Source organism: Rhodamnia argentea, chromosome 3, assembly GCF_020921035.1.
Source record: "Rhodamnia argentea isolate NSW1041297 chromosome 3, ASM2092103v1, whole genome shotgun sequence".
Taxonomy (NCBI): Eukaryota; Viridiplantae; Streptophyta; class Magnoliopsida; order Myrtales; family Myrtaceae; genus Rhodamnia; species Rhodamnia argentea.
In genome coordinates, this window is record NC_063152.1 from 7761678 (window position 1) to 7825367 (window position 63690).

The following is a 63690-nucleotide window of genomic DNA, read 5'->3' on the forward strand; positions in this document are numbered from 1 at the left end:
AATCCGGTGGATCTAGTTCGTTGACGACTGCTGAAAACCGCTATGAGGTGTTCTTGAGCCTCAGAGGCCCAGATACTCGATGTAGCTTCTCGGATCACCTCTACCATGGGCTCCTTAGAGCTGGAATTGATACTTTCAGAGACGAAGAGGAGCTCCCCCAAGGTGAGGACATCGGACCAGAGATTTTAGCAGCCATCACGAAGAGTCAGATCCTGATCCCCATTTTGTCCGAGGGTTACGGTACAAGCAGCTGGTGCCTGAATGAACTGGCTCAAATAATGAAGTGCAAGAATGATAATGGGCAAATGGTGTTGCCTGTATTCTACAAAGTGAAACCAGCTGACGTGGGACATCAAATCGGGAATTTTGGAAAAGCATTTCATGAGCGTGGGAAGCGTTTGCTTGAGAGGCCTCCTTTCGACCCAACGATCTTGGAGAAATGGAAGAAAGCACTCGGTGAAGTCAGTACCTTGAAAGGATACGAAGCCGATGGGTAAAATTTTTCACCAAAGCATTCTCTACTTTCTTATAATATGTGTGAGTGTTTACTGGTTGTTCTCATTCTCACCTGCTTCATTTTCGTTTTTTTTTCTTTTGTATATAAAAGAACTGTAAGATCCTGCAATGCATGAGTTCTATAAGTTATTATTATTATTATTATTATTATTATTATTATTATTATTATTATTATTTGAGGTTTTTTGCTTTAAGGATGACCAACCTAATTATAGATTTTGTTGTTATAATCCCATTTGCTTGAACAATAAGATTTTCTGAATGAATTTTTACTCTTATATCCTAAGATTTTTCAACATTGCGCCATTTTCATATCATGTCTATAGCGTACGCTACATTAATCTTCATCTCAAACTTTTCTAATTACATATTTATTTGAGATTAATAATACAACTTATTGGTGTTTTTTCATTTAAAGCTCGCAACATCATATACCGTGCATGGTGATTGTCAAAGCTATATTTCTTTTCCGACCAAACCAAAAAAAGCTATATTTCTTTATCTTCCCAAGTTACATTCATTGAGTCATTATTATCGTTGATTAGTTGCTATTAAGATTATTTTTCACAAAAGAAATGTTTCGTTGGTTGCATATGATGATACAAAATATAAAGAAGGGAAAAAGGGATTATTTTTGTTATATGTTTGTTCAAATAATTTCCAATTCATTTCCTATCTTCAACAAGTAATTTTTATCTCATGCACCTGCATGTATTGAAGCAGTGTTCTTATTTTGGGTAAAAATTATTCTTCTACTTTCGTGTATAATCAATAATAGACCAGTTAAAGTCATAGAACATAGATACTCAAAAGGAATATAAAGTACAACCTGTTATCATCCTTGGAGGCAATGAAAAATGATAAGAACACAAATCTGGAATGATACTAAATTCATAGCACGAGTAGAAACTCGCAAGCGTGTGGAAGTGAGCAAACAAGGAGAAATCCTCTCAACCGCAATTCGGGTAGTTCACAATATCACACTTTGGGCAACTTTTCCGATTGGTATCGCAAAACCCGAAATCATCTTGTATCAAAAGTTATAACTTGTCTTTGCTTATTCAAATGCTCTACAAATTTTCAAAGTCACGTCCACGACATCCCTCATATCTTTAACAAACAACAGTTTAAAATTTGACTCCAATCCATAATAGATAAGAGTATTTAATATTCATAACTCATACCCTCAAGTTTTTTCCGGCTTAATAAATTATTTAGGAGTAACAGTGGAATTGGGCACGCCATGTGAAGCAACCACCTATATCTTGAGGTGTGACAAAAATGATTTTTAAAGTTTTTCAATCAATCCGCAGATTTATTTATTATTGTGTTCTCATTTGATAAACAACATAAAATTACTGTTGCCACATAACCGAACTATTCTCACATTTGACAGGTATGAAGCAGTCTTGGTGGAATCGATTGTCCAAAAAGTGTTGAGCGAACTGAAGAAAAAGTTTGAGTTGCATATTTCTGAGAATTTGGTCGGAATTGATCGTCATGTGGAGAGGGTCATGGAAGTTGTGGATACTAAAAAATCTCATGCCACCCTATTTCTTGGCATCCATGGAATGGGAGGCATTGGTAAGACTACTCTTGCTAAAGCCATCTACAACAAGATTTCCAATCAATTCAAGCACCGTAGCTACATTGAAAATATAAGGGAATCATGGAAGCATAATGGCGCACATTACTTACGGAATCGGTTAATCTATGATATATCGAAGCGCAAAAATGAAGTCTGTAATGAGGATGAAGGGGTTGAGTACATCTCCTCCAAGTTTAAAGGTAAAAAGGTCCTCCTTCTTCTTGACGACGTGGATGATGTCGTTCAATTTACGCATTTGGCCGGTGATCCTGTGGCCAGGAATCGTGATTGGTTTTCTTCGGGAAGTATGATCATTATTACCACCATAAACAAGCATATTCTTCAAAAGTTTTCTACAAAGGACCATACCTATGACCACAAGGAATTGGATTACGATCAATCTGTGATTTTGTTTTGTAAACATGCATTTAGAAAGGACTCTCCTCCAAGTGAATTTGAGGGCCTCACTCGTGAAGTAGTATCCACCACGAGAGGGCTTCCTTTGTCCCTTGAGGTTTTAGGTTCATTATTCTGCGGAAAAGAGCGAAGCAAATGGAGAGGTACGATAAAGAAGTTAGAAAAAGTGCCTCCTCGGAAAGTGCAAGAAAAGTTGCGGATAAGTTATGAAGTATTAGAAGATGGACAAAAGCAAATTTTCTTGGATATTGCTTGTTTTTTCGTTGGCACCGATAGAAGAACCGTATCCTACATGTGGGACGCCCGTGGCTTTTTCCCCGAGGATGGAATTGACGTATTGAGATTCATGTCATTGATAAAAATTGAAAATTATAATGAGCTCCGAATGCATGACCAACCGAGAGATCTCGGTAGGACAATAGTCCGCGAAGAAAACCAGCAGCAACCTTGGCACCGTAGCAGGTTATGGGACTTAGAGGATGTCAAGAAAGTGCTAACAAAGAATAAGGTAATCGTTTCGTTTCTTCTTCGTATGTAGTCCATGTTCCACTGCTAGAGTAATGTTGGTCCACCGCTTAGTGCTTGCTCTACTATTATTGCTACTTGAATGTTTCATTGACAAGATTAGAAAGTAGGGAGGTTGCTCTCTTTGAGTAAGTATTGCAGTGTTAAGATCATGAATTTCTACATTTGCTTCACTTACGTCTTTGACAAATGCAGTAAATAACTTGACTAACGATAAATCATAGAATCATAAACTCAAGCGGAAAAAAAAAAAAAAAAGTTTAGGTCCGAATTGGCACAATTGAAATAGATTTAAGATTGTTTTGGTAATTTTAGAATACTTTAATTGGATATAGTATTAATGGACATTGAATCTTTGCATATAGGGAACAGGAAAAATTGAGGCCATTGATCCGAGTAAAGGCGGGTCGGATGGCGACGTTTACAAAGATGAACAATTCAAGAAGTTAACAAGTCTAAGATTCCTTCACATGATGAAGGGGGCACAGCTCAAGGGTGATTTTAAGGACTCGGTTGATGAGTTAAAATGGCTTCGATGGGAAAACTGCCCCATGAATTTTGAAGTGAACAATTTTCGCGCAAATGAATTAGTTGTACTGGAATTGCCACATGGCAAGATAAATGAAGGATGGGAAGGATGGAGTTCTTTCAAGGTGAGAACGTGTCTCTTTTATTTTTTTATTTTTTTTTAATTTTGCTTTCTTGTGTATCATAATCACTCTAGACTAACCCCTTAAAAGCATAATATTATTTGTTTCACCGGATGGCAGAGAAGCTCAAATTTCTCGACCTGACACATTGTGAATACTTGGAAAATACGGACTTCCTCTCGCCTTTTAAGAATTTGGAGGTTTTGATCCTCAACGATTGTCGGAGACTGCAGCAAATCGACTCTTCAATTGGAGGCATGAAGGCCCTCCTTCGTTTGGAGTTGCGCCGCCGTGAGAGCCTCACGAAGCTTCCGGAAGAAATAGGTGAATTAAAGGCGCCGCAGCAACTCCTAGTAGATATTCCAAAACTTTCTGCACTACCGGATAGCATAGGATCTTTGGAGAATCTAGAAATTCTAATTATTGCTCGAAGTGGTATAGAAGAATTACCCGACAATATTGGGAGGCTGGGAAAGCTCCGAGTGTTAGGTGTTATTGGATGCAAAAAATTGGGAGGAAAACTACCGTAAAGCATAGGATCTTTGCAGAATCTAGAAGAGGTACTTTTTTTCATATAGTTACTTCAGTATTTTTGCATGAATCCATTTCACTCTTCATCCATAGTATCATAAAAAAAAGAAGCACAGCCTTTTGCATATGGGCCGAAAATAACATTACCTTTCAAACTCATGCTTTGGTTCATGGGATAAAAGTGACATCCGCCGTCAATTTTTCCTATTCTCGGTTTAAATTGCTTGGCATCATCCTTGCCATTGCTAGGGGAGCTTGGCCTTGCCGCCGACCCTCGCGTCTCATCGGTCGCCAATCCCGTGACCAGCAAGAGGAAGAAGAAGAAGGGAAAAAAAGAGAGAAAAAAGAAAAAAAGAAAAAGAAAAAGAAAATTGATATAATAGCTATTATTACTATAAATTGCCACATTAGAGCCAGCCGGTCAAAGTTGGCGAGATTGATTGAATTGGCATAAACGTAAAAGGTTTAGGACTCAACTAGCAAAGAAAAAAATTTAGATTTGAACTGGCACGATTACAATAGGGTCAAGACTTTTTTGGTAATTTTAGATTACTTTAGTTGGATATAATATTAATGGAAATTGAATCGTTGCATATATGGAACGGGGAAAGACCGAGGCCGTTGATCCGAGTGAAGGCCGCTCAGAAGGCTTTGGCAAAATAGCCGAGCCGGATGACAACTTCTACACGTAAAAAACAATTAAAAAATTGATGAGTCTAAAATTTCTTCAAATGGAGCGGGCACATCTCACCAGCGATTTTGTGGACTCAATGCGGGAGTTAAGACGGCTTCCACGGGAAGAATGTCCTGTGAGTTTTCACCCAACAAAATTAGTTAAACCGAATTTGTCGGGAAGCATGATAAATGAGAGATGGCAAGGGTGGAATTCTTTCGTGGTAAGAGCAAGTCTTTTTCTTCTTCTTCTTCTTTTCCCTTTTATGTTTTATTTTTTTTATTTTAATCATAATCACCCCTTGACAACCATTTCTTTTTACCGGATGGCAACGAAGCTCAAATTTCTCAACCTTACACGTTGTCAATACTTGGAAAATGCGGAATTCCTCTCGGCTTTTAAGAATTTGGAGGTTTTGATCCTCAATCGTTGTTCGGGGCTGCAGCAAATCGACTCTTCAATTGGAGGCATGAAGGACCTCGTTCGCTTGGAGTTGAGGGGCTGTCGGCGCCTCACGAAGCTTCCGGAAGAAATAGGTAAATTAAAAAAACCGGAGCAACTCCACCTAGAAGACACTCCAAAACTTTCTGCATTACCGTAAAGCATGGTATCTTTGCAGAATCTAGAAATTCTAAATATTGCGAAAAGTGGTATAGAAGAATTACCCGATGGTATTGGGAGGCTGAAAAAGCTCCGAGAATTATCTGCTCGTGAATGCAAAAATCTCAAAGGGGAAATGCCGGAAAGCATGGGGTCTTTGGAGAATCTAGAAATTCTAGATATTTCTGGAACCGGTATAGAAGAATTACCCTGAGGTATTGGGAGGCCGAGAAAGCTCCGAGAGTTGCGTGCTTCGGATTGCAAGAATCTGAAAGGGGAAAGGAGGGAAAGCTTGTGCAATCTTTCATCCCCGCAACACCTCAATTTTTCTTTTCGTAGAGAGCTCCAATCGCCGCCGGACCTTCCTTCCAGCTTAACATACTTGGGAGTCACCCGTCAAAGTCGCAAATTGCCTTCACTCTCCCACCTAACCCGTCTCGATGAGCTAGCGGTTAGTTGGTGTGAATTTCTCGAGTGCATCCAGGAGCTTCCATCAACACTACTAAAGAATTCGTAATGCTCCCAACCGACAGGTGTTGAAGAATCGGAATTACCACAATCCCTAAACACTCCCTTCCGGTTGGAATTCTTGGAAGTCATGGGATGTGAATCTATTAAAATACTGGACGTTTCACAGTTTATCCATCTAAACACATTATCCGTCGATCGTTGCAGGAATTTACTTGAAGTTCGAGGTCTTGATAAATTGAAATATTTGGAATTCTTGAATGTTGAATGCCGCAGGTCGGTTGAACGGTTGGAGCTTCCAAAGTCTGAGGGTCCGCACACGGTGAACGTTCACGATTGCAAAAAGCTCGTCGAAATTCAAGGCCTCGATAGGTTACTGTTCTTGGAAGAGTTGGATATCTCTTGTTGCCCTTCAATTGAAAGATTGAACCTTCCAAATTCCGATAGTCCGAGCAACTTAAAAGCTGATGGTTGCGAAAGCTTAGTCGAAATTCAAGGCCTCGATAGGTTACAGTTCTTGGAAGAGTTGGATATCTCTTCTTGCACTTCAATTGAAAGATTGAACCTTCCATATTTCAATAGTCTGAAGAACTTAGATGCTAGCTTTTGCGAAAGCTTAGTCGAAATTCAAGGCCTCGATGAGTTACAGTTCTTGGAAGAGTTGAATATCTCCTGGTGCACTTCAATTGAAAGATTGAACCTTCCAAAATCCAATAGTCTGAAGAACTTAAATGCTGAATATTGCAAAAGCTTAGTCGAAATTCAAGGCCTCGATGGGTTACAGTTCTTGGAAGAGTTGAATATCTCCTGATGCACTTCAATTGAAAGATTGAACCTTCCAAAATCTAATAGTCCGAAGAACTTAAATGCTGAATATTGCAAAAGCTTAGTCGAAATTCGAGGCCTTGGTTGTTTGGAGTTCTTGGAAGCGTTGAAACTCTCTTGTTGGACTTCGCTTGAAAGGCTACCAAACTTATGTTGCTTTGACTCCTTGAAAAGTTTGACTATCAACGGGTGTGACAAGCTTCAAGACATACAGAGCCTAGAGAGATTCTCATCCCGCAAAATTTTATGGATTGATGAATGCAAGTCCTTAGCAAAATTACCGAACTTGTCAAGTTTTCGTGATTTGCGAGAATTGTTCCTGTCAAACTGTCATGAACTTCGAGAGATCCCGGGGCTTGAGGAGTCAATATCTCTAGAACGTATTACTATCTCGGGATGTTCCTCGATTGAGATCCTACCGGATTTGTCATCATGTACCCGCTTGATGAGTCCGATTGTGCGAGATTGCGAGAAATTGATCGAGATTCGAGGGCTCGAGAAACCGGAGCGACTAGCGGAAATGGATATTTCTGGATGCAAGTCACTTAAAACAATTCCGTAATTGTCCGGAAGGCAGCTTTATCAAAATTACGAGAGAAAGCCATCTTTTTCTGTTAGGGCCCTTGGGGGGATAGAATTTGGATAGACTTTATTCGGACGAACTCGGATGAGCCAAGATAAGGGAGATGATCCACATTTTCTAACAAAGGTACATAAAACGGGTGAGTTACCCTTGCTCTTTTGAGATCTACCGCCCAATTGTCATTTGCAATTTCTTTCAAGATTTATCATCTTCTCATAATCATTTCCTGGTGGATAGTGTTATCATTATTTTTGTTACTTGAATTCAAAGAATCTGGGGGAGATGTTCATGGAAGTTAATGTGTGCTTTGGCAAAATGATTTTTCTTATCATGCCAAGAACGGAAATAGATGAAAAGGCTTTCTAAGCACATCATATGTCTTTAGACTTTGGGTAAGATCCTTCATCCTATGCAGAAAAATAACTATTCCTAGCGTTTGATTGTTTCTGGATTTCTGGAAAATCTTATTAAAACCGATGTATACAGGCATTTGATAGCATGCCAAAGGTCATTGTATAGGTTGAGAAATACTAAATGGAGGACCCTATATGGCGGTCCTTGTTTGAATCCATGTTCATTTGTTTTGGATCCGGGATATACCTAAAAGTCCAAGGCAAATAATAGATTACCAAAAGATCGCATCTTGATGTTTGTAGAGTTGGTATAGCCATCTGTGAGATGCCCGAACATTTGAGCCAAGCAAGACATTAACTAGAATGTGGTTTGACATGATTGATTGTACTTCCCTTATATCGTACATAAGCACTTGTTAGTTCATTTACTTGCTGAAAAGAAAAACACGAGAAGCATTTCCATAAGTTTCCCGAGGAAACTTTATCCTATATGCCGTTTGAAAACTGTCTTGCATTATTTCTAATACATGAATGGCAAATGATGACAAGGAAAGAATCAAACTATATCCCACAAGAGCAAGCAACTTGAGTTGAATTCACTATACTAACTTCCTCAAAGCTTCTGTGGTTGATGATGTTGGGTGTCCCATTAGTTGGACCCGTACGGTTCAAAAAGAATATCGAGTTTGACTGACGGGGATCCCTAAACTTCGGAGTGTTATTAGGAGTGCGTTGATGTTAGTTGCTGGATTGATTTCATCCGACTCACCGGCATGGTTGATGTTGATGCTGAAATATGCAAGAGAGCTTTCGCAAGGCTTTTCTAAAAGAAAAAAAAATCATCAAAGTATGAGGAGCTCGATGTTTCTTGAACTTCTCCAATGCCCGACAATGCATCCTTGGAATGGTAAAGGATATTTGCATGTTGTCATCTCACATTTGCCCTACTTATATTTAGCAGAAGCTTTGCAGAAGTGGAGATGTCCGCCTCCGCTCCCGTAATGAAGTCTCTATCTTCCTTATTATCTCTCCCACATGTTCCTCTTCCGTAGTTTTATTCATGCTACTCTCGGACTTGGGGGAAGTCTAGCCTTGAGCTTTCCTCCGGGTTTTCGAGTGCTGACGAAGGACCGTAGCGTGTGCTTCCGTTCCCGCTTGAGTTCAATAAACCGCCGGCTTCTCGGTGTTCGTCTCCTGTTCGGCATTCTTTTGCGACCTAATGGGCGATCGTCTCAATTGTTCGACTCGGTTTTGTGAAGTTTGCTTGATTTCTTGTTGGCAGGTGAAGATCGCGGGCTGGAATCTGGAGAAGGATTTGCTGGTGATGGTCAGAGAGGACCCGTACGTGTGCTTCATGACTTCAATTGGCGGAGGCTGTAGACAATCTCTCCCGGTAATTTCTTTGAAACGAGAAAGTCTCTCCCGGTACTTGCTTCGACTAGAGGAAGTTCTCTTTTTAATTCAGCGTGTTTGTTCCTTCAACAATGGCTTGGTGCACTCTTTGAGTCATTGGCCTTATCTCGTTTTACTTCTTTCACTCTTCCTAAATGTGCTACGCTTCCTTCTCCCAAGAGAAACCCTTGTAATTGCCAATCTAGATCGATTTGTGTTTGATGGATAATTGGACAAATATAAAGGTGAAGTGCTTGAAAGTCTAAATGAGAACAACTAAGGAGTTCCCTAACTTAATCGACAATCACCTAGACCAACCGGAAGTGTATCATGCTGCTGTATTGCCATCTTGTTTCCCTTCCGTGTACACCAGTTAAAATGCCCATGAAAATAAAGAACTTGAATTGGAGGGGATGTCATGTATTCTAGATAGACTAGCTATATCGGTTGCAGAAATGCTTGATGCCCACTTGGAGTTGGTGGGTTTAGACCCCTGAGAACAACATCTCGACACTGTCAGGCATCTATATAGTTTCCTTGGATTTCTACACAATGTAATTCTGCTTCTGGCTCCTCTTCTTCCTCTTTTTTACTGATTGAGAGTTCCCAACAATGAGATATTTAATGTACACTAGATTGCAGAGTATAGGCTGGAAAGTTTCTCGCATTTTGCACTACTTGAAGTTAATTTATCTTCTTCTGATTACAGAGGGCCATTGCATCGCATCATTTTGATTAATCAAGTTCACCGGTGGGAGTTTAACTTACTTGTTAATAGGATATCTCAAGCAATGCTGCATACTTGTATGATAATCCGGTCGAGAGGGATGGAGTCGGGGATTAGAGAAAGCACAGAAACTAGGAGTGTAGTGGGAGCTGCATCCAAGTATGTTAAGTTCTTATATGATTCTATCTCTTGGTAATTCAAATTCGTAAGGACTTTGGATTAGATGCGTAGCCATGGCAGTTCTTGATAGCTATTCTCGCTGGAAAAATTTAGAGACCAATTTAGAGAGCAAGCATCTTTTCTCCCGAAACATCCGAATGCTTCACGCATCATATGATCTTCTGGATTTGGAGAACATGTTGTTGAGTGCACTATAATTCTTGAGCCAACCTTTGAATGGTTTCTGTTGAGATCCTAAGTTGTAGATACTAGTACACTCATGATCCTTGCCCGAATCCACTCCACCTCGAGCTTCCAAAGCGGAACAACAAGATTCATTTTGGGATTGTGATGATGGATTGGAGGCTGCCATAAAGATGTAGATTCCTGTCACTTTACGTGACCTACTAGCCCAAATAAATCCCATATCAAGTGACCGATATCCCTCTCGGTTGTATTGTCTTGTTGTGACGCTTTGCCTCACTTAACAAATTTTTATTAACATTTTCTCAGTTTCGTGCGTTAGCTATCTTCCCTCTTATTAATTTTGTGGTGAAAAAATTATTCATTCTTTTTATCTCTCTGTTGTTTTCTTGGCACATTCATTGTGTCGTCAATACCGGTTTCTCATAATTATTCTAAACTACTCCGGGTAAGTGTACAACATCATTATGCTGGCTCGTCCCGGTGGCGAGATTGTTGTCCGGGGATTTGAACATGGTACGGTTTCACCGCATGATGTAGAAGTAAGTTTTCATGCTGTGGCAGCAATGTTACCCTGCGTTACTTCTCAACAAGAAATTCACCCGGCAAGAATCCTTTATCATCAGAATGTGTTCTTCTGCGATCTCTCTTGGGAAATATTCTGAATTGCTCAAAAGCTGCATGATGCAATGCAAACAGCAAGCTTGCTGAATGAACATTAAGTTAAGATGTTTCTGAAACACCGAAAGTCCAGCCAACTCGTTTGATATAATGGCCGACTAATCGGACGGTTGTATCTTAAGTCAGCATCGTAGTTGACACTTGTAGTGTGTATTGGAGTCTTTATTCAAAAAGAGTTGTTTGTGATTCGGGTTTGAATCTTCATGTTAAAGTGGAAGCTATTCGGTCCGAGGTTGAGATCCTATCGGTGTTGATTTTTGCTGTTAGAATGACGGAGGTTTGTGGGGTTCAGCTAACATAACATAAAAAGAAAACCAAAAAAGACGAAAAAGTCGAAAAAAGAAAAAGAAAGAGGGGCTGTTCGTGGAGTGAAGAGTACAGAGAAAGCGTTCCCTGAGAAGAACGCACAAGAAAAGGAAAAGGGGCAGCGGCTTTCCGGTCCAGATTCGAAGGCCCAACGTTGTTGTGACTCAAATTTCAGTGTATTGTTACCGAGTCTAAACTGTTCCTTGTTTTCTCCAATCAAAGGCCCAACAAGGTTGTTGTTGGAACCAAAATTGAAAATGTTTCTAGTGTCAAGAACGAGGTCGCTAGAGTCTAATTGATGTGCATTTGAGATTGTGCTTCTATAATTCTATTTGGGATATTGAAGCTCCGTTAGTGTTGCTTTAGGCTTTGTAACAAAGAATCAGCTGTCACAAAAAGAAAAATGATACAAATGAACTTTATCTCAATATATAATGTCATCCTTGGACTTTTTAATTGGTCAATATGATCCTTGACCTATTGATAGATGTTCAATCTAGAACCTAGGCTACATGAAAATGTTCAATATCACCATCTCGTTAATTCAAATTTAATGAAGTCTTCTCACGTGGCTTCTAATCCATTAAATTTGAACAATGGACAAAAAATAGATATAAGGTGGATTGTTCACATAAATTTTCATATTTGCATATGATAATCGAGTTCATAATATGATAATGTACATTATAAAACATGCATCATCAGATAGTGTTTCATTATTTTAAAAAGACTGTGGTCATTGATTTAAGTCAACCTAATTGTTTTCACACATCCGACTTGACATACAATAATCAATATCATTAAATGACGTTTGATCTATCGTTTAAGCAGATGGAAGAACTAAATTGGAAATTTAGCAATAGTTCATGGACTACACCGAACAAACTAAAAATTCAAAGACTATTTACATCATTTTTTTTTTCCTCATAAAAAATGCGATATTGAAATCCAACTACCAACTTGGTTTTTGAAAACAGATGCCCAATAGTTTGTCTCATTCCTTGTCATTAACTAGAGCATTCCTCGTGGAATCAATGGTCGCACTTGATAACCAATTGAATTAGTATTCATGATCAACACAAAAGGCAAGGTGGTGTGAACGACCAAATGAACTTAGAAGGGGCATCCAAGTATCCAAATTCACAGTAGAAAATGCAAAATCTGTTGAACTTACTCATCTCAATTGAAACTCTGGGGAGAGATTAATGAGAAAAATGAACTTAAAATGGGGTTAGACACGAATTGCTTCCTTATAATTGAACAAATTTGGTAATTTCTTAGATAAAATACTTAACCATCTGAATTTCTTTCTGCTTATCGTAGAATGCTTTATTCTCATTGCTGTAGTCAAAAATCACCGTGTAGCAACCCACAGATTGGGCATGATCGGTGAGAAAAAAAAGAACCTTCTTTCCTCATTGCATCCCCCTAGAATCACAATCAACGGCCGCGTCTTCAATATGGCCAGCCTTGCTGCAGTTCCTTATAAACTTCTTCTCAATGAACACACTTCCAGTAGCGACTATCTTTCCACGATTAGTATCCTCTATCACACAAATCACATGGTCATCGCCGAGAGAGCTGAGCTCTTGGAACCGCTTTTGGAAATCCTCATCGGAGATAGCATCGCAAACTGTCAGTTGCTGCAGTAGCTCTACAAACCGTTTGCTTTTGTCGGGGATCTCTAGTTTACGAACTTGAAGATCACGTGCTTCATTTAGTGGGACCCCAATCTGCATTTCCTGAGATGAGGCTTCTGTTTACACTAACTTCATTCACATTGACAAGGAGAGAAATTAGAGTTCATAGAGTCAGAGAAAAGAACATGGAACGCAATTAGAAGCTCCACCATGTTATTAACGGGAAATCACACATAAGACACATAGCATTTCTCTATCTAAGCAAGCCACCTTGCACAGGCTTGTAGTGGCCAAATCTGCTGAGCTCTAAATCATGAAGCAAAAGATAAATGCAATTCACTTTTCGGCCTTCTTCTATCAAGCTAATATTAATGCAAATCCGATATCAGTTACTTCCTAGTGAGTCTGTTCGTAAAAGATAAAAACAAGAGGAGGAGGAGGAGGAGAACTTGCTAATGAGGCTAAATGAGTATGTACGTACTCAATACAGAGAGGAAAAAGAAGCAGTTCTATAGAGTCCTTTGTTCACAGAGTGATATTCTCACTTTAAATTACAAACTTAGAAAGCAGAATCGAAGAACCTATCCACAACCTGGCAACAATTACCACTGAAAAACAGAGAACGATGAACAAGTTTCCTTGGCTTTGTCATTTTTCAAAACAGCTCATTAAAGCTTCAAATAAAATTCCAACTAAGAAAATGCCATTAATTGCATTCTTTGGTGCACAGTAGGTATCTGTAACAATGTTTGGTGTTAATACACGACACCATTCTCCATTGATACATTGGAGAACAACATCTGCGGTGCTTGTTAGTCAAAAACTCGCAAATGGAGTATCTCTTTCTCAAAGCATAAAATATCTCAAAAGATTTTTCTTACATGGACTTAGTTCATGTCTAGGATATGGCAGATAATCCATAGAATACTATCTTGACACGGCTGCATATTTTGGACACAATGCCCATGATGACCACACAACAACAGGAACAACTTTTGCCAACACTCATTAAGTGATTTGCCGGCATTCGTAAAAGCCAGTAGAATTCTTACATGCAAAAGGGAAAAAATGAAGTTCAAAGCGATGTTGAGAAAAGCTTTACTACTAATTGCCGCAAATTCCGCTAAAGACATCCAAAAATGCCTGCAAAAGCTCTATCTTTAGAGGCATTTGATAGTGGCATTTGCAAATGCCGCAATGTGTATTTCTTGTAGCAAAAATTGTAAGTGCCAGAAAAAAGTCATCGCAAATGGTCCCTGAAAACATTGCTTCACCGCGAATTAACTCCCGCTTAAAACTGTGAGGTTGAGACAGAGTACGAAGTTTGCAACTCCTAAACAGCCGTAACAGTATCGAACGATTCAACCCAAAAAGATATCGATGGATTACAAAAGCTTCATATCAACTCATGCATCAATGCCAGACACGATAGCAATCTTGGAGAGAGTACACGAGACTGTCCTGCGCTTTTCTAGGGTGTGATTGAGCCTAGCCATCGCCTACTTCTAATCACGCTAGCGAAGAAGTCCAGGGGCAAAAAGCTTATCAAAGTAAGTCGAAATTCCCAGAATCGCACGATGGCCAGCATCCACGCTCGACACCCAACACTGTCTTGCGCTTTCAATTCAGGAGGAGCAAAAAAAGATTACGCATTCCCAACGCTTGTTATAATCACAATCACAAACCAGAAGAACGAGAGAGTACCTTGGGCTCGATTTAATTGCCGTTCCCTGCTTTCCCGATTCGAAGTCGGCAAGTGATTGATGAAATGCGAGCGAGAGACAAAAGGAAGCAAAGAGTCTAAGATTTGATGTGCCTTTGGTAACCAATTTACCCCAAAGTAAACGAGAGGGGGGCAAAAAAGGCATTTCAGTTTGGGTCGCACTGGGCTAGATCCGCGAGGCGATGGTGGTGGAGAGGAGGGCGGTGAAGGCGGAAAGTTTCGCGAAGGTGAAGAGAAGATGGTCTGGTGTTCAGTGGTCTCTCTCCGATGAAAACAGAGAGCGTGGAAGGGAAGAGAAATAGAGAACAAAGCAGAAAAGGGAAGAGAGAAAAGTCAATGAGAGTGAGGCTGTCTGGGAACTTTTCTGTTCTCGGAGCAACTTTTGAAACGCGCTTGTTTATTATAAAAAAAATATTTTTATTTTTTTATTTAATTGAGAAGACTATATATATATATATATATATATATATATATATATATATATTAAAATTAATATTTATTTATCTTTTAATTTACTAAATCAAATTAAGCCCCATTTGTTCAATAACTAAATCAAATTAGATCAATATATATATGAGTAATTTATACATAATTTATCAAATTACAATATGGATGAAATCAACTATAAAAATATTCAAGATGTGTGTTTAAGAACAAAAGTGTTCCCAATTATTTCTAAAAATGTTTTAAATGTATTTTTAAAAAATGTTTCGAGAACAGAGAAATAAGTTTTTTTTTGTTTCTTGTTTTTGCTTCAATAGTAGTTCTATTTTTCAAAAGTGTTCCTGGGAACACTTTGAAAATACTTTGTTACCATACGTATTTCTGTACTCAAAGTGTTTCAAAAACACTTTGCAAACATTTTTTTACCATACGCGTGATTAGAAATACTTTTTGTAGAGCGTTACCATACGCAGATTAAAAATCCTAAATTTGTATTATTGTGACACATTTTCTCTTTCTATGATAGGGTTCCGTTAAAAATGGCCATTAAAAATCCGACGTGGCGCCACACTAGTGCCGCATCAACAAAAGATTAACAATTAAAAACTAAAATAGAAGAAAAAAATCTAAACATCTTCAACCTTGCGATCAGTTGACCAAAGCTTCTCCGGTGCTCGTTGTCGCTATTCACTGCCTAAACCTCCCAGCAGCGTTGGTCGACCCTTGCTTGACCTCCCACCAAATCTGTCCACGGCGGCCGCTAGCTTCGTGGTTGGATCTGGCTGCGAAGTTCACAGCCGCCATGGCCACTCGAGCTTGAAGCTGGCATAAGGGTTTGTGAATTTCATCTGCTTTGCGAGGGAATGAGCAAGCCCGACACTTCGGCTCGTGTTGGCCCCGAGTCGCTGAGCGCCGCAGCCCCGAAGCTTCTAGCGCTCCAAGTCCTTGTACTGCAGGTAAAGGCTGTCCTTTAGCGGAAGTCCCTCCAGGCTATGCTTCTTCTCTTCGACCTTTCCCTGACGATGCACCTCTTGCCTATCCATGGCTCATCTTTTCCCAATCAACAAAATGAACAATAACATCTGTTCTTTTTTTTTTCCCTGAATCAGACCTCAAAGCTTGCTGCCGCCATGACCAGATCTATTAGATGTGGTGAAGCAAGGGACGATGAGCGCCATAGTGACTTTTCCTTTTTCTTCTTTTTAATGTTTTTCTGATTTGCCACTTGCCTCGCGCCATATCAGTGCCATATTTGAGTCATGTTAGGTTTTTAACTGTCACTTTTAATAAAAGAGGGTAAATGTGTCACGAGATATAAATTTAGGATTTTTAGTGTCACAAAAAAAAGTAGGATAAATATGTTGTAGTAGGCATAGTTTGAGACTTTTAATGTCACAAAAAAAATTTAGGGTATATATATCATAATGAGCAAAGTTTAGGGTTTTTTGTGATACTTTCCCTTAAATTTATTAATTCCAAACAATGACTCGTATTAACAAACACTGAATTAATTTTTATAGTGTAAATCCATTTTTAGGCTCTCTTTTATTATTTATTTGTTTGTATATTTGAATTAGGTTAGTTTGATTGTAATAAGTATAGAAATTATAATTTATATAACATGTCCTAATATATCGAAATTCTCTATTTTTTTGAAAATGAAGTGTCGGTATGTCGTGCCGTGCCACGTGTCACATATTGATGTCGGTGCTACCTAGAAAAAATGTACAGCGTAAATACCAAATTAAAGCAATAATTTCAGAACTAAATAGCATGCATATGAAGAATTACAAGTACCATTAACTTTAAAACGTGAAGTCATGGCATTGCTTTCTGGTCATCAAACAATTTTGCGTCGAATCCAATAAGATGGTGATTTTTTTTAACGGATGTCAACTTTATTGCGTCAAGCTAATGATCGACAGTTGTGTATATATTGATAGGTTGAACATGTTAGTGTCACGACAGTTAACGCGGTAAATATGCCTAGTACACCTATTAGAGTGGTAAATAGCTATAGGTTGATATATTACATTCATGTCTGATTCCGTTTAGTTTAGATGCATTATAGGCAAAGTAGTCTAACGTCCGAGCTAGAGTTGATTAGCTTTAGAGAACGGTGCAGTGTGCATTGTTACAAGTGACTATCGGAATAACCTTCTTTATATTGTAAGATAAAGTAAGTAATGCATTTGATTTTTAACCTCTCACTCAATTCTTGATACAAATCTTTTAACTAGAGTTCACTCGACATGTTGGGACACGTTATATATTAAATATATAATTACTATTTCTATGATTTTTTACAAAAACGAAGAATAAATTTCCTGCATGAGGTACTCTTGTAATTTGAACTAGAGTCTAGCACTACAAAAAAACAAGGATTTAGCCACTTATTTTGCCACGAAAAATTGACCAAAATTCGTCGATAAACCGATTTGCGACGAAAATTAGCGACGAAAAAATATTCGTCGCCAATTTGGCGTCGCAAAATTTAGCAACGAAAAAATAAAGTTCGTCGCTAATTAGCGACGAATTTTGCGACTACTATTTATCCGTGGCTAATTAGCGACGAATAAGTTTCGTCACAAATTAGCCACGAATTTTGCGACTAATTACTCTCTGTGGCAAATTAGCGACGAAACTTATTCGTCGCTAATTAGCCACAAAAAAAAAGTCGTCACTAAATTTAGCGACGAATTTTCTGTTCGTTGCTAAATTTAGTGACGAAAAAATAATTTTTCGTCACTAAATTTTGCGACGCCAGATTAGCCACGAATTTTTTTTCGTGGCAAAATTCATCGTAAAACCCAATTAGCGACAAATTTTATCGAATTTTTCGTGGCAAAATTTGCTATGAATTTTTATTCGTCGCAAATGTTTGTTGCAAAAAGCGCGTTTTTTTTTAGTGTTCCTTTTTATTCAATGGCATAGGGGGTGAGGGAGTCTTGGGTGGGTCGAGGGAGTCCCCAGGCTGAGGTGGATGGCGATGGGGCTAGCGAGCTGGACGATGGCGGAGGGGATGGGTCTCAGCTGGAGTAAGGAGCGTCGCGGGCAGAGGAGGAGCAGAGTAGGAGGGTAGTCGGGGTGCCGGGACAAGGAGAGGGAGAGAGACCTAGAGATGGAGATGGAGGTCGAGGGCTTGGGCTCGGGCTCGGGCTCGGGCTCGGGGCGGACGGCTAGAGGGACGGCTGCAAGCTGTGGGCGTCGCGGCCTGAGTTGTGGGGAACGGAGAGGCGGTGGGGTGGAGGTCGACGACGGCTACGCAGGGCTGGCGGGCGAGTGGTGACGGCCGCAACGGCGAGGTGACGATGAAGGCGGGTGGTGGTCAGCTCGAGGCTAGCGTCGGCTGGGGGGGCTGCCGAATGAAGAAGAAGAAGAAGAAGACAAAGAAGAAGATGATGAACAGGGGGGAAAGGGGTCTGTTCGCACCAAGAGGAGGAAGAGAGAAGGTGAGTGGGGGGAAGAGAGAGAAGGACAAAGAGAGAGAAGGTGAGTGGGGTTAGGTGGGGGAAATTGAATGCTGTGGAGAGCGGAATGATAGAAAGGGGGCAGGAGAGTTTATATAATGAGGTTAGGCGGGAAGAGAGAGTGGGAATCGCAAAATTTCAAAATCTCCCTGAAAAATTTAGCGACGAAACACATAATTTTGTCGCTAATTTTAAAAAAAAATTGCGACGAAAGATGAAATTCGTCGCAAAATTTGCGACAAATTCTCATTTTGTCGCAAATTGCTGATATAAATTAAATAAAAAAGGAAAAAAAATAATTGGCGACGAAAAAATAATTTCTTCACTAATTTCCAGAATAAATTAAATAAATTTGCGACGAAATGTATTACTTCGTTGCAAATTTAGCGACGAACACGGTTTTTTCGTCTCAAATTAAATAAATTGAACATTTTCTTTTTTTTATTTCCTTCATATTAGCGACGAATAATGCATTTCTTCGCTAAATTAGTGACGAAAATAATGAATCGTCGCTAATTTTAATATTTTCTTTGTTATTTTTATTCATAGTGCTAATTTTGCGACGAAAACAAAAGTTCGTCGCTAATTAGCGATGAACGTTTATTTTCGTCGCTAATTAGCGACAAATGTCGATTTTCGTCGCTAACTTTTAATAAAAGAATTTGTGACGAAAAAAGACGTTCGTCGCTAATTGGCAACGAAGCCCATTTTCGTCGCAAAGGAGATAGCGATGAATAATTATTTCATGGCCATCGTCGCAAATTAGCGACGAATTATTTTTCATTGCTATAGTTGTCACTAATGGGCGACGAATGTTTTCGTCGCTTATTTCGTCGCAAATAGTAATGAATATTCATTTTGTCACTATTTTCATCGGAAATTAGCGACGAATTTTTTCCGTGGCAAATTTTTCGTGGCTAAATTCGTATTTTTTTGTAGTGTAGACATTTGACGGACTAGACAGAACACGTTCTCTCGCACGCTCGGCCAAGTGAGGTGAGCCCACCCCCCCGCACTAGCAATGTGCACTGCACGGTAACACTAGACAGAACACACACTCTTTCCTCTCTTCTCCCACCCTCCCCTTCATTTACTTTTTGTGAAAATCTCTGCCTCACCTCTATCTCCTTCCTATCTGTCTCGCGAAAGGGAACGACAACCACCATGATTTTGGCTGCATCATCTCTCTTCCGACGCTCTCTCGCTCCGTCCTCTGGCTCTCTGCTCCGGCACAACCGAAGCCTGTTCTCTACTCCAGTGCTCACCGCGCGTCGTCGGCTCTCTCCCTCATCTGTCTCATGGCCCAAGATGCAGACAACTCCTCCATCTATCCCCCGATCTCCGCCCTCCGGATCTGCGCCATCCTTGCCCTCCTTCCTCGCCAACTTGCGTGCCCCCGGCGTGTTGCTTGTGTTGATCGTGTGTCGGAGCATGCCGAATGCATGTCCGTGCCCAACACCAACACAGCACCTCCCTTGACCGATCGGTGCTTCATGGCGTGCACCAACCAAGTTGAATAACAATGTTAATATGCTTAGGTATAATTTGAGTTGGAAGCAAAACCACTCAAAGTTGGTTAACGTGGCATTTCTATGTCAATTGAAAATATACAAGAATCGGATGGTACGAAAAATTATCTTCAAAAGAAAATCTTTTTTTTAATCAGAAAATTAAAAAACTAGGGACGATTTACAATGATTTTTTTATGGAGGGCTAGCGAGGTAGATTTAGGGCAAGACCTACAATTGAGGTGTTTTTTTAAGATGCATCAGCGTGTTTCTTATCCGGGATGCATTGCAAGTCGTTGTCCATTTTTTATTATATATTTAGATATGCTAATTGTATTCATTTACGAGCAAAAAAAAGGCCAATGTATGTAAAAATTTACATATCATCAAAAGTTATTTTAGTATGTTATCCATTATAAAGTATACTAATTTAATAGAGAGAAAAGCACATCGAAAGTCTTAAAAGTACAATTTAGATTGTTGAAGTCGAGATATCAAAAGTTTTACTTTTTTTATTTTTTTTTAACATTGCTTCTGCATCGAAACTTGCTCACGTGTGCAGTGAAACTTCCACCAGGCAACGACTATAAACGCGTGGTTGACTTATGGGTACAAGATTCTCTTTGCCAACTGGTTCCCATTATACAAACCAACCCACAGGGAGAGAGAATTGGCAGCAACGAGGCATTCCCTGTTTTCTGAGAGAGGCATTCTGGGATTTTTCCTCCTTCAGATTTGAAAGCGAAAATCAAGGCCAGAGTCTGAGCAAAGCCGAAATGGTTCATCTCAGTTTTGGGCATTCTTTCGCCGAGCTCGTGGCACTGATCCTTCTCCCCGGGCTTGCTTTTTATCTTCTCAATAAGAAGAAAGCTAGTGCACGTAGAAATGAAGAAGATGCTGATACTGGCGCACCTGCTTCGATGACTACGCCGACAGAAGCTAATTCTGATGGATCTAGTTCGTTGCCGACAGAAACTAATGACGGTGCATCTACTTCGTCTCCGATGGAAACTAATAATGGTGGATCTAGTTCGCCTCCGACGGCAACTAATTCCGGTGGATTTAGTTCATCTCCGACAGAAGCTAAATCTGGTGGATCTAGTTCGTCTCCGACAGGAATTAGTAACGGCGCATCAAGTTCATCTCCGACAGAAACTAACAACAGTGCATCTAGTTCGTTGACCGCGGCTACTGGAAACCGCTATGAGGTGTTCTTGAGCTTCAGAGGCAGAGATACTCGATACGGCTTCACCGATCACCTCTACCACAGGCTCCTCGATGCCGGAATTGACACTTTCAGAGACGATGATGAGCTCTGTCAAGGCCAAGACATCAGACCAGTGCTTATGGAAGCCATCACGAACAGTAAAGTCCTGATCCCTATTTTCTCCGAGAGTTATGGTACAAGTGATTGGTGCCTGGATGAACTGGTTCAGATGATGGAGCGCAAGAATAATAACGGGCAGATTGTGTTGCCTGTATTTTACAAAGTAAAACCATCTGACGTGGGCCATCAAAACGGGAGGTTTGGAGACGCATTTATTGAGCGTGAGGGGCGTTTGCTTAAGAGGGGTTTCGACCCAACGATTTTGGAGAATCGGAAGAAAGCACTCCTTGAAGTCAGCGCCTTGAGTGGACACGAAGCTGATGGGTAAAATTTTCCATAAGTTATTCTCCTTTTTTCTTTGGAGAATCATAGATTTTGTTATCATGATCCCATTGGAAAAAAGATTTTTTGAATAAACTTTTACTTTTACATCTAAAGATTTTGTAACATTGTGCCAAATTTTTTTTTTTTGGCTTGTTTATCCTCATCACACACTTTTCTAATTACGCATTTATTCTAGATTAATAGTACAACTCATTGGTGATTTTTTTTATTTAAAGCTCATAACATCATATATCGTGCATGTTGATTGTCAAAGCGATAACTCTTTATCTTCCCAAGTTACATTCATTGAGTCACTAATATTGTCGATTGGTCGCTATTAAACTTATTTTTACGAAAGAAATGTTTCATTGGTGATATATGGTGATGGTTAATATATAAAAGGAGAAAACGGATTATTTTTTTTTATATGTTTGTTTAAATCATTTGCAATTCATTTTCCTATCTTCAACAAGTAATTTCTATCTCATGCACCTGCATTTATTGAAGCAATGTTCTTATTTTGGGTAAAAATTACTCTTTCTCCTTCCATATAAAACCGGTAATAGACACTTGCAATGAAAACTGATAAGAACAAAAATCTAGTACGATACTAAAATTCACAGCACGAGTAGAAACTTGCAAGCGTGTAGAAGTGAGCAAACAAGGATAAAGCCTCTCAACCGCAATTCGGGTAGTTCACAATATCGGACTACGAACAACTTTTCTAATTGGTATCGCAACACCCGAAATCATCTTGTATCAAAAGTTATAACTTGTTTTTGCTTATTCAAACGCTCTACAAATTTTCAAAGTCACGTCCACGTCATCCCTCTTATCTTTAAAAAACAAGAAGTTCAAAATTTGACTCAAATCCATAATAGATAGAGTATTTAATATTCATAACGCATACCCTCAAGTTTCTTCCGGCTTAATAAATTGTTTTGGAGTAACAATGGGATTGGGCGCCCCATGTGAAGCGACCACCAATATCCGGAGGTGTGACAAAAATGATTTTTAAAATTTTTGAATCAATCCGTAGATTTATTTATCATTGTGTTCTCATTTGATAAACAACATAAAATTATCGTTGCCACATAACCGAACTCTTATCACATTTGACATGTATGAAGCACGCTTGGTGGATTCGATTGTCCGAAAAGTGTTGTGCGAGCTGAAGAAAAATTTTGAGTTGGTTCTTTCTAAGAATTTGGTCGGAATTGATCGTCATGTGAAGGAGGTCATGGAAGTTGTGGATAGTAAAAAATCTCATGCCACCCTATTTCTTGGCATCCATGGAATGGGAGGCATTGGTAAGACTACTCTTGCTAAAGCCATCTACAACAAGCTTTCCAATCAATTCGAGCACCGTAGCTTCATTGCTGATATAAGGGAATCATGGAAGCGTAATGGCGGACATTACTTGCAGAATAAGTTAATCTATGATATATTGAAGCGCGAAAATGAAGTTCGTGATGAGAATGAAGGGACTAACTTTATTTCCTCCAAGTTTGAAGGTAAAAAGGTCCTCCTCCTTCTTGACGATGTGGATGATGTCGTTCAATTGAAGCATTTGGCTAGTGAGCGTGATTGGTTTTCTTCGGGAAGTATGATCATTATTACCACCAGAAACAAGAGGATTCTTCAAGAATTTGGGGTGGACTATGCCTATGACCATAAGGAAATGGATAAAGATCAATCTTTGATTCTATTTAGCAAACATGCATTCCGAAGGGACTCTCCTCCAAGGGAATTTGATTACCTCGCTCATGAAGTTGTATCCATCACCAAAGGGCTTCCCTTATCCCTTGAGGTTTTGGGCTCATTATTGTGCGGACAAAAGCTACCATTCTGGGGAGGTACAATAGACAAGTTAAAAAAAGTGCCTCATGAGGAAGTGCAAAAAAAGTTACGAATAAGTTATGAAGTATTAGAATATGAACAAAAGCAAATATTTTTGGATATTGCTTGTTTTTTCATTGGCACGACGGAAGAATCGCATCCTATATGTGGGATGCATGTTGCTTTTTCCCCGAGAAGGAAATTGAAGAATTGATATTCAAGTCATTGATAAAAATTGGGCATTATCATGAGTCGCAAATGCATGACCAACTCGAGAGATCTTGGTAGAGAAATAATTCGCGAAGAAAACCGATTGGAGCCTCGTAACCGTAGCAAGGTTATGGGACTCCGAGGAAGTCAAGAAAGTGCTAAAGAAAAATAAGGTAACTGTTTCGTTTATTCTTCGTACTTAGTCCATGTCCTACTGCTAGAGTAATGTTGGTCCACCGCTTAGTGCTTGCTCTACTATTATTGCAACTTGAATGTTTCATTGACGAGATTAGAAAGTAGGGAGGTTGCTCTCTCCGAGTAAGTATTGTAGTGTTGATATCATGAATTTCTACATTTGCTTCACTTACGTCTTTGACAAATGCAGTAAATAACTTGACTAATGATAAATCATAGAATCATAACTCAAGCGGAAAAAGAAAAAACAAGTTTAGGTCTTAATTAGCACAATTGAAATAGGTTTAAGACTTTTTTGGTAATTTTAGAATACTTTAATTGGATATAGTATTAATGGACATTGAATCGTTGCACATAGGGAACAGGGAAAGATTGAGGCCATTGATCTAAGTGAAGGTAGCTCAAAAGGCTTCGGTGAAATAGTTGAGCGAGATGACAACATTTACATAGGAGAACAATTCAAGACTTTGACAAGTCTAAGATTCCTTCACATGGAGAAAGGGGCACATCTCGGTGGAGATTTTAAGAACTCAATGGAGGAGTTAAAATGGCTTCGATGGCCAATATGGCCCATGAATTTTGCAATTGAAGAGGTACATTTTTCATGTAGTTACTTCAGTATTTTTGCACGAATCCATTTCACTCTTCATCCATAGTATCATAAAAAGAACACGACCTTTTGCATATGGGTCGAAAATAACAGTACCTTTCAAACTCATGTTTTCGTTCATGGGATAAAAGTGACCTCGGTTGTCAATTTAAAAATTGACGAGTCTAAGATTTCTTCGGATGGAGCGAGCACATCTCACCGGCGATTTTAAGGACTCTATGCAGGTGTTAAGACTTCCACGGGAAGAATGTCCCGTGAATTTTGAAGCAAAAAATTTTCACGCAAATGAATTAGTTGTCTTGGATTTGTCAAGAAGCAAGATAAATGAGAGATGGCAAGGGTGGAGTTCTTTCGTGGTAAGAGCAAGTCTTTTTCTTCTTCTTCTTTTCCCTTTTATGTTTTTTTTTTTAAATTTTAATCATAATCACCCTTGACAACCATTTCTTTTTACCGGATGGCAAAGAAGCTCAAATTTCTTGACCTTACAGATTGTCAATACTTGGAAAATACGGACTTCCTCTCGGCTTTTAAGAATTTAGAGGTTTTGATCCTCAATTCTTGTTCGAGACCGCAGCAGGTCGACTCTTCAATTGGAGGCATGAAGGCCCTCCTTCGCTTGGAGTTGCGCCTGCGTGACAGCCTCACGAAGCTTCCGGAAGAAATAGGTGAATTAAAGGCGCTGGAGCAACTCCTCCTAGAAAACACTCCAAAACTTTCTGCATTACCGGAAAGCATAGGGTCTTTGGAGAATCTAGAAATTCTAAATATTGCACGCAGTGGTATAGAAGAATTACCCGACAATATTGGAAGGTCGAGAAATCTCCGAGAATTACATGCTCGTAGATGCGAAAAATTGGGAGGAAAACTTCCAGAAAGCATAGGGTCTTTGCGGAATCTAGAAATTCTAGATATTTCTTTTAGTGGTATAGAAGAATTACCCGATGGTATTGGGAGGCTGAGAAATCTTCGAGAATTACGTGCTGGTGGATGCCAAAAATTGGGAGGAAAACTTTCGGAAAGCATAGGGTCTTTGCAGAATCTAGAAGAGGTACATTTTTTCATATAGTTACTTCAGTATTTTTGCATGAATCCATTTCACTCTTCATCTATAGTATCATAAAAAGAAGCACAGCCTTTTGCATATGGGCTGAAAATAACATTACCTTTCAAACTCATGTTTTCGTTCATGGGATAAAAGTGACATCCGCCGTCAATTTTTCCTATTCTCGCTTTAAATTGCTTGGCATCATCCTTGCCATTGCTAGGGGAGCTTGGCCTCGCCGCCGACCCTCGCGTCTCACTAGTCGCCAATCCCGTGACTAGCAAGAGGAAGAAGAAGAAGGGAAAAAGAGAGAGAAAAAAGAAAAATAATAATAAAAAAAAGAAAATTGATATAATAGCAATTATTACTATAAATTGCCACATTAGAGCCGGCCGGTCAAAGTTGACGACATTGACTGAATTGGCATAAACGTAAAAGGTTTAGGACTCGACTAGCAAAGAAAAAAATTTAGATTTGAACCGGCACGATTGCAGTAGGTTGAAGACTTTTTTGGTAATTTTAGATTACTTTAGTTGGATATAATATTAATGGAAATTGAATCGTTGCATATATGGAATGGGAAAGATTGATGCCGTTGATCCGAGTGAAGGCCACTCGGAAGGCTTTGGCAAAATAGCTGAGCCGGATGACAACTTCTACACGTAAAAACAATTAAAAAATTGACGAGTCTAAAATTTCTTCGGATGGAGCGGGCACATCTCACCGGCGATTTTGTGGACTCAATGCAGGAGTTAAGACGGCTTCCACGGGAAGAATGTCCCGTGAGTTTTCACCCAACAGAATTAGTTGTACTGGATTTGTCGGGAAGCATGATAAATGAGAGATGGCAAGGGTGGAGTTCTCCCGTGGTAAGAGCAAGTCTTTTTCTTCTTCTTCTTTTCCCTTTTTATGTTTTTTTATTTTTATTTTAACCATAATCACCCTTGACAACCATTTCTTTTTACCGGATGGCAAAGAAGCTCAAATTTCTCGACCTTGCGGATTGTCGATACGTGGAAAATACGGTCTTCCTCTCGCCTTTTAAGAATTTAGAGGTTTTGATCCTCACTGATTGTTCAAGCCTACAGCAAGTTGACTCTTCGATTGGAGACATGAAGGACCTCGTTCGCTTGGAGTTGAGGCGCTGTTGTAGCCTCACGAAGCTTCTAGAAGAAATAGGTAAATTAAAAAAACTGGAGCAACTCCTCCTAGAAAGCACTCCAAAACTTTCTGCATTACCGTAAAGCATAGGATCGTTGCAGAATCTAGAAATTCTAAATATTTCTTGGAGTGGTATAGAAGAATTACCCGATGGTATTGGGAGGCTGAAAAAGCTCCGAGAATTAGATGCTTTTGATTGCAAAAATCTCAAAGGGGAAATGCCGGAAAGCATGGGGTCTTTGGAGAATCTAGAAATTCTAAATATTTCTCGGAGTGGTATAAGAAAATTACCCAATGATATTGGGAGGCCGAGACGACTCCGACATTTAGATGCTTCATGGTGCCGTGAACTGGGAGGGGAATTGCCAGAAAGCATGGGGTCTTTGGAGAATCTAGAAATTCTAGATATTTCTGACGCTGGCATAAAAAAATTTCCCAATGATATTGGGAGGCTGAGACAGCTCCGAGAGTTACGTGCTTCACATTGCAAAAATCTCAAAGTGGAAATGCCGGAAAGCATAGGGTCTTTGGAGAATCTAGAAATTCTAGATATTTCTTCGAGTGGTATAAGAAAATTACCAAAAAGTATCGGGAGGCCGAGAAAGCTCCGAGTTTTAGATGCCGCAGTTGCGAAAACCCCGGAAGGGAAAATGCCGCCCAACGCATGGGGTCTTTGGAGAATCTAGAAATTCTAGATATTTCTGGAACCAATATAGAAGAATTGTCCAGAGGTATTGGGAGGCCGAGAAAGCTCCGAGAATTACATGCTGGTGGATGTGAAAAATTGGGAGGAAAACTTCCGTAAAGCATGGGGTCTTTGGAGAATCTAGAAATTCTAGATATTTCTAAAACCGGTATAGAAGAATTGCCCGGAGGTATTGGGAGGCCGAGAAAGCTTCGAGAGTTGCATGCTGAGAGTTGCAAGAATCTGAAAGGGGAATTGTCGGAAAGCATGTGCAATCTTTCATCCCCGCAACACCTCGATTTTTCTTTATGTAGAGAGCTCCAATCGCTGCCGGACCTTCCTTCCGACTTAACATATTTGCGCATCACCTGTCAAAGTCGCAAATTGCCTTCACTCTCCCACCTAACCCGTCTCAAGGAGCTAATAGTCATTGACCGTCAATTTATCGAGTGCATCCAGGAGCTTCCATCAACACTACTAAAGAATTCAGAATGCTCCCAACCAACGGGTGTCGAAGAATCGGAATTGCCACAATCCCTAAACACTACCTTCAAGTTGGAAAACTTGGAAGTCACTTTTTGTGAATCTATTGAAATACTAGACGTTTCACCGTTTATCCATCTAAGGACATTATCCGTCGATTTTTGCTGGAATTTACTTGAAGTTCGAGGTCTTGATAAATTGAAATATTTGGAATCCTTGATTGTTCGCTCCCCGCAATTCGGTTGAACGGTTGAAGCTTCCAAAGTCCGAGGGTCCGAAGGTAGTGAACGTTAAATGTTGTGAAAACCTCGTCGAAATTCAAGGTCTCGATTGCTTGGAAAAGCTGAGTATCTATCGGTGCGCTTCAATTGAAAGGCTAGACCTTTCAAAATCCAGGAGTATGAAAATATTAGACGCTATAGAATGCGCAAAATTAGCCGAAATTCAAGGCGTCGATAGGTTGGAGTCCTTGGAACGGTTGAGTATCTCCGGGTGCGCTTCAATTGAAAGGTTGAACCTTCCAAAATCTGATAGTCCGAGGATATTGGATGTTGCGGATTGCAAAAACTTGAGGATATTGGATGTTGCGGATTGCAAAAACTTAATCCAAATTCAAGGCCTTGATAGGTTGGAGTTCTTGGAAGAGTTGAATCTCTATGGGTGCACTTCGTTTGAAAGGCTACCCAACTTATGTTGTTTTGACTACTTGAAAAGTTTGAATATCAACGATCGTGACAAGCTTCAAGACATACAGAGCCTAGAGAGATTCCCATCCCGCAAAAGTTTATTTATTGAAGGTTGCAAGTCCTTAGCAAAATTACCAAACTTGTCAAGTTTTCATGGTTTACGAGAATTGTTCCTGTCAAACTGTCATGAACTTCGAGAGATCCCAGGGCTTGAGGAGTCAATATCTCTAGAACGTATTACTATCTCAGGATGTTCCTTGATTGAGATCTTACCGGATTTGTCATCAAGTACCCGCTTGATGAGCCTGATTGTGCAAAATTGCGAGAAATTGATTGAGCTTCGAGGGCTCGAGAAATTGGAGCAGCTAGTGGAATTGGACATTTCTGAATGCAAGTCTCTCAAAACAATTCCGGAATTGTCCGGAACACAGCTTTATCAAAATTACGAGAAAAAGCCATCTCCATTGATCAGACGCATAGAATTTGGATAGACTCTATTCGGACGAACTCGGATGAGTCAAGATAAGGGAGATGATCCACATTTTCTAACAAAGGTACATAAAGCGGGTGAGTTACCCTTGCTCTTTTGAGATCTACCGCCCAATTGTCATTTGCAATTTCTTTCAAGATTTATCATCTTCTCATAATCATTTCCCGGTCGATAGTGTCATTATTTTTGTTACATGAATACAAGGAATTTGGGGGAGATGTTCATGGAAGTTAATGAGTGCTTTGGCAAAATGATTCTTCTTATCATGCCGAGAACGGAAATAGATGAAAAGGCTTTCTAAGCACATCGTATGTCTTTAAACTTTGGGTAAGATCCTTCATCCTATGCAGAAAAATAACTATTCCTAGCGTTTGATTGTTTCCGGATTTCTGGAAAATCCGATAAAAACCGATGTATACGGGCATTTGATAGCATGCCAAAGGTCATTGTATAGGTTGAGAAATACTAAATGGAGGACACTATATAGCGGTCCTGGTTTGAATCCATGTTCATTTGTTTCGGATCCAGGATATACCTAAAAGTCCAATGCAAGCAATAGATTACCAAAAGAAAGTGTCTTGATGTTTGTAGAGTTGGTATAGCCATCTGTGAGATGCCCGAACATTTGAGCCAAGCAAGACATTAACTAGAATGTGGTTTGACATGATTGATTGTACTTCCCTTATATCGTGCATAAGCACTTGTTAGTTCATTTACCTGCTGAAAAGAAAAACACTAGAAGCATTTCCATAAGTTTCCTCGGGAGAATTTATCCTATATGCGGTTTGAAAACTGTCTTGCATTACTTCTAGTACATGAATGGCAAATATTGACAAGGAAAGAATCAAACTATATCCCACAAGAGCAAGCAACTTGAATTGAATTCACTATAATAACTTGCTCAAAGCTTCTGTGGTTGATGATGTTAGATGCCCCATTAGTTGGATCCGAAGAGTTCAAAAAGAATATCGAGCTTGACAAACGGGGATCCCTAAACTTCGGAGTGTTATTAGGAGTTCTTTGGTGTTAGTTGCTGGATTGATTTCATCTGACTCACTGGCGGGTTTCGGTTATCATTCCACTGGTTGATGTAGATGCTAAAATATGCAAGAGAGCTTTCGCAAGGCTTTTGTAAAAGGAAAAAAAATCATCAAAGGATGAGGAGCTCGATGGTTCTTGAACTTCTCCAAAGTCCGACAATGCATCCTTGGAATGGTAAAGGATGTTTGCATGCTGTGATCTCACATTGCCCCGCTTATATTTAGCAGAAGCTTTGCCGAGCTGGAGATGTCCGCCTCCGCTCGTGTAATCAAGTCTCTCTTATTTTCTCTCCCACCTATTCCTCTTCTGTAGTTTTATTAATGCTACTTTCGGACTCGAGGAAAGTCTAGCCTCGAGCTTTCCTCCGGGTTTTCGAGCACGGACGAAGGACCATAGCGCGTGCTTCCGTTCCGGCTTCAGTTCAATAAACCGCCGGCTTCTTAGGTTCGGCTCCCGTTCGGCGTTCTTTTGCGACCTAATGGGCGGTCATCTCAATTGTATCAACTCGGTTTTGTGAAATTTGCTTGATTTATGATTGGCAGGTGAAGATTTTAGGGTGGAATCTAGAGAAGGATTTGTCGGCAATGGTCAGAGAGGACCCGTAGGTGTGCTTCATGGCTTCAATCGCGCAGGCTGTAGACAATCTCTCCCGGTAATTTCTTGAAACGAGAAAGTCTCTCCCGGTACTTGCTTCGACTAGGGGAAGTTCTCTTTTAAGTCGGCGTGTTCGTTCCTTCAACAATGGCTTGGTGCGCCCTTTTAGTCATTGGCCTTATCTCGTTTTACTTCTTTCGCTCTTCCTAAATATGCTACACTTCCTTCTCCCGAGAGGAACCACTGTAATTGCCAATCTAGCTCGATTTGCATTTGATGGAGAATTTGACAAATATAAAAGTGAAGTGCTTGAAGTCCAAATGCGAACATGATGTCGAATTGAGGAGTTCCCTAACTTAATCACCAATCACCCGGACCAACCGGAAGTGTACCATGCTGCTGTATTGCCATCTTGTTTCCATTTCGTGTACACCAGTTGAAGTGTCCATAAAAATAAAGAACTTGAATTGGAGGGGATGTCATTTATTCTCGTCATTTATTCTAGATAGACTAGCTATGTCGATTGCGAAATGCTTGATGCCCACTTGGAGTTGGTAAGTTTAGCCCTCTGAGAATAACATTTGGATGTTGTCGGGCATCTATATAGTTTGCTTGGATTTTTAATGCTGACTCTCACAATGTAATGCTACTTCTGGCTCCTCTTCTTCCTCTTTTTCTTGATTGAGAGTTGCCAACAAGGAGATATTTACGGTATACTAGATTGCAGAGTATAAGCTGGAAAGTTTCTTTCATTTTGTACCACTTAAAGTTAATTTATCTTCTTCTGACTTCTGAGGGGCTTGCGTGGCATCGTTTTGATTAATCAAGCTTGCTGGTGAGAATCTAACTTACTTGTTAATAGGATATCTCAAGCCATGCTGCATACTTGTATGATAATCCGGTCAACGGGAATGGAGTCGGGGATTGGAGAAAGCGCAGAAACCGGGAGTGTAGAGGGAGTTGCATCCAAGTATGTTAAGTTCTTATATGACTATCTCTTGGTAATTCAAATTCGTGAGGACTTAGGAATAGATGGCTAGCCTTGGCAGTTCTTGACATCTATTCTCACTGGAAAAATTTAGAGAGGAGGCATCTTTTCTCCAGAAACATCCGAAAGCTTCACGCATCATTTGGTCTTCCGGATTTGGAGAACATGTTGTTGAGTGCACTATAATTCTTGAGCCAACCTTTGAATGGTTTCTGTTGAGATCCTAAGTTGTAGGTACTAGTACACTTGTGATCCTTGCCTGAATCCACTCCACCTCGAGGTTCCATAGCGGAACAACAAGACTCATTTTGGGATTGTGATAATGGATTGGGGGCTGCCATAAAGATATATATTCCGGTCACTTTACATGACCCGCTAGCCCAAATAAATCCCATATCAAGTGACTGATACCCCTCTCACTTGTCTTGTACTGTTACGATGCTTTACCTCACTTAACAAATTTTGATTTTCTCGTCACTATGCATTCTCTATCTTCCCTCTTTTAGTAATTTTGTTGTGAAGAAATTATTCATTATTTTTCTCTCTCTGTTGTTTTCTTTGCACATTCATTGTGTCGTCAATACTGGTTTCTCATAATTATTCTAATCTACTCCAGGTAAATGTACAACATCATTATGTTGGCTCGTCCCGGTGGCAAGACTGTTGTCTTGGGACTTGAAGATGGTACGGTTTCCCTGCATGATGTAGAAGTAAGTTTTCCATGCTATTGCCGCAATGTTACCCTCATTAATTCTCAACAAGAAATTCACCCCGCAAGATGTTTCTGAAATCCTTGAAATGTAGCCAACTCGTCCGATATAATGACCGGCTAATCGGACAGTTGTATCGAGGTTCCATTGGAGTCTTTTTTTTATTCAAAGAGAGTTGTTTGTGATTCGGGTTTGGATCTTCATGTTAAAGTGGAAGCAATTCGGTCCGAGGTTGAGATCCTATCGGTGTTGATTTTCTTTGTTAGAATGACAGAGGTTTGTTGGCCGGTTCCGCCTCTTTGTGGGGTTCAGCTAACATAACATAAAAAGAAAACCAAAAAAGGCGAAAAAGTCGAAAAAAGAAAAAGAAAGAGAGGGGCTGTTCGTGGAGTGAAGAGTAAAGAGAGAAAGCGTTCCCGAGAGAAGAACGCACAAGAAAAGGAAAAGGGGCAGTGGCTTTCCGGTCCAGTTCGAAGGCCCAACGTTGTTGGGACTCAAATTTCAGTGTATTGTTACCGAGTCTAAATTGTTCCCTGTTTTCTCCAATCGAAGGCCCAACAAGGTTGTTGTTGGAACCAAAGTTGAAAATGTTTCTAGTGTCAAGAACGAGGTCGCTAGAGTCTAATTGATGTGCATTTGAGATTGTGCTTCTATAATTCTATTTGGGATATTGAAGCTCCGTTAGTGTTGCTTTAGGCTTTGTAACAAAGAATCGGCTCTCACAAAAAGAAAAATGATGCAAATGAACTTTATCTCAATATACAATGTCATCCTTGGACTTTTTAATTGGTCAATATGATCCTTGACCTATTGATAGATGTTTAATCTAGACTCTAGGCTATATGAAAATGTTCAATACCGCCATTTCGTTAATTCAAATTTAATGAAGCCTTCTCACGTGGCTTCTAATCCGTTAAATTTGAACAATGGACAAAAAATAGATATCGTGTGGATTGTTCACATAAATTTTCATATCTACATATGATAATCGAGTTCATAATATGATAATGTACATTATAGAACATGCATCATCGGATAGTGTCTCATTATTTTCAAAAAACTGTGGTCATTGATTTAAGTCTGCCTAATTGTTTTCACACATCCGACTTGACATACAATAATCAATATCATTAAATGATGTTTGATTTGTCGTTTAAACAGATGGAAGAACTAAATTGGAAATTTAGCAATAGTTCATGGACTACACCGAACAAACTAAAAATTCAAAGACTATTTACATCATTTTTTTTCCTCATAAAAAATGCGATATTGGAATCCAACTACCAACTTGGTTTTTGAAACTAGAGCATTCCTTGTGGAATCAATGGTTGCACTCGATAACCAATTGAATTAATATTCATGATCAACACAAAAGGCAAGGTGGTGTGAACGACCAAATGAACTTAGAAGGGGCATCCAACTATCCAAATTCACGGTAGAAAATGCAAAATCTGTTGAACTTACTCATCTCAATTGAAACTCTGGGGAGAGATTAATGAGAAAAATGAACTTAAAATGGTGTTAGACACGAATTGCTTCCTTATAATTGAACAAATTTGGTAATTTCTTAGATAAAATACTTAACCATCTGAATTTCTTTTCGCTTATCATAGAATGCTTTATTCTCATTGCTGTAGTCAAAAATCACCGTGTAGCAACCCATAGATTGGGCACGATCGATGAGAAAAGAAAGAACCTTCTTTCCTAACTGCATCCCCCTAGAATCACAATCAACGGCCACGTCTTCAATATGGCCAACCTTGCTGCAGTTCCTTATAAACTTCTTCTCAATGAACACACTTCCAGTAGCGACTATCTTTCTACGATTAGTATCCTCTATGGTCATCGCCGAGAGAGCTGAGCTCTTGGAACCGCTTTTGGAAATCCTCATTGGAGATAGCATCGCAAACTATCAGTTGGTGCAGTAGCTCTACAAACCCTTTGCTTTTGTGGGGGATCTCTAGTTTACGAACTTGAAGATTACGTGCTTCATTTAGTGGGACCCCAATCTGCATTTCCTGAGATGAGGCTTCTGTTTACACCAACTTCATTCACATCAACAAGGAGAGAATTAGAGTCCATAGAGTCAGAGAAAAGAACATGGAACGCATTTAGAAGCTCCACCATGTTATTAACGGGAAATCACACATAAGACACATAGCATTTCTTTCTCTATCTAACCAAGCCACCTAGCACAGGCTTGTAGTGGCCAAATCTGCTGAGCTCTAAATCATAAAGCAAAAGATAAATGCAATTCACTTTTCTGCCTTCTTCTATGAAGGTAATATTAATGCAAATGCGATATCAGTTACTTCCTAGTGAGTCTGTTCGCAAAAGATAAAAACAAGAGGGGAGGAGGAGGAGAACTTGCTAATGAGGCTAAATGAGTATGTACGTACTCAATACAGAGAGGAAAAAGAAGCAGTTCTATAGACTCCTTTGTTCACAGAGTGATATTCTCACTTTAAATTACAAACTTAGAAAGCAGAATCGAAGAACCTATCCACAACCTGGCAACAATTACCGTTGAAAAACAGAGAACGATGAACAAGTTTTCTTGGCTTTGTCATTTTTCAAAACAGCTCATTAAAGCTTCAAATAAAATTCCAACTAAGAAAATGCCATTAATTGCATTCTTTGGTGCACAGTAGGTGTCTGTAACAATGTTTGGTGTTAATACACGACACCATTCTCCATTGATACATCGGAGAACAACATCTGCGGTGCTTATTAGTCAAAAACTCGCAAATGGAGTATCTCTTTCTCAAAGCATAAAATATCTCAAAAGATTTTTCTTACATGGACTAAGTTCATGTCTAGGATATGGCAGATAATCCATAGAATACTATCTTGACATGGCTGCATATTTTGGACACAATGCCCATGATGACCACACAACAACAGGAAAAACTTTTGCCAACACTCATTAAGTGATTTGCCGGCATTCGTAAAAGCCAGTAGAATTCTTACAGGCAAAAGGGAAAAAATGAAGTTCAAAGCGATGTTGAGAAAAGCTTTACTACTAATTGCCACAAATTCTGCTAAAGACATCCAAAAATGCCTGCAAAAGCTCTATCTTTAGAGGCATTTGATAGTGGCATTTGCAAATGCCGCAATGTGTATTTCTTGTAGCAAAAATTGTAAGTGCTAGAAAAAAGTCATCGCAAATGGTCCCTGAAAACATTGCTTCACCGCAAATTAACTCCCGCTTAAAACTGTGAGGTTGAGACAGAGAGCCAGATTACGAAGTTTGCAGCTCCTAAACAGCCGTAACAGTATCGAAAGATTCAACCCAAAAAGCAAAAGAAATCGATGGATTACAAAAGCTTCATATCAACTCATGCATCAATGCCAGACACGATAGCAATCTCTCCTGCGCTTTTCTAGGGTGTGATTGGGCCTAGCCATCGCCTACTTCTAATCACGCTAGCGAAGAAGTCCAGGGGCATAAAGCTTATCAAATTAAGTTGAAATTCCCAGAATCGTACGATGGCCAGCATCCACGCTCGACACCCAACACTGTCTTGCGCTTTCAATTCGGGAGGAGCAAAAAAAGATTACGCATTCCCAACGCTGGTGATAATCACAATCACAAACCAGAAGAACGAGAGAGTACCTTGGGCTCGATTTAATTGCCGTTCCCTGCTCTCCCGATTCGAAGTCGGCAAGTGATTGATGAAATGCGAGCGAGAGACAAAAGGAAGCAAAAGAGTCTGAGATTTGCTATGCCTTTGGTAACCTATTTACCCCCAAAGTAAACGAGAGGGGGGCAAAAAAGGAATTTCAGTTTGGGTCGCACTGGGCCAGATCCGCGAGGCGATGGTGGTGGAGAGGAGGGCGGTGAAGGCGGAAAGCTCCCGCGAAGGTGGAGAGAAGATGGTCTGGTGTTCAGTGGTCTCTCTCCGAAGAAAACAGAGAGCGTGGAAGGGAAGAGAAAGAGAGAACAAAGCAGAAAAGGTCAGAGAGAAAGTCAATGAGAGTGAGGCTGTCTGGGGCTAACTTTTCTGCTCTCGGAACAATTTTTGAAACGGAATATATGGTTTTTATTCTCAATAATAATTAATAAAAATAAAAACGCGTTTGATAATTATAAAAAAAAATATTTTTATTTTTTTATTTAATTGAGGAGACTATATATATTAAAATTAAGATTTATTTATCTTTTTAATTTACTAAATCAAATTAAGTCTCATTTGTTCAATAATTAAATCAAATCAGATCACTATATATATATAAGTAATTTATACATGATTTATCAAATTATAATATGGATGAGATCAACTATAAAAATATTCAAGATGTGTGTTCAAGAACAAAAGTGTTCCGAATTATTTCTGAAAATGTTTCAAATGCTAGCGCCACGTCAACAAAAGATTAACAATTAAAAACTAAAATAGAAGAAAAAAATCTAATTCACTGTTCATCATCTTCAACCTTGCGATCAGTCGACCAAAGCTTCTCCGGTGCTCGTCGTCGCTATTCACTTCCTAAACCTCCCAGCAGCGTAGGTCGACCCTTGCTTGACCTCCCACCAAATCTGTCCACGGCGGCCGCTAGCTTCGTGGTTGGATCTGGCTGCGAAGTTCACAGCCGCCATGGCCACTCGAGCTCGAAGCTGGCATAAGGGTTTGTGAATTTCATCTGCTTTGCGAGGGAATGGGCAAGCCCTACACTTCGGCTCCTGTTGGCCCCGAGTCGCTGAGCGCCGCAGCCCCGAAGCTTCCAGTGCTCCAAGTCCTTGCACTGCAGGTAAAGGCTGTCCTTTAGCGGAAGTCCCTCCAGGCTATGCTTCTTCTCTTCGACCTTTCCCTGACGATGCACCTCTTGCCTATCCATGACTCATCTTTTCCCAATCAACAAAATGAACAATAGCATCTCATTTTTTTCCCCTGAATCAGAAGACCTCAAAGCTTGCCGCCGCCATGACCAGATCTATTAGATGTGGTGAAGCAAGGGACGATGAGCGCCGTCGAAGGTCCAAACGGAAGTGGGTAGCGACGGACCATCGCCCAAGGACATTGCGAGGTCGAAAACAATGAGTAGTGACTTTTCCTTTTTCTTCTTTTTAATGTTTTTCTGATTTGGCACTTGCCCGGCGCCATATCAGTGTCATTTTGGATTCACATTAAGTTTTTAACTGTCACTTTTAATAAAAGAGGGTAAATGTGTCACAAGATACAAATTTAAGATTTTTAGTGTCACAAAAAAAAATTAGAATAAATGTGTCGTAATATATATAGTTTGGGATTTTTAACGTCAAAAAAAAAAAATTCAGGATATTGTCACATTGGACAAAAGTTTAGGGTTTTTTGTCATACTTTCTCTTAAATTTATTAATTCCAAACAATGACTCGTAGTAACAAACACTGAATTAATATTTAAAATGCAAATTCATTTTTAAGCTCTCTTTTATTATTTATTTGTTTGTATATTTGAATTAAGTTAGTTTGATTGTAATAAGTATAGAAATTATAATTTATCATGTACATATAAAATTATATGTTTAATATATAACGTGTCCCAATGTATCAAAATTGTTTAGGCCTTTTGACATATGCAAACGACAATACGCTTGATACTTTGGTAATGACATACGTGAAGTAAGAGCACAAAGTACCACCATGCATAGGCTCATATATTTCCATTGCATGCTTTTCTACAACCGTGCCAAACACCATCCACGACTGAGAAAAATACTAGAGGAGAACATTCAGAACGTATGCCACAAAATGAGCCAATTGACGGATATTTCCTACATTGACCATCCGTCTTTTCTCTGAAAAAAAAAATTACACCAGTGACTCACAAAACTATGGATGACGTAAGACACTCGACTAGTCTCAACAAGAATGGACATTTCTTCGGATTTGATCACTCTGTTACACGAAATTAAAAACCAAACTGTCACTAGACAGTACTATTCCATTGAACTTCGCGCAGCCGACCCAAACACACGCACTTTGCTTCCTGACCACGCACAGCACAAGCAATCACGGTCATGACCGATAGAATCGACGACACCAAGCCAACACACGATCAATCGAGAACTCCATCTGACCCCTCGCACGCACGATTCTCGGACCAAACGAAAGAAACGTGTCCCGATCATTCCTCCGTGTATCACCAAAACAGTCCGAGAACGAACGATCAAAGAGAGAAACACTCTTACGAAGCAGGCACGATCAACGAAAAGTACGAAGAGACAGAAAAGGAGGAAAAAAAAGAGGGGAAAAAGAAGGGGAAAAGGCGGTACCTAAGTTGCAATCGGCGGGGTTGAGAGCCACACGGTGGTCGGGCTTCGACTCCGAGGCGTCGCCGCGTCTCGTCCTCTTGAGGTTTTGCTCGAATTCGTCTTCTCCGGAAGGTTCGCGTTTCAGAGAAGCCATTGCCACCGGGCTCTGAAGTTGAACCACCAGCACCGTCACACAGAGAGAGAGAGAGAGAGAGAGGGGAGGGACATAAACGAAACGTGTCGTCGTGTATATAAAGGGCTCGGAAGCGGAGTGGGACCCACAAGCCAATAAAATATTCCTTTTTTATTTTTACTTTTTTGCCCAAAAAAGTTTACAAGATAGTTGGATTAATTAATTAATTAAGGGGAAAGGGAACATGGAAGAACTAATTGGGCTTTGGCAGGGTTTATAGTTTTCACGATCCGCGTTTAAGGTAAATGGGCTCTTTATTTTTATTTTATTTTATTTTTGGTCGAACAGGTAAATGGACCTCGAGGGCACTTTAGTTCACCTTGACATTTGAAGTCAGATTTTTGTTTCGAACGAGTCGATTTTGGTTAGGTTCAAAGTGAGTCGGTGATGGTTCGCTAGAATCTTTTCGCATGAAAAAAGGAGGCCTGATTTAGGTCGGATACATTTTCGACCCATCTAAACCTAACCCGACCCGACTCGCTAGAGGCGTCAAAGCCCCCCACCAATGAGCTCCTTGGCACACCTGTGCATGAGCAGATACTATTGTCCATGTTGACCCATCACATGATAAGACATGATGCTGACGATTGTAGTCATGTGACGCATTAGAGAATAATAATCATCAATATGCATATCTACGAAAATTAGTCGGATAAACCACGCCAATCAGACGACCAAACACATGTACATTGCCCTAACGAAGAGAGAATCGGTATGCCCACGACATTTTCCCGTGGACCGGTCCATGCTTATCATCATTCATCATACAATAGCTGCATCGAAACAAGCCCCAGTCAAGATCAAGCTCAAAACTCTACTTTGTGCGACTGCCCAAAGCTACGCCACAAATCACCATAACTCGTTACAAATCACGAAAGCTCGACATTGCTGGATCACTGCAGATCATGGATTTGCCTCTGGCATCAATCATTCAATATCTCCGATCCGTGAAAGACATGATATAGATTGACACAAAGTTTTTTAAGAATTCTCAAGAATCCTGTTGCCCCTTTTCATAGGACGCGGCCACAAGATCAGCGCCTCCATCTCCATCATCCACGCTGTAACGTGCGGAATCGAAAGCAAAGCTCCAGATTGAGAGACAGTTCTCATCACCTGCAAAAGACAAGACAATACAATGTAAACCAAGGGCAACAGTAAATTGTTGAGCTGATCAAAGGAGTGCATGCATGCACGGCTGGCAAGAGATATCGACTCTAATCCGTGTAATTAAACATGCAACAAATTTTATCCAAGTACATCATCGAAGAAAAGCAGAACAGTCTATGGCTGTTGAAGCTAGCAAAAAAAAAAAAAACCTTCAAGGTGGCATGATCTTAGCTGGCCGAAGAACTTGAAAAACAAAAGGACATCTTTTCCCCAGGAAAATTCCAAAGATTGGGCCTTTGAAGACCCTCAAGTGGGACTTTGGGGAAAAAAGGGAAGAAGAAGAAGAAAAAAAAACCCAATGGAGGAAGATTTTCTAGGGGACTTTGGGGAAAAATGGGAAGAACAAGATCAAGAACAAACCAAATGGAGGATGACCTTCTAGGGCCCAATATTTTGATTGAATTAGCACAATCACCAAGGCGATCAATCAATAAGCCAAAGTGAAAAGCTTTAACAGGAAAGGTGGACATCTATGATACCCCTCAAATGAAATACTGCATCATCCTCCTCAGGAACCTCAAATCTTCGGTGCCCGGAAGAAGAAGCAGCCATTGGCAGAAACGGATGAAAAGAGAAGCCATTTACTGTATCTGGATTATCACGGAAGACAAGGAAATGTTCATCATCAGGCAAATCAAGTACAACTAAACACAATACGCATAAATGGACAAGAAACCCTTCAATTACAAAGTATCAGACCTGATGCAGCCTGAAAGCCTGAAATCCACTGGCCAGTTTGAAGATCATATATATGAACTAGACCATCCTGATGGCAAAGAGTCAGAAAGAGTAGACTATTGACGATATAGTTCGCTACAAATGCAAAAGCAGCTTGGTACCTGACTGCCTGTACCAAGATATCGACCTAGAGGTTCAACATCAAAGTATATGCGCTGGTTGGTATCTTCAGATGACCGGTACAACCTATACAAACAATTGAGGGACAAAAAAAGTCACTTCAATGATACAGAAAAACAATAATGATAGCAAAAGTGATTACTTGAGGGAAAAAAAATCCGCCTTGGGAGAGGGCATATTAGCAGGAAATATTCTACTTTCTTATCTAAGACCCAACATTTCATTAAAATTCAGTTGCATGGAAAGAGGAGCTTTGCTATCATTAGAAAACAATACTCACTTGTAGACGACATCAACAGCCTTGCGAACATCCCAGCACATAATGAAAGGGTCCTACAAGAAATTTAAGAAGAGACATTGTCAAAGATAGACATGCCTAAAGTAAACAACGCATAAAGAATGTTTACCATGATTCCTGAATGTTATTAAGTCCATCCCAAAACACTACAGTGGTTCTCACACAAATTCAGAATTTAGACTCTGTTTTTTTTTTTTGGTAAGGAGAATTTAGACTCTGTTTGATCGCTGGAAAAAAACAGAATTGAGATGAAATGTTTGTGCATTCATTTGGAGAGTGACTAGAATTAGATATGTTCTATCTTATCCGGCTTCACCAATTGACACACACATCCCAAATCAGCGAGTGCCTGGTTGCTTGGTAGGTCACTGTGTCTGGAAAGAACAGGGCAGGATCATGTACACACACACTCTCTCTCTCTACCAACTGAAAGCACCACCACCATCACCATCACCAACCCCCCCCCCTTCCCCCTAAAAAAAAAAAAAAAAGCCATTCCCTGCCACCTAAGAGGAAAGCTTTCCACATTTAGCTTGTCATTCAAGAAAGTCCAAGACATGAAAAAAGGATATGTTTCCATGATTATCACCATTAGTAGCAGATTAAACAAATTTGCATATCTCAGAGGCAACGACGAATTCAATCACTCATCATCACAAACTAATTGTTCCAACTTTTATCTAATTAATCGATTAAAAAAAAACTCTGGAAATGTGCAAATAAAATGCTTCCATCACACACCATTGCATGAGAGAGAGAAAGAGAGGGAGAATGGTAGAGAGTCATTCTATATATTTTCAAGAAAAGGAAAAGAGAAGGTTTAGAGTATTCTACCTTTCGTCCTCCAGTATATAAGTTTCCATCTTTCGAAAATAACACCTGGAATTGCAAGCTTATCACCTATAATTTCTTGAGAAATAACCATCACATAAGGGAAATCCAACCATCTGGCACTTACATGGGTAACCCCGCCTTGTTGACCATGTAGGATGTATAAGAGTTCCATGTTATCTTCTCTGTAGATTGCAGTAGTCTGGCTGTAGGAGCCAGTTGCCAGCATTCCAGTATGAGCTGGAGAGAAAGCAATGGCAGATATAATACCTGCACAAAAGCAATAGCCAGTAAGATACTAAATTCTTCCCTTTTATCTTGCGATCTCACTATTATCTTGAATCATTATATAATTAACATGGAAATCCAGGGCATTCAGGAGATCTACTATTTCCCTTTACATGCGTCATATATCAGCCCCATGGCAAAATAAACAGAAAAAGTCAGCCTTACAATCCAAAGTATTCCATTGAAGTTAAAATACTCAATTCTTCTCAACTGGAGTTTTTGAATTCCTCTTTTATTTAACTTGTCAGACAAATATAAAGAAACAGCTAAACCAGGACAGGCACAACAATGCACCTGTTTGACCTTCTTTGTTTCCTTGAAGTGTTGAGTGCTTCTCAAAATCTCTACCAGGGTGATGTACGTCAAACACTCTTATGGATTTGTTATATCCAGCAAAGATCCTTCACATGAACAGAGGATGTGGGTTGAAACTTTAATAGACTTAAAATGCTGTAAACGCTGCGTATAGAGAATAGCTCCAACAAACTAAATCATTCTTGATAACCGCAAAAACCACTAAGTAACCAAACACCGACATTTGGAAATTCGGATAGCAGAGCATAACCTACATCACCAAATGCTGATTTCTTTCAATAATGTACAATTTCAAGGGGAATTAGAGTAAACCGTTGACAAGTGGGAATTTAAGAGTCTTCAAAATGGAATGTTAACCTTACTTGTTCCCCGCAGGATTAAATGCAATTGAAAATGCAGCTGTAATTTCATCCACAGCATCATAAGCCCTGTATGTGCAACGTAGCTGCAATGTCAATTGTACGAGTCAATAAAATTTCCTCTTTTTTGTCGAGACAATTGAAACAGAAGTTGTACAAAGAAGATTGTAAAGGAGAAAATGAGGGGTATGCAGACAACAGAGTTGCTACAAAGCATGTCTAAGATGTGTGATAAGCTCAGGGTCCACAACTTCAGTGTACCCCAAAATAACTATATGGCTTCCATAAAGTCTCCCTAGAGTTCTTGAAACCTCTAAACTAAGCTTAACAATTCTGACCTGTCCAGTAGTAGCATCCCAGACATGAATTGGAAGATCACGAGTAGTTGACGCGAATACACAGCTAACTGGGTCTGAAATATGAAAAACTTCCATACTCAATTCTAGCTGTCGCTAATTACCAGAAGAAAATTAACTATAGCTGAAAATATAACCATGTTACGTAAAAGAAGAGTAAAATTTAAAGAGACAACCTGTAGCAGACATGTATGGGTACCAACAGAAATCATAAACCGATTCGCCTTCCGTCACAACATGATTTGCTGTAAAGGAATCTGCAACCAAAGAGAACTACATGAGACATAGACCACCCAATGTCTGGATTTGCTAATATTTGGTTGTAGATATTACTAGCAAAATAGTCTCAGCAGTCCTAAAGCTAACATCTTTTCAAGCTACTTAAATACACAGAAACAATACACATACTAACCCCAAACTCCTAGCGAACGTGTACCTTGATCAACATCAGACGAACTTGCCTTTGCGCTGTCGTCAACCCCATAGTCTGGTCTGATCATGAAACACAGCAATTAAAGTACGACCAACATCGCCACTTCTCGTGAACGACTAAACATAAAAAGGAACAGAAAAATCAGCAAGCACCACCATCGTCCCAAACAAACTTACAAAGTGAACACACGAAGTGTATTGTCCTCTGAACTACTGAGAAAGCAAGTCCCATCACGTGACCTAACGAAAGCCCAAAAAAGAAGAGGCAATCATCGCTCCAAAAGCCACACCACTACTCAGAATGCGGACAGCCAAACATCCATCAAGGGAAAACGAAAAATTACGCACCATTTGACGCCTTTAAGAAAGTTGTTCGGCTTCTGGTCAGTTCTGAACTGTTTGTGGAAATGATAGGCTCTTTGAGGAGGGACATCGAACCGAATGGCGGGCCATGAGTAGTCTTGATGAGCGGCCACTGTGGGTTCGTCGAGCGGGCTCAGTTGACGCTGCTCTTCTTCTTCAACCATCCTCGTGAGAGAGAAAAGAGTGCGTGCTGGAGAGCTTCGAGCACGAGCAGTGAGAAATTTCTTGAGGGGTCGCCGGGGAGTTGAAATCTGATTTTTCCATCAAGTGTATAGGCCGCCAATGGGCCAAAAAGAAGGGCAACTGGGCAAGTAATAAGGCAGCTTTTATGTGGCCAGTTTTCTCTAAAGTTAATAAGAGAAAAAGCCATCAAAAATCCTAAACTATGTCCATTGTAATATATTTGTCCCAAACTTTTCTTTATGACATAAAAAACCCTAAACTTGTATTCATGTGACATATTTACTCCAAATTTTTACCCGTGCGACACATTTATCCCAAACTTTTTGTTATGACACCAAAAACTCCAAACTTGTAAGCATATAACACATTTATCTCAAATTTTGAGGTAAATGAGTTATACGGATATAAATTTAGGATTATTGATGTCATAAAAAAATAATTTAGTATAAATATGTCACATTGGTATAAATTTAGGGTTTTCGGTGTCGTAAGGAAAAATTTGGGATAAATGTGTCACATGAGTAAAAGTTTGAAATTTTTGATGTCACAAAAAAAAATTAAGGTAAATGTGTTATAGTTGGCATAGTTTAGGTAAAAGTATATGCAAGTAAAATAGGGTCTAAAATAAATAAAAAAAAATAGGGTGTAAAATTTCGACCAAACAAAAAACATAGGGTCTAAAATTTCGAATGAAACCGTAGCTGGAATTAAGGTATTTTCTTTGGAACCTAAAATGGTAATGTTAAAAGTCACGTCTTACTTCTTTTTGGGTAGCAAAGGAGCACTTCAAGTTTTGCCATTTGAAATCAAACGCAATCGAAGGAGCTACTTGCTTTGCTTATTCATAAATTTGCGAGCACCGCAAGGAGTTGTTGCTTCACTTGAAAACAAGGAGTTGTGTTGAAACTAAAATCAAATTGTAACGATGTCTATATAGTTAAGCACAAATGTGTGAAATAAAATGCATATTATGATACTCGGGATTTCGCCCCGACCTTCCGACAATGCACATAAATAAGGAAAAATTCCAATTAGGAGCCTACGGTGCCCTTATTTCTTAAATAATGGGTTGAAATGAATTTTGCTTTAAATAAGAGCCCGAATCGGCCATTATCTCAAATAAAAGCCTAAAGTGCCCATATCGATCTTAAAGAAGAGCTTGACTTGGCTGGCCAAAGGGCAATTTCGTCTTTTTAATTCTTTTTTTTTTCTATTTTTCTACTTTTCGTTTTCTTTTTTCCTCCTCCAGCCACTGTCGGGCCGGTGGAAGTTGCCGGACTGAGGTGAGGTTTGCCCTCGCCCGGGCGAGCGAGGGCGAACCACGACAAATCCGGCGAGGAGCATACTCGGAGTTTTCGGCAATCGGCTCATCGCCGATGGATCCTGTCCCTTCTTAGGAAAGGCATGCTCGGGAACTATTCTACTTTCTCATCGAAAGACTCAACATTTCAATAAGAATATGTCATCCAATTGGATGGAAATAGAAGCTTTGCTATCCCTAGAAAACAACACTCAATTGTACACAACATCCACAGCCTCGCGAACACCCCAGCACATGATGAAAGGGTCCTACAAGAAATTTAAGAAGAGACATTGTCGGAGACAAACACGCCTAATGTAGAAATAACGCTTAATGAATGTTTGCTCATGATTCGTGAATGTTAAGTCCATCCAAAATGCTCCAGTGGTTTTTCTCACAAATTGGGAACTTAACACCGTGTTTGATCACGAGATGAAGACAGAATTGACACGAAAATACTGTTCCATTCAACTTGGAGAGTTAGTACATGTAAGAATTAGAAGTGTTCTCCTATCTTATCCGGGTTCATATCCCATGTTAGTTAGTGTCTTGTCACTTGTTAGGTCACCGTGTCCGGAAAGAACTGGGCAGAGGATCATGCACACCCTTTTCCGCTTCCGCCACAATCCCCACCGTCAACTCAAACCCCAAAGCAAATTCCCTTCCACCTTAGAGAAAAGCTTTCCACGTTTATCTTGTCCTTTGTTGTTGGGACTTTATATCCGGCTCGATATTTGTGTATATCCAATCTGATGGGACTTTGCATTACGCCAAAGAACATTCAAGCAAAGTCGAAGACGTGAAAAGAAAAAAAAAATGATATCTTCCCATGATAATCACTATTAGAAGCAGACGGAATAAATTCGCATACCTTAGAGGCAACGATGAATTCAATCACTCAACATCACAAAGTAATTTTCTCCAACTTTTATCCGATTAATTGACAACAAAAACTCTGGAAATGTCCAATTAAAATGTTACCATCACACGCCATTGCATGGGAGAGAGGGAGAGAGACTAGTAGAGAGTCATTGTATTTAGGGATGAGCAAAAAAGACCGCCCGGACCGGGATTGCCCGGACCGGACCGGGACCGATGCTCCGGTTCCCGATTTTAGGGGGATTCGGTCCGGTTCCCGATTCCTAAAAGTGGAATCGGTGACCGGGCGGTCCGGTTACCGGTTCCGGGGCCTAGGACCGAATCGGATCGCTCGGACCGGACCGGTCCTTTTTAATTTTTTTTTTTTAAAAAAAACCTAACGTTTACTTGTTGTTTAGGTTTATGTCATTTAGGGTTCGATCCAGAGCTGCCAATTGAAGAGGCCTTGACTTCACCGAGCTCGTGGTACACCGACCCTTGTTTCCTCGACCTCGATCGCGTCTTCTATCAAAGTGTGTATCCACTTTTCGGAACCGCGGACCGAAAATCCTTAGAACCACCGTCGGTTTGGTCCGGTTCCCGGTTCCGAGGGTGGCCGGTCCGGTCCGTGGTTACGAAAAGTGGGAATCGGGACCACCGGTCCGGTTCCCGATTTTTTATGGGAACCGGACCGAACCGGGAACCGCTCATCCCTAATTGTATTTGTTCCCAAGGACAGGAAAAGAGAAGGTTTAGAGCATTCAACCTTTCGTCCATCTTTCGAAAATAACACCAGGAATTGCAAGCTTATCACCTATAATTTCTTGAGAAATAACCATCACATGGGTAACCCCATCTTGTTGACCATGCAAGATGTATAAGAGTTCCATGTTATCTTCTCCGTCGATTGCAGTAGTCCGGCTTTAGGAAGGGAACGAGGTATCTTGTGATCGTGAGTTGGAGAGAAAGCAATGGCAGATATCATACCCGCATAAAAGCAATAGAGGGTAAGATACTAAATTCTTCCCTGGTATCTTGTGATCGTGATGTTATCTTGGATGACAATACGCATGGAAATCCAAAACATTGAGGAGATCTGTTATCTTACTTTGCATGCAAAATAAAACAGAAAAACTCGGCCGTCCAACCTTCTTTGTTTCCTTGAAGTTTTGGGTGCTTCTCAAAATCCCAACCAGGACGATGTAAGTCAAACACTCTAATGGATTTGTTATAAGCAGCAAAGATTCTACACATGAACAGGGGATGCGGGTCGAAACTTTATTAGACTTGAAATGCTATAAACCCTAGGTAAAGAGACTAGCTCCAACATACGAAATCGTTTATGATAACAACAAAAACAACTAAGCAACCAACCTCGGACATTCTGAAATTCTGGTGGAGTATAACCAAAATCACCAAATGCTGATTTCTTTCAACAATAGAAGGTAAAAAGTAATGTACGAATTCAAAAGAAAGTTTCAAGAAGAATTAGAATGGACCTTTAACACGAGGAAATTAAGAGTCTTCAAAATTGAATGTTAACCTTACTTGTTCCCCCCAGAATTGCAATTGAAAATGCAAAGGGATATGCAGATGACAGAGTTACTACGAAGCATTTCTAAGATGTGTGATTAGCTCGGACTCCACAACTATATAGCTCAAAAGATAAGGCTTTCTCGCACACTTATGCTACATAGGTGTAGAAGGGCATCGAGCACGAGCTGTGATAGTTTTCTTGAGTTTTGGCTTCGTCGAACCTTCCCTCTTTTGAGTTCGTTAAAGAGCACTGAAATAAAATGGGAATAAATGATAATAAACTAAACTCGAAATTAAGGCTCTATTTATTTCATGAAAAATAAATAATTTTAAAATTATTTTTCCCAAAATGATATTTTTTATTGCTTACAAAAACTAATGAACATAAATTATTTTCATCGTTTACACAAATACTTAGATATAAATTTCTATCGGTAATGAAAATATTTTTCATTGACCGTTTATTTCAAATGATACATGCAATTATTTTTTGAATTTTTTTTCCAAATCACTCATTTTTTGCGAAACAAATGGAGTCTAATATTGAGTAGATAATTTCTTAATAACATCACCAAGCTTAAATTTTTTTAATCATTCTTAATTATATGTTAAATCCTAATATCATATAATATTGCATTGTTTTCTATTCATATTATGCTAAAGATCATAAATCATAGAAAAATTGACTATTTTAGAACAAGAATACATAGTTACAGGTTATGGATTATTAACAGTTTTTGAAATGAATTGTAATTATTAGTTATGATAACATCACTTTAATTTATTATGATAATTAATACCATGATTATTTAAGTTTGAAATTGAGTTATCTTACGATTGAAATTCTATTTAACTCAATAATCTAATATTTGAGAAATTAATTCTAGTACGGTTTGCTTATATACTGAGCATTACGCTTCATTCAATATAAATGACATCTCCGTGAAGAGTAGAAAAATCACTTAATATTTCTGCTTATGATTAGAATCTTAAACTAAAAAGATATGAAAAAACCTAATTCATCATTGGACATTACATATTTAAGTACTTAAAATGTTTCAAGTGTTTCATATTAAATAAATAATCATAGAACACGCAAGACTAAAGAAACTTAAAATTTTGTGAGTAAAAAATTATTAAAAATTGAAGCAATCGAAATCTGCTTTTTCAACAAGTGATAAGCAATCGACCCAAAAAAAAAAGTGATAAGCTGCTAATGGGCAAATAATAAGCTGCTTTAATGTCCTTAATTTATATTAAATTACATATTCACAAGTTTAAGCTGCTTAAATAGGCATTAACTATGTTTTACCTTAAAAAATTAGCTTCATAATCATATAAGATACTTCTTTTTTAAGATAATTACCGGACAAGTCCTAAAAATTTGCTATCACAATTAGCTTGAATCACAAAGCTTACATTGCATGCATGCAAGTCCTCAAACATGCACCTTCGATGCACCTGAAGAGCAAATTAGGCACACGTTAAAAAACCTAATATTGTCCCACTTACATGTAACTTTACCGTCAAAGTGTGCATACAAATGAGCGGTGTAGTGCCCATTAGGTCAACGAGAAACCCGGTTGAAACGATAAACAAAGATAACCTCTGCATTTTGGGAAGCTCTTCGACAAGTGAGCACATTCTGGTTCATGCCATATAGTTTCGATAGATCAGCGGCTTGAAGATGCTTTTGTACATGTCGGGTCAACCGAGCCTTGATAACCAACTCCTCCAGCACGAGTGCATTTCCAAGAAGAAACTTAATCAAGGCGAGCAAATGATTCGACCCTAAACGATTGGCTTCATAACCGATGATCTCAACTCTCTTGAGATGTTTCGCCAAACATTCAAAGTTCCCCTTCCTTGAGCACAAATAATCTTCTCCGTTGAAGTTAAAACGTCCTCTAGATTCGTCATCAAGCCCAAACTGCACATGAATAGTGAATACCCCATTTAAGAAACTCACTTCGCATTAGATGTGGGTCCATGAGGAAAAGAAAATTCACTGTCTCGCTAAAATTTCAAACAAACAACCTTTATTTGTCCACTGCAAATGGTAGTTTGTTTTACTTTATATGAGGTCTTAATCAATTTGAACTCTTAAACTCGCCCACACAATACAATATATTCTCTTTCTAGCTGCTCATTGCTGACCTATTAGTTCAAGATCCAAACCTACATGGCAGCAATAGAACCTCCAGTACAGCACTACAGTTACTTTGAAGACATGAACTAAAACGGGTGCACATATGTTGAGTGCACTGACCAAAGTTACGGGCAATTTTCAATTGCCAAAACAAATAAGATTTTGGATTTGATAATCTTCATGTGCTTCTGAAGTTTTAACTCACATTTGTGCGAAATAAAAGTCAGCTCAAGAAGTGAAATGAAAATATCATAGCGAATGAACGAACCTTAAACAGGGTGTAGCCATCCAGGCATACGAGTAAATTTTCCAGGCATGGTGAACTATGTAGCAAGTGTGCTATCCAAGGGAAGTCCCAATGAGTAACGGGCGCATGCAGTGTCAAATTCTGACATTTTGACAATGGAAATGGCACTCCTTCCATCTCCCAAGGAGACAAAATCTAAGTACATTGAGCGAGCAAAATAGAAAAATTTTGATTATTATTTCTTTTCCTGTTCAGGACGAATAAAGACTAACAAAATTTACAGTCCATCCAAATACTTTATCCCTTGACCCTGTAGGTCGCTCTAGTGGGGCAACGTACATTACTAAAACAGTGCTAATCACGGATCCCATTCAAGGTAAAAAAAACCGAGCTCGTACCTGGAAACACCGGCCGCAGGTGGCAATCGTAGGAACTCCCCGCAGCTTCTCCAGGAGTCCCTTTAAAAGATCCAGCATCCTCTCTCCACGAGACATAAGAAAATATAAGTTGGCTTCCACCAAAGAAGAAACATTGTCAAGTCTGAACATGGGATCATTAGGCAAAAACCCTGATATCCACAGTGACAGCAGATAAGGGGCCCAAATTGTCTCCACTTTACAGGTCATGGGGTAGACGAGTATCAATTTTTTCACACTCATTGAATCTATTCTGATGTTCTTCACGCCCTTGCACATGTGCAGCTCAAGGGACTCTAAAACCGGACTTCCCCTAACAATTTCCTCTAGGATATGATCACTCAACTCCGCAAATGACATCGACAAGACCTTAAGACGAGGCCACCTAACAGTAGTGCCCAGCGAAAAGCGGCACTTTCTGAATTCCAGGCGTACCATCCAACTCAAGTGACACACGAACTGCGGCAATGCGTACGAGAACAATGGCGTAGCAGCCGGCAACAGGCGGAGATCCTCCACGCGGCGTGCTGCCGCGAAGCGGAACCAGGAGTCGAACTTGGGTGAGTTGACCCCGTCGCACATGACGTGGAATCTCTTCACGGTCGGGGAGGTGCTCTGAAGCAGGACGCTGTCGACAAAGGACGAGAAGTCCCTGGAACTGTGAGGCAGGTCATTACCAATCCCATCATTGAAGATGAGGTCGGTGGTAGAGGTCCAAGTGGACTGCCACCGCTTGGAGAGGATGCTGGTCTTGACTACATCTCGGAGGGTCAGGAACGAGAAGATGTGGTGGATCACGTCGTCTGGCAAGGCACTGATGTCATCCCTAGGGCTCAAAGGAGGAGGAGGTGGGATTCGTCCTGTACGATTTGGCCGGTCGCCGGGGGATTTGCAGTGGATGGCGCCGTGGACGGAGGTCTCCACCATGGTCTATAAATCCTAGGGTTTCTATCCCGAGCTTCGGAGGCTTTTGACTTTGGTGTTTTATATTTAAATGGCATAATTTTTTTTTTTTGTTGGGTGTATTTTTTATTTTTCAATATATATAAGAATTTCGTTTGGGGTGACCAAGCAAGTGCTCAATGGTCAAGCAATTTTCCTACGAAAAACGGTGAAATTTTGATTCTTTTAGGCTCTGTTTAATTCTTTTAAGTCTAGCCGATCTTATATGGTCACGGGCTGACAAGCTCTCGCTCGCTCTCGTCTCCTTCAATCTCTCACCTGCTCATGCCCTCTCTCACTCGGTGGCTCCCTCCGGCGACGATCCCTTGCTCTCTCACCCCAGCCGTGTGGAAGGAAGGAGGAGCACAAAGCAATGGGCCGGTGATATTCCTACGGTAGTTTCGGGCGTAGGATCGAGGTAAGTCTTGAGTCTTGCAGTAGTTCCGCGATTTGCTTGTGTTCATGTGGATGGAAGGACGAGCTAGCAGCGGCACGGTGGTTTGGTCTCGTGGTGGGCCTCTTGCGTGGGAGTTCGAGCGAGTAGATTTCTAATTCGTTTTGACTCTCGGATCGGGGGTTACGGCTTGCATATTGCCAATGCTCTTTGCATGTTACTTTTGTTGGTTTGCTTGATATCCTAGAGTGTCGGGTGAGTGAAATTGAGACAGGCAGAAAGCGGTGGGGCTGTCACGAAATGAAAACGAAGAAGAGGAAGAAGAAAAGAAGAAGAGGAAGAGGAGATGGTGGCTTGTAGGTTCCTTTGCCACATGGGGAGGGAGGTGTCGTCCATGGAAGAAGAGAGAGGGGGTGAGGTGTCATTTTCACTCAGTCGGGTTCCAATTTCACATATTTTTAACTCTATGCGGTCCAAATTATACCGTAGTGTATCCTCAAAAAGATCGATTTTACTATAGACTTGAGACCAATAAGTAATAATCCACTCATAACTTAAGTTGGTGGAAAAATCGAGTCGTTTCAGTACATGTCTTGTTTAAATATTCATCAATTGGAATCATATTTACATTAACCTTACTTTGATTTTTTTTTTTTCGAAATAGATACGGTAGTTATAAATAGATAGTGCTCTTATACAAAACAAATAAAATTTTCTCACTTTCACCTGCCTCCGGATGAATTTTTTATAACGAAGGACAGGAATTCAAAAGAAAAAGAATTCACATTTTTTTAATTCTTTGGATTAAAAATTAGAATATTAAAAAAAATTCGAAAAGGAAATCGATTTTTTTATATTTTATATAAAAAATTATTTTATTCTAATTTTAATATACTAGTTAACTAAACTATTCTAGTAGTTATAATAAACTATAATATTAGTTATGTTAGGGCTTATGGACTCGAACTATAGACCTTCACGATAAAACAAATCAAACTGATTATTATCAAAATGATTCGAACTGTTTCAAAGACTCAACATGCCTCTCTTTTTTCTTTTTTGTTTGCATTGGGTTAATATCAATTAGTCCACTATCTTTTTTCTTGCCGATAAAGAGATGGCTCCTTGCTTTGAATCATGATTTTGGTTTCAACTCATGAGCACTACCAGAGCGTTTCAAAGAAGGGTTATTTTGATGTGGGTTTGCTTCTTGCCAAGATTAACCTAGATAAGGAGATTTTTAGGGGATTTTTTATCCTATTAATTTACCATAATCAGTAGGGAGATTTCATCCGTTGTCCGCTCTTTCCAGTATTTGACGTACCACAAAAATGAAATTAGGAATATCGAATCTATATCAAACAAAGTTTGGAGTTTTGAAGTCAAGGCATGCATTGTTATTTTACACATTGTGGTTAGTAACATTGGTAAATTAATTTAAGATAAGGAAAGAGAGGGATTCAAACTACGCCTTGCACCACTCGGCCAACTCTCCTGCAAAGGCTATGATGATCATATCCTACAAAAAGGGCACATAGTTCAATGAATGATGGCGGACATCATAATTCATCTTCATCAAAGTTATAAAATGGAGGAAATCTATGGGGCAATTGGCTTCCCATAGAGGATATCTCTTATCCTAAACCTCTTCATTATGGCCGAGGCCCACGGGCCAGAACCATTTTTACCAAGGCAGAGAAGGCTCGGATGGATCGTCTTGCCAGTTTAAGCATCTTAGCGCACAAAGTCAAAAACAAAAAAGGAGGTCGGCGGCAATAGTCAGCTGGATCGCCGCCGCTTTGATAGGACGTAGTGTCTTAAAAGTGTCTTCAATGCGGCAAGAAGGATAGATGTGGCGGCTTATGGCTTCGCGCAAGGTGTCGTTGAAATCATGGAGATAAAATTGTCAAGGTTCCTACTGCGTTTCGTTTCGAAGGAGAAGGTTCGCTTTGTTTTGCAAGATTCGGTGGTTTCGCCATGAAAATTTGCATTGGATTATGCCGTGGGCAGAGCTCTCGGCCATGAATTTCACTTCCCAGGTTTCTATGAGTCCTGCCACCAAAACAGCTTTGAAAAAAAGGACGCCTCTTTGAAAGAATGATTGAAGATGACTTCAGCATTTTGGGAACCTCTTGGATAGCTAAGCACATTTTGGCGTTCGCCAAGTAGTTCCCCAAGAACAGCGGCTTCATGGTGTCTTAGTCCATAATGCGCGGGCAATTCAGCCTTGATAATCAACTTCTCCAGAACAAGTGCTTCCTCAAGAAGAAACTTAATCAGTGCGAGCAGATGTTTCGACCGAAAGCAATTAGCTCCAAAGCCGATTATCTCAACTCTCTTGAGATGTTTCGCCAGACATTCAAAGTTTCCCTTCCTTGAGCACAAAAAATCTTCTTCCTCGAAGTTAAAATCGTCTTTGGATTCATGTAGCTCAAACTGCACATGAATACCCCATGTAAGAAATTTTGCACTAGATGTGGGTCCGCAAGGATAAAATAAAAAAAATTCAACGGCTCACTAAAATATCACACTGCAGTTACTTTAGCTGCACAGATGTTATGTAGACTGACCGAAGTTACAGGCAATTTTCAATTGCTAAAACAAGGGTTTGAAGTTGATCATCTTCATGTGCTTCTAAAGCTTTAATTCACTGTTTAAACATTTGTGCAAAAGAAAATTCAGCACAAGAAGCAAGATGAAAGTTTCTAAAGCTTTAATTCACTGTTTAAACATTTGTGCAAAAGAAAATTCAGCACAAGAAGCAAGATGAAAGTTTCATAGCAAAGGAACAAACCAGCACGTTGCTGCGGCCAGCCAGGCGTATGACGAATTTTTCAAGGCACGGTGAACTTCGTAGCAGGTGTGCTATCCCAGGAAGTTCCCAACGAGAAACTGGTGCAAGTAGTGTCAAATTCTGACATTTTGACAATGGAGATGGCACTCCTCCCATCTCCCAAAGGGACAGAATCTAAGCACATTGAGCAAGCAACATAGAAAATTTTGACTATACTTTCTTTCCTGTTATAAGATGAATGAAGACTAACAAAAATTAAAGTCCATCCAAATACCTTACACCCTGACTCTGTCTCCCACGAGTTCACAATAATACATCTTGATGGAAGACTAGAATGCCACGGAGAGCTGTAGTTGCTCAACCGGGGCAACAAACAGCACTACAACGGTGCTCATCACCGACCGCATTCAACACGAGCAAGTCTTATAAAGGTAAAAATACTGAGCTCGTACCCGCAAACATGGACAGCCGATGGCGATTGTGGGAACTCCGTGCAGCTTCTCACAGAGTCCCTTGAAAACGTCACAGGGCATCCTACTCACAGGAGACTCGAGAAAATATAACTTGGCTTCGACCAAAGATGATACATCCTCAAGTATAAGCACGGAATGATTAGGCCAATACCCTGATACCCGCAGCAGCAGCAGCAAATGCGGAGCCCAGAGTTTCTCCATGTTCAAGTACTCTACAATGTCGCGGCGGAAGAGTACCAACTCTTTCACACTCGTCGAATCTATTCTAATGTTCTTCAACCCCCCCGCCATACTCCAACTCGAGGGACTCTAAAACAGGGCTTCCCCTGAGAATTCCTTCCAAAATATCATCACTCAACTCAGCGTATTTTATAGACAATACCTTAAGGCAAGGCCACCTGATATTAGTACCCGACGAAAAACAGCAGAAACGGACTTCCAGACGTACCAACTCAAGCAACACACGAACCGCGGCAGCGTGTACGAGAATAGTGAATCGCTCAGCCACAGGCAGAGATCCTCCACGCGGCGTGCCTCCGCAAAGCGGAGCCAGAAGTCAAGCTTGGGGGAGTTGGCCGCGTCGCACTCAAAGCTGATGACGTGGAACCTCTTCACCGTCGTGGATAATAATCCTTTCAAGTTGAAACACTCAATTTGTCTCCACTGCAGTTCCTCTAAATCCTATTTTATTTAACTTGTTTGACAAACATACAAAAATAGCTAAATCAAGACAAGCACAACAATGCACCTGTTTGATCTTCTTTGTCTCCTTGAAGTGTTGAGTGCTTCTCAAAATCTCTACTAGGGCGATGTACATCAAACACTCTTATGGATTTGTCATATCCAGCAAAGTTCCTACACACGAACAAAGGATGTAGGTTGAAACATTTATAGACTTAAAATGCAATAAACCTACGTAAAGAGAATAGCTCCAACAAACTAAATCATTTATCATAACCGAAAAAACCACTAAGCAACCATACACCGACATTCTGAAATTTGGGTAGCAAACAATAACATACATCACCAAATGCTGATTTCTTTCAACAATAGTAGGTAAAGTATCGTACAATTTCCAACAAAAATTTCGAGGCGAAGTAGAGTGGACCGTTGACATAAGGGAATTTAAGAGTCTTCAAAATTGAATGTTAACCTTACTTTTTCCCTGCAGGATTAAATGTATTTGAAAATGCAGCTGTAATTTCATCCACAGCATCAAAAGCACTGTATGTGCAATGTAGCTGCAATGTCAAGTCCACAAGTCAATAAAATTTCCTTGTTTCTTTTCAAAACAATTAAAAATGAAGCTGCATTCAGAAGATTGTAAAGGAGAAGCTAAGGGGTATGCAGACAACAGAGTTGCTGTAAAGCATGACTAAGATGTGTGATAAGCTCAGGGTCTACAACTTCAGTGTACCTGAAACAATTATATGGCTTCCATAAAGTCTTCCTAGAGTTCTTGAAACCTCTAAACTAAACAATTCTGACCTGTCCAGTAGTAGCGTCCCAGGCATGAATCGGATGATCACGAGTAGGTGAAGCAAATACACAGCTGACTGGGTCTGAAACATGAAAATCTTCCACAATCAATTCTAGCTCTCGCTAATTATCAGAAGAGAAATACTATAGCTGAAAAAAAATAAAAAACCATCATACAGTAAAGAGAAAAGAGTGAAATTTAACGGGACGACCTGTAGCGGACATATGGATGCCAACAGAACTCATAAACCGATTCCCCTTCTGTGACAACAAGATTGGCTGGAAAAGAATCTGCAACCACATAGACATAAACCACCCAGTATTGCATTTTGCGAATATTTGGTTGTAGATATTACTCGCAGATAGTCTCAGCAGTCCCAAAGCTAACATCTTTTCAAGCTACTTAAATACACAGAACAAAAAAAATACACATTCTACGAGAGCACAAAACGCCTTAAGAACCTGTACCTTGATCAACATCAGACGAATTTGCATTTGCGCTTTCGTCACCCCCAGTCTGGTCTGATCATGAAACAGAGCAATTAAAGTACAACCAACATCGCCACATCTCGTGAACGAATAAAACATAAAAGGAACAGAAAAATCAGCAAGCACCACCATTGTCCTCAAACAAACCTACAATGTGAACACGCGAAGTGTATTGTCCTCTGCACTACTAAGAAAGCACGTCCCATCAGGTGACCTAACAAAAGCCCAACAAGAGAGAGGGAAAAAAAAAAAAAAAGCAATCATCGCTCCGAAAGCCACACCCACTGCTAAGAAAACGAACAGCCAAACACCCATCAAGGGAAAACCAAAGGTTACGCACCATTTGACGCCTTTAAGAAAGTTGTTCGGCTTCTGGTCAATTCTGAACTGTTTGTGGAAATGATGGGCCCTCTGAGGAGGGACATCGAACCGTATGGCCGGCCATGATGAGTGGCCTCTGTGGGTTCGTTGAGAGGGCTCTGTTGACGCTGCTCTTCTTCTTCAACCATCCTTGTGGGAGGGAGAGCGTGTGTTGAACAGCGTCCAGCACCAGCTGGGAGGCTTTTCTTCAGACGTCGCCGGGGAGTTTTGGCTCCGTCGACCCTTCCCACTTTTGAGTTCGGCAAAAGGAAAAAGCAAAGCTCTCACCTTTCGATTTTGCGAAATGAAATAATAATTTCATGAATATAAACCAAACTCGAAATAAAGAAAAAATTTCAAAAAAGGGCCCAACTGCCTTTATTTGACGTGAAGTGGATATTATTTAAAGATCTGAAGTGTCTTCATTGTGTAAAAAAAAAAAACCTAAAGTATAGATTGTTTCAAATAAAAACATGAAGTGACTATATTAGTCTAAAAAAAGAGCTTGAGTCACTTCGGTTAGAGGCATTTTAGTCATTTACTATTTTAAACTTATTTTTTCCTTTTTTGCTTTCTTAGAGATTTTGAAAAAAAAAGAAAAGTAAAAAACAAAACACACGCGAAGGACTGACCTCCTTTAAAACAATCATAACCACTTCATATCCTTTTTTGGGACAATGATGGCACTTCAAGCCCTTATTTGAAATAAAGTCCACTTCAGGCCCTTATGTGAGAAAATAAGGACATTTGGGGCTTTTTTTGAATTTTTACCCTAAATAAGTGAAGTTCAATTCATCTTAATCATATAATGATTAAATCCTAATATCATATAATATGGCATCAATTTCTATCCATGTTATGTTAAATATTATAAATCATAGGTAACTTGACATTTGTCGAACAATAATTCACAGTTACATTTCATGGACTATTAACTGTTTTTGAAATGAATTGTAATTATCAAAAATTATAAAATTTCTTTAATTAATTATGATAATTAATATCTTGATTAGTTAAGTTTGAGAATGGATTTATATTACAGTTTAAGTTTCATCTAATTCCGTTATTTTATATTTGAGAATTTAATTCTAGTATGGTTGACCATATACATAGCAACGCACTTCATTTTATTTAACTCACTTGTTTGCGAAGCATAAAAAAATCACTCAATATTTTTTGTCTCTAATTTTTCTTTGTAATCTAAAACTAAAAAAAATATGAAAAAATAATATATGATTCAATATTACATTATTTAAAACAGAGCAATTGTTTAGACTACTTCTTCACAACTTTGGCTAAGGTGCTTACCGATGGATATAGGAAGTGCCCATTATGGTGCTACTCCGCTCTTTTGGAGAGAATCTTAATGTTATTCAGATAACTCAAGATTTTATTTTTCATGAGGGTACTAAATATATTGAGATTGAGTGACATTTTATTCGTAAACATATCCATAGTGGTATAATCATTGTTCTTTCCATCTCCGTAGTGGATTAACTAGCAGATACTTTCACTAAAGCAAATCCACCTGGCCGTTTAGATTTAGTCTCAAAATTACCATATTAAATTTGAGGTGGAATGTTAATGTAAATTGTATATAGTGTTAGTTCGCCGTAATAGCGTTTGTAATAGTCCCATGTAGGTTCTAAGTTTTTTGGCCTCCTGCTTCTTGTGTTCTAGAAATAGAGCGAGCAACTCTTGACTCAGTCTCTTTGCCAATGAAATCATAAATCATTCCACGAATTATAAGAAAAAAATTATTCTCTCTTAATAAATTTTCTAAGGGAGTACAATTTCTTGCTTAGGAGTTCTGAGAAAGGTAGCGTGGTAATTTTTCCTTTTGATAGCAAAGAGGGGTGGAGTGGTGATTAAGCAAGCAAGCAAAGGGACGTCCTAAATGTTCCTAAACGTTTCAAGCTTTTCAAATTAATGGGTGACGACGTCATTGCTTTAAAAGAGACGTCCTCTTCCATATGATTGGCTCTATAAGTTGTGGCCGCCATCGTACTTACATTCTACTACAGTTCTTCTTTTCTTAAAGTTTGAATCTCTTTCCGTTACCACAGAATGTCTTCAACCTCTTCTTAGGTTTCTGATGCAACCTCCTTCATCAATGAGTTCCGTATCCTTTGCAAAGAGCTCATCTCTCATCTAAATTCCACTTATGATTTACGTGGCGGGGACTCGGCCCGAGGTGTTGGTAGACATTCAGGTCTTGTTGCAAAGTGGCGAACCAACATCATCCTTTCCGAGTAGATTAGGACCAGGTGTTAATCACGGAAGAAATTCAACACAAGTACGCCTCATAAAGCGTAAAAACACTGAGCTCCTACCTACAAACACCGACTGCCAATAGAGCTAACGGTGATTGTAGTAACTCCGCGCATCTTCTCATCAAATCCCTTAGAAAAAGTCGAAGAGCATGCTATTGTCACTGCACACGACAAAATCTAACTTGGCTTCCGCCAAAGAAGATATGTCGTAAAGTCTGAACACATAATCATGAAACCAGCACCCTTCTATTCGTAGTGACACCTAATAGCAGTACCCAACAGAAAACAACACTTTATGACTTCCAGGCGTACCAACCAACTTAGGCAATGGAAGAACTGCAGTAGTGAACAGGCGGAGCTCCTCCACACGGCACCCCGCCGCGAAGCTTAGCCAGAGGTCGAGCTTGGGGCAGTTGGCCTCTGCGCACTCAAAGCCGATGATGTGTAATTTCTTCACCGTGGGACGAGGTGCACTGGCTCAGGACGCTGTCCATGAGGGACCGGGAAGTCCAAGGGTTTACGAGGCTTGTCTCCATTGAAGATGTTGGGTTTATGGGTGGCCCATCCGTGTGGACTAACCCAGTGCATTATCCATTATGCATAACTATCGTTTTTAAACGTGATATCTAATCACGTTCTTTTATCACGTAAAATAATTCTGGTGATCTTAAGAACATCATCTTTCTCAAAGAAGATATTACGTGTGTCGTTCTCACTGTGAAGACAAAGAATAAAAAAAAGAAAAAAAATGACCTCTCTCTCTCTCTCTCTCTCTCTCTCTCTCTCTCTCTCTCTCTGAATGTCAAATCGGTGAGCTCTCTCTCTACATCGGGAACACTTAATATGTGAAACAAGAAAGTATGTTCGTAATCATAATATACGCTTTTGATCAGTGATTCAAGACTTCCTAAGCATGTTAATTCCGCAATCCGTACTTATGGAGTTAGGGATTGGTTGCCGTCATTGGTATCAAAGCGTGTTGTTCTTGCTTTCTGGTTGCGTAAATTTTTGTGATTGAATTAGTGAGAAAAACCCGTTTTACGGACCTACTATTCTGAGATAATTCGTGATTTTCTGTACAATAAAAGTAGCTTTGAACACGTAGTCAGAACCGTCTTGGCGAAACGAGTCTTTTGAACAATCCGTAGTCATTTGCGGCGGATGGTGCCGGGGACGAAGTTCTCCGCCATGGGTTGGATATGTACGTTGGAATCAAATATTAAATGTGTTAAGCACGCTGTGGTGCGTAAGGCGTTTAATAAACTCGTCGTATTTGGGCTCTTCGGTGGCCTTGTACCTGTTGGATCATATCAAGCAGCTTTCGAAGATCACCTACCTCGAAAGATTTTTTTTCTGGATGTGCATACTGGCTATGATGATCGTCTCCTACAGCAGAAGGGCACATGGTTCAATGAATGATGACGGACATCACAATTCATCTTCATCGAAGTTATAATCTCAAGGGAATATATGGGGCGATTGGCTTCCGACAGAGGATGTCTCTGATATGGGAACTCTTCACTGCGGCAGAGGCGTTCGGGCCAGAACCATGTCTACCAAGGCAGAGACGGCTCGGTTGGATCGTCTTGCAAGTCTAACCATCTTGGCGCACGAAGTTACCGCAAAAAAAGGAGGTTAGTGGCAGTAGTCCAGGGCTCCTGCTTCGTCTCGTTTAGAAGGAGAAGGTTGGTTTCGTTTAGGCAAGATTCGGTCGTTCACCAGAAAATTTGCCTCGGATTACACCGTGGGCAAGAGCCATGAATTTCAGTTCCCACGTTTCTACGAATTCTGCCGCCAAAAGAGCTTTGAAGTTTGAGGTTAATTTGTTGTCAAATTGTTGGCAAACAAGTGATGACCGCTCACTTTACACGCAAACTTCGAACTATTGGACGATAAGGTGAAACAACAATCGTTATATCGACAGGCATTCGCGACTGTCGAAGTAAAATATATTCCTTTCAGGCGTCGGACGATCCATAATGGATTTGTATGTAGACAACATCTTCGACTTCCAATTTTAGGTAAATGGTATTTTGGAGTATTGGGGTCTTGATTTGCTCTTTCGGTTTACAAATCGATTCGGATCAACATTCATGGCCCAGAATCATTCTTTCTCTCAAGGATCAGTTGATTTGGCTAAGTTTGTCACTTATTGGAGGAGCCTTTCTCATAAGAAAGAGTCATGCCTATTCTGTGTTCATGTTTTGATATTAACTACAGGAATTAGCACATGATGAGAGAAAGATTGAAGAATTGGAAGTAGAAAAACATATAAAAGTTGAAACATTTGAAGTCTGATTATCCCACGAGTGATAAGCTGCCAATGGGCCAAAAGAGTGATTTTCCAACCATGACAGTGTCAAAAGAGTGTAAGTCGGGATGAGCATTGCCGTGCTCATTCAAGTTTAGAAACCTGGATTTTCATATGCTTTTAAAAGGACGTCTCTTTGAAAGGATGATTGAATATAACTACAGTATTTCGGGAAGCTCTTCGATAGCTGAGCACTTCTTGCATCACGCCAAGTAGTTCCAAAAGAACAGGGTCTTGATGGCGCTCTTGTCCATGTTGTGTGGGCAATTCAGCCTTGATAATTAACTTCTCCAGCACAAGTGCATCCCCAAGAAGAACCTTCATCAAGGCGAGCAGATATTTCGACCGAAAACTATTAGCTTGAAAGCCGATGATCTCAACTCGTCTGAGATGTTTTGCCAAACATTCAAAGTTCCCTTTCCTCGAACACAAAAAATCTTCTTCATCATAGTTAAAACGATCTTTAGTTTCTTCATCAAGCTCAAACTGCACATGAACCCCCATTTAAGAACTTGCTTCGCATTAGATGTGGGTCCACGAGGAAAAGAAAATCCATTAGCTCACTAAAATTTCAAACAAACAACCTTCATTTATCCACAGCAAATGCTAGTTAGTTTTACTTTGTATGGAGTCTTAATCAATTTGAGCTCTTAAACTCGTCCACACAACAAAATATCTTCTCTTTCTAGGTGCTCATCGCCACCCTATTGGTTCAACATCCAAACCTACATGGCAGCCAAAGAACCTCCAGTACAACATTGCAGTTACTTTAGAAGTGAACTAAAACAGCTTAAAGTTGTCCAGTACAGATGTTGAGTAGACCGACCGAAGTTAGGGGCAATTTTCAATTTCTAAAACAAGTAAGAGTCTGAATTCGATCGTCTTTATGTGCTTCTGAAGTTTTAACTCACTGTTTAAATATTTGTGCAAAAAAAAAGTCTGCACAAGAAGCGAACTGAAAACATCATGGCGAAGGAACAAACCTGCAAATTGGTGAAGCCAGCCAGGCGTATGACTAATTTTTCCAGGCACGGTGAACTTCGTAGCAGGTGCACTATCCCAGGAAGGTCCCAACGAGAGACTGGTGCATTTAGTGTCAAATTCCGACATTTTGACAATGGAGATGGCACTCCTTCCATCTCCCAATGGGACAAAATCTAAGCACAATGAACAAGCAAAAGAGAAAATTCTGATCATTGTTTGTTTTCCTGCTTAAGGTGAATAAAGACTAACAAAATCTACGTTGATCCTGTCTCCCACGAAGAATTCACAATGATTCCTCTTCAGAGCACGTCTTATAAAGGGTAAAAAATACGGAGCTCGTACCTGCAAACACGAACCACCTGTGGCGAGTGTAGGAACTCCGCGCAACTTCTCAAGGAGTCCCTTTAAAAGGTCCCGTATCCTCTCCACATGAGACATA

General features: G+C 39.8%; 4 protein-coding genes and 3 pseudogenes across 4 annotated transcripts in view; 2 read left to right on the plus strand and 5 right to left on the minus strand.

Moving 5' to 3' along the window:
- Positions 1-12361: 12361 nt before the first annotated feature.
- On the minus strand, positions 12362-13490 carry LOC125314021 (annotated as a pseudogene).
- Positions 13491-22754: 9264 nt separating this feature from the next.
- LOC125314022 (disease resistance protein RUN1-like) lies at positions 22755-27377 on the plus strand. Its single transcript, XM_048275478.1, has 5 exons — positions 22755-23490; positions 24977-25298; positions 25410-25536; positions 26619-26709; positions 26830-27377. The coding sequence occupies exons 1-5, from the start codon at positions 22755-22757 to the stop codon at positions 27375-27377; spliced, it is 1824 nt and encodes a 607-aa protein (XP_048131435.1).
- Positions 27378-27922: 545 nt separating this feature from the next.
- Positions 27923-29036, plus strand: LOC125314023 (putative adenylate cyclase regulatory protein; the record flags this gene model as incomplete). The annotated part of the gene is made up of 2 exons (XM_048275479.1): positions 27923-28081; positions 28140-29036. Coding segments are annotated over 2 exons (1056 nt in total), but the record flags the coding sequence as incomplete, so codon positions are not given.
- Positions 29037-33821: 4785 nt separating this feature from the next.
- LOC125314024 lies at positions 33822-37204 on the minus strand (annotated as a pseudogene).
- A 2407-nt stretch (positions 37205-39611) lies between these two features.
- LOC125312543 (telomerase Cajal body protein 1-like) lies at positions 39612-44312 on the minus strand. Its single transcript, XM_048276495.1, has 14 exons — positions 44049-44312; positions 43878-43940; positions 43705-43760; positions 43445-43525; positions 43251-43324; positions 42916-42998; positions 42533-42639; positions 42078-42220; positions 41954-41998; positions 41102-41154; positions 40803-40887; positions 40663-40729; positions 40443-40553; positions 39612-39909 (listed from the first exon to the last, which is right to left on the minus strand). The coding sequence occupies exons 1-14, from the start codon at positions 44225-44227 to the stop codon at positions 39785-39787; spliced, it is 1272 nt and encodes a 423-aa protein (XP_048132452.1). The 5' UTR covers positions 44228-44312; the 3' UTR covers positions 39612-39784.
- A 1446-nt stretch (positions 44313-45758) lies between these two features.
- On the minus strand, positions 45759-60551 carry LOC115733313 (annotated as a pseudogene).
- A 1836-nt stretch (positions 60552-62387) lies between these two features.
- Positions 62388-63690, minus strand: part of LOC125314025 (F-box protein At5g03100-like) — a 2166-nt gene continuing 863 nt past the window's right edge. The window contains exons 1-3 of the mRNA XM_048275480.1: positions 63594-63690; positions 63251-63424; positions 62388-62753 (exon numbers count right to left, since the gene is read on the minus strand). The exon at positions 63594-63690 is cut by the window's right edge and continues 863 nt beyond it. Of these exons, the coding sequence (XP_048131437.1) occupies positions 62388-62753; positions 63251-63424; positions 63594-63690 (637 nt within the window). The remainder of the gene's footprint in view (positions 62754-63250; positions 63425-63593) is intronic.

What these genes read in the sequence shown, in the direction of transcription:
- LOC125312543 (XM_048276495.1), bottom strand. Translation starts at nt 44,227, where the DNA reads ATGGTTGAAGAAGAAGAGCAGCGTCAACTGAGCCCGCTCGACGAACCC. An exon ending in TTCGTCTGATGTTGATCAAG is followed by an intron (nt 43,526 to 43,704) that starts GTACACGTTCGC and finishes CTTTGGTTGCAG; the next exon opens with ATTCCTTTACAGCAAATCAT. An exon ending in GCTGTTGATGTCGTCTACAA is followed by an intron (nt 40,888 to 41,101) that starts GTGAGTATTGTT and finishes TTGTTTGTATAG; the next exon opens with GTTGTACCGGTCATCTGAAG.
- LOC125314022 (XM_048275478.1), top strand. Translation starts at nt 22,755, where the DNA reads ATGTATGAAGCACGCTTGGTGGATTCGATTGTCCGAAAAGTGTTGTGC. An exon ending in AAAGCTACCATTCTGGGGAG is followed by an intron (nt 23,491 to 24,976) that starts GTACAATAGACA and finishes TTGACCTTACAG; the next exon opens with ATTGTCAATACTTGGAAAAT. An exon ending in GAAGCTTCTAGAAGAAATAG is followed by an intron (nt 26,710 to 26,829) that starts GTAAATTAAAAA and finishes GGAGTGGTATAG; the next exon opens with AAGAATTACCCGATGGTATT.